Source organism: Medicago truncatula, chromosome 5 (assembly GCF_003473485.1).
Source record: "Medicago truncatula cultivar Jemalong A17 chromosome 5, MtrunA17r5.0-ANR, whole genome shotgun sequence".
Taxonomy (NCBI): Eukaryota; Viridiplantae; Streptophyta; class Magnoliopsida; order Fabales; family Fabaceae; genus Medicago; species Medicago truncatula.
In genome coordinates this window covers 13,353,507-13,425,049 of record NC_053046.1, presented here as the reverse complement: position 1 = coordinate 13,425,049, position 71,543 = coordinate 13,353,507, and the positions used below count along the sequence as shown (strand labels likewise).

The 71,543-nt window shown below is 31.7% G+C and overlaps 8 protein-coding genes across 10 annotated transcripts in view; 4 read left to right on the top strand and 4 right to left on the bottom strand.

The window, feature by feature from the left end:
* The window catches only part of LOC11426265 (pentatricopeptide repeat-containing protein At5g65570), a 2,234-nt gene extending 1,949 nt beyond the window's left edge, over positions 1-285 (top strand). Inside the window, exon 1 of the mRNA XM_003612951.3 lies at positions 1-285. This exon is cut by the window's left edge and continues 1,949 nt beyond it. Coding sequence (XP_003612999.1) covers positions 1-252 — 252 coding nt within the window. The 3' untranslated portion in view covers positions 253-285.
* A 1,684-nt stretch (positions 286-1,969) lies between these two features.
* On the bottom strand, positions 1,970-8,649 carry LOC11426264 (probable glycosyltransferase At5g03795). 2 transcript variants are annotated; one of them, XM_003612950.4, is made up of 6 exons: positions 8,339-8,646; positions 7,767-8,090; positions 6,300-6,586; positions 5,541-5,773; positions 2,823-2,980; positions 1,970-2,381 (listed from the first exon to the last, which is right to left on the bottom strand). In XM_003612950.4, the coding sequence occupies exons 1-6, from the start codon at positions 8,480-8,482 to the stop codon at positions 2,280-2,282; spliced, it is 1,248 nt and encodes a 415-aa protein (XP_003612998.1). In that variant the 5' UTR covers positions 8,483-8,646; the 3' UTR covers positions 1,970-2,279. The 2 variants fall into 2 exon arrangements, with proteins under 2 accessions (XP_003612998.1, XP_013453696.1); XM_013598242.3 differs by lacking the exon at positions 2,823-2,980 and having other exon boundaries at positions 8,339-8,649.
* A 3,972-nt stretch (positions 8,650-12,621) lies between these two features.
* Positions 12,622-20,415, top strand: LOC11426263 (kinesin-like protein KIN-14R). 2 transcript variants are annotated; one of them, XM_024784584.2, is made up of 19 exons: positions 12,622-12,915; positions 13,280-13,581; positions 13,669-13,840; positions 13,939-14,009; positions 14,111-14,294; positions 14,376-14,485; positions 14,586-14,685; positions 14,808-14,894; positions 15,018-15,194; positions 16,928-17,201; positions 17,457-17,618; positions 17,736-17,951; positions 18,044-18,081; positions 18,202-18,365; positions 18,461-18,712; positions 18,968-19,033; positions 19,225-19,299; positions 19,403-19,468; positions 19,706-20,415. In XM_024784584.2, exons 1-19 carry the CDS (start codon positions 12,747-12,749, stop codon positions 20,186-20,188), a joined length of 3,168 nt encoding a protein of 1,055 aa, XP_024640352.1. In that variant the 5' UTR covers positions 12,622-12,746; the 3' UTR covers positions 20,189-20,415. The 2 variants fall into 2 exon arrangements, with proteins under 2 accessions (XP_024640352.1, XP_003612997.1); XM_003612949.4 differs by having other exon boundaries at positions 12,623-12,915; positions 13,283-13,581.
* A 1,367-nt stretch (positions 20,416-21,782) lies between these two features.
* On the bottom strand, positions 21,783-22,428 carry LOC11415510 (auxin-binding protein ABP19b). The gene has a single exon (XM_003612948.2). The coding sequence runs from the start codon at positions 22,410-22,412 to the stop codon at positions 21,783-21,785; it is 630 nt and encodes a 209-aa protein (XP_003612996.1). The 5' UTR covers positions 22,413-22,428.
* A 9,370-nt stretch (positions 22,429-31,798) lies between these two features.
* Positions 31,799-33,411, bottom strand: LOC11407846 (dof zinc finger protein DOF5.7). The gene has a single exon (XM_003612946.3). It carries the CDS (start codon positions 33,020-33,022, stop codon positions 32,012-32,014), a length of 1,011 nt encoding a protein of 336 aa, XP_003612994.1. The 5' UTR covers positions 33,023-33,411; the 3' UTR covers positions 31,799-32,011.
* A 13,547-nt stretch (positions 33,412-46,958) lies between these two features.
* On the bottom strand, positions 46,959-49,834 carry LOC11411934 (probable mannitol dehydrogenase). The gene is made up of 5 exons (XM_003612945.3): positions 49,709-49,834; positions 49,512-49,625; positions 48,463-48,976; positions 47,397-47,550; positions 46,959-47,302 (listed from the first exon to the last, which is right to left on the bottom strand). The coding sequence occupies exons 1-5, from the start codon at positions 49,804-49,806 to the stop codon at positions 47,106-47,108; spliced, it is 1,077 nt and encodes a 358-aa protein (XP_003612993.1). The 5' UTR covers positions 49,807-49,834; the 3' UTR covers positions 46,959-47,105.
* An 8,838-nt stretch (positions 49,835-58,672) lies between these two features.
* LOC11405463 (probable mannitol dehydrogenase) lies at positions 58,673-60,968 on the top strand. Its single transcript, XM_003612941.4, has 5 exons — positions 58,673-58,877; positions 59,427-59,540; positions 59,620-60,133; positions 60,324-60,477; positions 60,599-60,968. Exons 1-5 carry the CDS (start codon positions 58,780-58,782, stop codon positions 60,802-60,804), a joined length of 1,086 nt encoding a protein of 361 aa, XP_003612989.1. The 5' UTR covers positions 58,673-58,779; the 3' UTR covers positions 60,805-60,968.
* Positions 60,969-65,592: 4,624 nt separating this feature from the next.
* Positions 65,593-67,862, top strand: LOC11411933 (probable mannitol dehydrogenase). Its single transcript, XM_003612938.3, has 5 exons — positions 65,593-65,783; positions 66,245-66,358; positions 66,572-67,085; positions 67,182-67,335; positions 67,415-67,862. The coding sequence occupies exons 1-5, from the start codon at positions 65,680-65,682 to the stop codon at positions 67,618-67,620; spliced, it is 1,092 nt and encodes a 363-aa protein (XP_003612986.1). The 5' UTR covers positions 65,593-65,679; the 3' UTR covers positions 67,621-67,862.
* The last annotated feature ends 3,681 nt before the right edge of the window (positions 67,863-71,543 follow it).

Sequence of the window (71,543 nt, the reverse complement as noted above, 5' to 3'; positions counted from 1 at the left end):
GATTTGGAGGAAGAGAAAAAGATTAGTGCTTTATATTATCACAGTGAAAAATTAGCTATAGCTTTTGCTTTATGGAAGACTTGCGGTAAGAATACTGCTATCAGGATTTTCAAGAATCTTAGAGTTTGTGGGGACTGCCACAGTTGGATAAAATTTGTTTCTTTACTTACTGGGAGAGATATAATTGCTAGAGATGCAAAGAGATTTCATCATTTTAAAGGAGGAATTTGTTCTTGTAAAGATTATTGGTGAATTACTAAATTATTATCATTCATCTTGCCCGTTTCTTCTTTTGGTTTCAAAGAACTTAACGATGAGATACACACATTAAGTGCGGAGAAGAGTGATATTATTATATTATTTATTTTTTTTGTGACAAGAGAGAATTATAGCATTTCATTAATAATCAAATTCTTTACTAAAAAAAAATTAATAATCAAATTCTGAATACATATAGGAATATCGATAAAAAGATGGAGGCTAACTAAAGACGTGGAGACTTGAGCAAAGTTAGAGTTTGTGAAAAAAGACGAGAAAAAATATTTACAATCTTAGATAATAGCACCAAGGTCAAACTCATCCAACATTAATAAGGCCTCTCCAACATTAATATCAGTTAATGGTGAAACTCGGCTTTAGCCAGAACAAATTGACATTGATCATCTCTGACACAAACACCAATACCAACTTTGTTTCAAGATGTGGAAAGTGAAGCGTTGACGTTGCACTCACTCGAGTTTCTTGCGCATTCCGCCAACTTGATAACAAACATATACCCCGTTAGCAGACTGCATTCCTTTGAACAATTTCATTTCTCTAAATCACATAATTTCTTTGCTTCCATATTGACTAAAGAGTGTAAGCAAATAAGGCATTTTGGTTTGAATTTAAAAGTTGCAGAATATCAGAGATATTCTCGCTTCTCAGCCACAGACTTGGCAGAATTCAAAACCTGCACCATACTTTTCCATATACCAATTCTTCGCCAACATTAAATACTAATTTGGCAAATGAAAAGTAGATGCATATATCTTCAACGCCGGAGTCACAAAGCACACAATTATTCGGACCATTCACACCTCTATGCAACCAGACTCTTGTCGGGAGACAATTTTGAGTACATCCCTATTATGCTCTCCACATCAATTGGCACTCTTCACTGAGTACATCCGGTTCTTTTCATATTTCCATATCAGTTTGTCATTTTGCACATAATCAAACAGAGATGTTTGCAACACTTTTCTAACATTCTCATTCCAAACCTTTATGATATATAAGATTAAGTCGGACACTTTTAAATGATTCAAGACCGGATTCAAATTGACAGGTTTATTGATCGATGTATGGAATATGAGAATCTGTACCTATACTACATTTGTACCCAAACTTCAAACTCCAAATGTTGTGCCAAACATAACTTGTGTTATGTCCAATACTCGAATCAAGGAAGCCACTACTAGGGAAGTATTTTGCTTTGAAGAGTGATATTGTGGATTCAAACTCCCATCCTCCTGAAAAAAACAGAATATTTCGCAGTCTTCTTACCATCTCGCTTGCACTTACAAGTTACGAGACATCTGTACTTTTCTTGTCTTACATTTTAAATCTGTTCTGAGATGGTAATTAGAAAATAGAACAATGAGTATGATATTTTTCTATCAAATAGGTTAGCATAGGCATATTGCATAGTGGTTGAACTCAAAAAGTTAATATGTAAAGTTTGCAATTGAATTATTTATTGATATAATTGTATTAAGTTTTAAGATTTTTGTATATCCTTCAAATCAAGTTAGATGCTATATTTTTATTTTTAAGTACTACACTTTCTTTAGTTGATTCTTCAAAATTAATTTTGATATTACAATGACATTGTTTTACTTAAGTCTGGTATGATTCACGTTAGACTGAATTTGAATTTTGAACAACACTAAAAATTGCACCAGCCTGAATTTTCAACGCAACAAAAAGCTTCATAGCAAATAAATAAGGGAAATGCTAAATATAAAACTTTGCAGATGCAAGAATATCGAAAAACTAGCTGTTACATACAAAACTGTAACGTAGTTATTTACAGTGCCTCTCTGGGTTACTATAACTGAAGTAAAGGGAGTATACAAAACAAAAGTGAGTCTTGATCTTTGTTTGGTTTCACTTCCACACACGCTCAACTTGTATTCAGATGCCGATCGGCCATGATTTACCAGAAGCTATAAACTGTAGTTTTGATCCTGATGCGCGTTGGACATTCATCTACCGCAGAAACAACCAAGCCCTTAGAATCAGTATTGGATTGTGTGATGGCGTAACCAGAGGTCATACATAACCATATGGAAGGCATCATATCTGACTGGAGGCGAATTCCACTGGAAGTGTTTCTGAATCTGATACAAGATGACATAACTTTCTTGTGAGTTCCACCATATCAAGAAATAATTCAATTGCCAATTTTACATATTAACTTTTTTTGAGTTCAATCACTAAGCAGTATGCATTAACGACATAAATCATTTTTACAGAATCATACAACTAAATTGCTCTGTCACTATATTATATTAATTCTTAAAATATGTCAACAAGCATCTATATGACAAGATCTAATTAGATTGATTATGTAAACAAGTTTTACACTGTCATTCCATAGTCTTTAAACTATTTTTTTCTTCAAATTTTTAAGTGTAATATTTTTTTGGGGAGTTATATACCAACCTAACATATTGATAAGTGATGACTTTACAAAAGACATAAATAATAAGAAATTCCAGAGTAAAATTTAAGCACGTAGCATTGAAATATTTCTTGAAATGAAGTAATGAGAAGATCACCTTTACTAAATTATTATGAAGTGCAACAAACTCATCCTGCGATTTGTTTTTGAGGATTTGTTTAAGCTGGTATACATCACTCTCCTTGAGTACAACAGCAAATTTTCTCCAGTCAAGAATATCATTAAAAGGAAGGTCATAGTAATTTGATAATATCACTGCAAACAACATTAGCTTCAGGTCAGTTACATGGTTGTGTAAAGACTCATACATCCCAAATTCATCCTTAAGGGCAACACATCAGAGTCAAAATTAAATATTCAATGCTTAAGTCATTTTGGATAGGTGGGGTATTATTGAATTTGAGATTTATTATCACCCAATAATAAAGTACTTCGCGACCCAGTGTTGTCAAATACTACCTCCGTCCCAAATTATAAGTCATTTTGGAGAAAAAATTTGTCCCAAATTATAAGTCACACTACAATACCGATGAAGCATTAAATGCTACTTTTCCTACTATACCCTCAACTATTTACTACTCTCTTCTTTCAATTCTTTAATTTATATTTCATATGCCATCAGTGAAGGATAATTTTGTAAAATGACCTATAATTTCACGTTCCCATACAATATTAATTACATTTCTTAATTTGTGTGAAATGAACAAAATATCATATAATTAGGGACGGAGCAGGTAGCTGCTATGGCGTAACGGAAGTTGAACACACCACTATTGTTTCGTGAAACGCTATTTAGTACAAAGTGATGTCAAATACCAACTATAGTGGCACTATAACCGTAGATAGCTGAATTTGAACAAACTGCTATTTTCTGCCATCTGCGTTTGACAACACTGTTTCAACCTTAGCCAAGGTCTCCTAAACTGTGATTCCAAGGCACTCTTTGTATTCCACAACTAACCCCCATCCCCTCAGCACAATAAAAAGGAAGGATTGCAAGATGTAATGGTTGATGTGAAGGACTGGTCATGCTTCTCGGTACCAATGGTGGGAATTCTATTCCATAAGGTGTTCCACAGAAACCCAGAAAAACAAAGCAATTTGTAAACCAAGCTACACTACACCATAAAAAAAAACTATATTATCAAAACCAGCTCAAGAACTTCAGCCTATTTTATAAATAAGTTCAGTGTCTGTAATTGAATATTGGGGTAAAATCGATTAACTGGTTTTAACTCAACCAAAATATCTAACAAGTCCAATAACAAATACTATACAAATCATAAACCCAAACCTTAAAACCCCAAATTATAAGAACCCAAGCCATTCATCTAATGAATACAAGGCTATGAGTTGTTCACAAGTACTGATATACTCTTTGCTAGAAACAGTGGGGGAGAGGTGATCGGACACTAGCTCCCAATAGATATGACAGCTGAATCAGTGGGCCCAAATCACACGCCTCGCACTCTTCCACCTTCCCTTGAAATCTGATTTCAAGGGACGAGTTTGTTACAAGGAGAGTTGGGAGGTAGGGGAGGCATTAAGAAAAGAGCAGTGCTGAATATTACGAATTACGAAATAATTAACACAAGAAAAGCAAGGATGTGTATGTGTCATGTTTAAGATAAGCTAAAAATTATCATGTCCGTCTTTGACGGAAATCAGACACATGGTTGTGGTGAAAATCAACGGAGTACAACACTCTCGTGCGTTCATTTTTTAATATTCCGTAACAATGAGCATTTCCCTTGAGAAAAATACTTGGTCAATTAGGAGAGAATTTATCTGGGTCAGGAGCAGAAATGCTCTGGAAGTAGTCTTAGGACTCTGGTATCTTCTCTTTTCTGTTAAGTTTATTCCATTGCAGAGCTTTTTGCTCGCCACATTTCCACCAATAATTCACAGTTGTTTTTCATTGAAATCCCTAAGTTCTATCAAGAGACTTGAAATAAATGATTTGCAGACATTGTAGTTAGGAATTGTCTTCTTTTGTTGCTTTGTGTGATACAATGCGAATGATATTTTGGTTCCTCCACTCGAAATTCAACAAAATTTCATTTCACCAGATGCTTGAATTTGTTTGTTGTGCAAACTTGAATTGTCATTGCAACTCTAAGTCAATTTTTCTATCCTTATGCATGCATAGAAAAATCATGTGTTTCCATTTTATTCTTTTTAGCATTCAAATCTGATCAGGCATTTTTTATCCCCCCAAAACATCTTTTTTCACCCTCAATATTTGTTGATGAAATAATTTTGATTATGGGAGAAATTACCGACTTGATATTAATGTTTTTATCTTATATAGTTATAATTCTTGTTCATTTTTTTATTTTATTTGGTTAAATCTTAAGGTTTAAAACTGGTTCTGAATCAAACATGTTCTAATCTCTTTAGATATTGTTTGTGAACTGCTTCACAAAACGTTAATCAGTATGGAAAAGGATAGGGATCACATATGTTTGTTAACCAATAACCGATATACAACAAATGCAAGGTAAATTTAACATGACAAAGGACTAGTTTGGCTTGACTTATTTGAACTTATCTACTGGCATAAACACTTGTGAGAGCTTATGACAATAAACAATTTGACTTTATTTTAGCTTTTAGCTTTTGTTATAGAAATAGCTTAAACATAAACACTTAATTAAGTTGTTTATCCAAACATGGCCAAAAACCATTCAGGAATAAGTATCATGTTCGTATATGCTAGCATTGTCATTTGTCATATAGGCATGCAGTTTTGAGAAGCTCAATATAAGCAACCACAAAATTAAAAGGTTAAAAAATATCAGAAAGGTTGACTTACCAGGTATGCATCCATAATGGATAGAATCTGCTATTCGAGCACTATTAACCTGTGATCCACCAGGGCATATACAAAACTTAGTGCTGTAAAATCTTTTCTGGTACACTAGATGCCCGGTAGCTCTACTGATTCGGTTATTTGAAATATCAAGTTCTGTGTCATTTTCCCATACACGTGCAAGAATAACTCTAATTTTAGAGTTACGATGACCAGCCCAAAATCCAAGACTAGTCCTGCAAACCACAAAATTATCAAATTTTCACAATGGAATGTAGAACTATTGTTTATCGAATATTGATCTTCCAGAACAAATTATATATCAACATACCAACAATATTTGTTTATCTTATGAAATAAAACATTCCCACCTAGTGGGAAAAAGTATTGTTTTTCTTTGCTGTATCAAATAAATAATCTAATTATCTCAGCAACATTTTTCATATCTTGGGATCTTTGAAAGTAGTAAATATTACTCCAAGGAAAATATTAAGACCCACAATGTTCGTAATGTTAAACCAGCTCAAACAAATTTTGAAATTGACGTGCAACTATAGATCATTTTAGAAACTGAAGACTTGTGTACTGTGAGTAAGTTTAGATAAAGGACCACAACAAGATTGACACGAAACTTAAATAACATGATGATAACAATATAAACAAGAAAAGTTTGATCCACAAAACATAATTTGAACCAATTTTAGTATAATAATCTAGATAAATGGAAGAGGCAAAAAAAAAGTAAATCTGAAGAGGCTTCACCTATTTTCTACATCATTCCCCCCAGCTGGAAGAGCAAATGGCTGCAGCACTTGAGGGAGAGCAACATCTTTATGTGGAATGAATCCAACATCATAGCTTGGGGAGCACACTGCTCGAATGGAATTCTTCACAAGTAATGGAAGTCCTTCTGTTGCCCTTACACCAACATCATGACAAGTGACAAAGAAGTGATCAGCACCCAGGGTTCTGTTCCAATAAGGATACTTGGATATCAAGCTTTCCACGTAATTTTGTACAATTATGGTCATATTCTCATAAGATGTGCCCTGCATGATATCCAGGCATGAGTTTGACTACATTCAACCTAGAAGTAGAAACTTTGCCATCCAAGCTAAACATTTTAAAATTTTCTGACTACTTATCATTTCCTTTTTTGCTGTAAATTTACTGCCTCATGGTAACAAATCATGAACAAATAATCAGTTATTTCCATCTAAGAATCAGGGTTATAAGAGCACAAGACTTAGGTGCACTACTATAGATATCGTTGCTATGATTTTACACTAAAATGATGCAAAAACACTCAGAAAACAGTTAACGCAATTCACACCTTAGAATAGGTGGAAAGAAATTAGTGACAGTTTTGGTATATTTTTAGTGGGGAACATAGCATAAAGGAAATACGGATCTAGATGTAAGTTTAATCCTTTTAATAAAAAGCCCAAGACAAAACTAAAATCTAAGCCACAGCATCAAGATTTTTACAGATATTCTCATAAGATGTACTCTGCACAGTATCCAAACATGAGACTGACTACATTCTATTCTACCTCGAAGCGGACACTTAAACATCCAGGCTAGACATTCTAAATCTTTCATATTACTTATCATTTCCTGTTTAGCTATATTTACAGCACCATGATAATAAACCATGAACAAATAAGCGATTATCTCCATCTTCGGAGCAGGGTCTTAAAAGGATAAAACTTAAGTACAGTACTAGAGACACGGTTACTATAGATACCATTACTACAATTTTCCACTAACCAGATGCAAAAATACACGAAACATTTAACAAAATTCACCCCTTAGAATTGGTGGAAAACAATTGGTGACAAATTTGTTATATTTTTATTGGGGAATAGGGTTTTAAATAAAGGTCCAAACCCCGATCTAGGCCGCAGCATAACAATTTTCTATGTCACTGAAACCACAGTACAACTGTGACCAAGTCCGCATTCGCCCACGATTCTCTGTAATATCAAGGATCATGGCGCAAATGCAATCGTTACCTTTATTTAATACCCAAGTAAGGGAACAAGGCATAAGGATCAATGCAGTCATCAATATTCTTTATGTCTATGCAATCAACACACACTGTGATTCAGACACAGCATTTAAATGCAATTCTCCGCGATATTAATGATTGCAACATAACCATTAAAAACCAAGCAATAAATCACAACATTACAAATGGAAAGACAATGCAAAATGTGGTTACAATACCTTTCCACGCATCTTATGACACGAAATAGGAATGAAAAACAAATGAGCCTCATCAGGATCAAGAGTCCGAAAACGACTCTCCCTAATATTCTGAAAGAAATACCCCTCGCTAGCATACTTTCCAGTAAGCTTCCTTGGTGTCTGATAAAAAGTCTTGGAATCCCCATCTGGATATATATAAACCTTAAACTTCTTCTCCATCTCCGCGAAATTCAACTTGAACACTCGTGGCGAATGATACACATCGCCAAATTCATCACCACCATCATCTTCCTCCTCATTTTTTCCTGCATCTACCACCTTCACATTAACTGATTCTGGCCCCTAAGAAACAAAAAACCAAAAGGGTCATCAAAAAACCATAAAACAAAACCTTAAAAAATAGAAACTTTAGAAATGTGTTTGGTTTAGATTTTAATTTTTGTTTATTTCATCTTCAGTTTTTCTTGAATCTACAATATTTACAACTGATACTGACACCTAAGAAACAACAACAAAAAAAAAAACCAAAAGGGTCATTGTAAAATATAAAATTTGGAAATGGGTTGGGTTTAGATTTCGATTTTGTGTACCTGAGATGAAGGGGTTGAGTATTTGAGAGAAAGATAGGTGAATGAAAGAAGAGTAAGGATTGCTAGGGTTAGGAGTGAACCACGAAGAGAGAAGAGAGTGTGGAATGAAGATTGTTGTTGATTTTGCTTCACGGAAGACATCATAAGCAATGAAGAAGATGATGATGATGATTATTCAGATGGATCTGTGATGTGAAGAAGAAGAAGCTTTGCTTGTCAATGGAAACTTCTTTAACTGTTTCATCTCTCTCTGCTTTACTGCCTGTTTTCCTCTTCTTTTTTCCATTTACTCAAAAATAAATAATCACTTTTAGAAAAATATCATTTTTGGAAACTGTTATTCTCTTATGTTTGGTTTTTATTTTGATGATCAAAAGTGATTATAGAAGTTGGAGAATTAATTTTACCATGTTTGGAAGATTTAAAAGTGAATTGGTTTTGTTTGTAAAATTAATTCTACTTAAGTTAGAATCTATAACTTTTGTCTGTTACAATTGATCTTAGTTTTTTCCTTTAACCTTTAATATTCAAATATAAATCATTTTATATTCAACTCATATTTATAGAAATCCATTTTGTGTTTTTCTAGATTACCATCGAAGAATGGTGGGTAATTTATCCACCAACCAATGAAAATGAGCAATTTATTGGTGGGGTCAAGATAGTTCATGGATACCACTTAAAAATGTGCTTATGTGACTAATATGTATTAGTTGGGATAAATTATCCACCATTCTTCCATGGATACCCTAGTTGTCACCATCAATTTTACATAAAAAATTCAATCAAAATCAATTATTGTCACCATAATACAAAACATACATGTGATTATAGTTTGTTTTAAACAAAATAATCACTTCTGAAAATTTTCTTCCATTTGTTACTAATTTAAAAAAAAAATAGAACTAGAAAAGAAAAATCCATCAACTACTTCTTCAAATGAGAAATCTAGATTTAATAGCTAGTTTTTGTGTAATTTTTTTCTCTTTCGATTATACTATTAATTTAAAGTATTAAAATATTAAATTTTGTTGTTTTCTACTCTTTAAATAATACCTACTAGTAAAATGTTCAACAACATCTCAACGTTAAAGTAGAAGATAGTCTAGTTAGCGGACCAAAGTATCTCATCATCTTATGAAGAATAGAATGAACGTCATCTCTAAAATCTGAGTTTATATATAATGATAACATATAAAGTTGTACTCTACTCTCAATATCAAGTGCAACTCCAATGTATGTCTCCAACAACCTTTTTTGCAACTGATCTCATCTTAAACTCTATAAAAGGAACTTCATTTCAGGTAATGAAGTTGGCAAAATCTGAAAAATCAAAGATTGTAAAATGTCCAAAGAATCTCACGATTCTAAGCATAGTCCAAAATCAAGATGGATGATTATAAAAAATATAAAAAATAAAAAACTGTTGATTTTCTGTTTTTTAATTTTAAAGGAAAGTCATGTCACAACAACATAAATTTTGAAAGAGATTATAAGGGAGACTACCAATTATTAAAGTGAAAACATAAAATATCAAAATCACTAAAAAATAGTGAGGACCAAAATCACACAATCGCGATACTTGACGGGCCAATTGTTTAATTAATTATGCAAAATAATGAGTATGATAGGATTGTTTTTGTTTCAATATTTTCCATGCTAGTAGTATCCATTTCAGGTTCATTTTGCTTGCCATCATTTCCAAATGAATGACTAACACTGAAGCTAATGACATGAGAACTGGATAAGGAGAGAACGAGGTTGATGGAGGGAGACTACTGTTTTGGTGCAATTTTGTTGATCGGCTCTTCAATTATGATTTTGAATTGTACAGTTTGTGTGTAAAAAATACATATCAAAAGTTACATAGAGAGTGGTTCAAAAGTCTGCCTCAACCGGTAAAAACGTTGAAATTATTAAGTAGGAAGGATATCATGATTGTGGTTCTCAACTCTGGATTTGTCATTTATGTGTTTGAGTTGCCAATGATTATTGTTATTTCGTCTAACAATTAATAAAATAGGACATTTTTAAGGATAACATTTTGTATGCTATCCAAAACTATACACATTTTATATAATATTGATTGATAAGGAGTTTAGAAATCACATTTCTTCGCATTCTAATATGTGTGACCCAAATTACAAATCTTGTATAAGGTCTTCTTATAGATTGTTTTAACTTAATGTGGACGGCGCTTTATGTAGGAATAACATAAGCTCCATGTATGGAGAAGGTTTGATAAGATAATAGGTTGAGTCAAAGAATACTATTGTAAAGTGATATCTTATAGTGCTATTTGGACTAAGATGTAAAGGTTTCGTACTCTATTGATGCATGTGATACTTGGCTTTTGCGGATGACATTATTTTGTTTGCCAAGATAAGGTGAATGTTAACTTATGAAACGACCATTTGACTTTTCTCACGTAGATTGTATCATGGATTCAGTTGTTACTAATATCCATGATCTTAAGGTATATAACAATAGTATGATTTTTGTGTTAGATGGAGTGAAGTGAGATGTGCAAAGAATGATTCAACACATTCCTTTGGAGGTTGTGAATAAAATTATATCAATGGTTCCGCCAACTAGTATTAATGGTACAAATGTGATTTTTTGGCACAATAATCAAGGTGGTGATTATTTTTCTAAATGTGACCATAACATTCCTACTAGTGTCAATCTAACTTTTTTTTTTTTTTGTCATTCCGTGCATAGGGGCTAATTATTTATTGTGGCTAAAATAATATTGTCAAAACAAACTTCTCAATATAATTAAAAACTATACATTATTCCCAAAATAATAATGTCAATTTTTTTTCATTGAATTCATATATAATTTAAAAAAAAATTCAAATGAAGTCTAGTCATCCAGTTGCCATGTTGAAAAAACTCAAATCTAGAATTCAAGGGCGCCTCATGGTCCTGGATCACGGATATATATATATATATATATATATATATATATATATATATATATATATATATATATATATATATATATATATATATATATATATATATAATGAATCGAAAGGCTATTAAATATTTTATTCGATATTGTGCAAGAAGAACACAAGTATGAATATTTGAAATGTGAATCAATTAGCCCTAAGCTAGGATATGTGTTCCAAAGTCTAGGCTTCACTCTACAAGTTTAATTAACTAAAGACAACATGTTTATCAAAACAACACACATGGATCATAATTCAATGTTTATATTATCACAACATTTCATAATTCAACTGATTCCTCAAAAGTGAAAATTCGTTTGACTATTAAATAATAAATAAATTCTTTGGCAATTGCAATTGGCACCTGCTTCTATAGTTATGATCAACTACACTTATGCTTTTGACAATTGATTGTTCTTTTGTTAATAGTTGCATAACTGAGACAGAGAGATATTTTTTGTTAACAAATTGAGATGGAGTAGTCATAGAGAATAAAAATTAGAAAGAAATAGACTCGTAAACTAGGTAAAATATTGCGACTTTTAATTTGCAAAAACAAAAAATCTTTATTATTCTTAACACTCCCTATCTTTATTTTAATTTCAGTGTCTCAATAAGATTATTCACTTGCTGTTCACTCATGACTCATCGGTTTAGTTGTTAAAATTACGGATGTAATTAATATTTTTTGGCATATGTAGTTGATTATTTTATTTTATATTTCATTTAATCATGTCATTTATTAGTTTTGATTTTATAGTACCTTGTAATTTTGTCAGCAACTAACATTTTACATTTTTTATGGGTGTATATATACATTGATTATGTCAGCAACTAGCATGTTTGATTACATATTTTTACTACCCATATATACATACAATATTATGGGAGTATATATTTCAAGATTTTATTCAATATTATGTGATCCACATAAAAAGTGCTTAATTGAACACGTTTGCGGAGCAAGCAAAAATTAAATTTTCTCGCAATGCTTAATGAGTTAAACATACCCATTAAAAATGATCTAAACAGAATTTTTTAGTTTAATAATCTATTTAAAAATCTCCAAATAGTTAGAGACTTTGTAATATTAATAGAGGTCATTTTGTGTTGATTAAAATACAAAAATGTATCCCGGACATCCACGAGCTTGCTCAATTAGTAGGGATATTACATATTATATACAATAACTAAGATTCGAATCCCGGACACCCCACTTATCCACAATTAAATTATGTGAGCTCCAGCCACTATAATACTTGACAGAAAAAAAATTACAAAAATGTACCACATTTAGTTATTTATAGCTTAGGGAGTAAAAAGCAAAAGTTAAACGGTCCATTAATCAAAAGCATCAACGGTAACGAAATTCAAAATTGAAAGAACTCACCGCTCACACTTTCTCGTCATCTTTCTCTCGCGCTCTGAATCTCTCTCAAACGAATTTCAAAATGGAACCGATTCAATCCAACGAATTTCACAATGATCCACAAACCCTAATCCCAAACCAGCAAGAAGATTCAGTAATGGAAGATGAAAACGATTCCTTGTTCGATTCTATGCTTGTTGATTCAAGTTCAAAACTCATTCAAAATGGCTTCGCCAGATCTCAAAGTTCAGGTTAGAATTTCCCAATTTCAGTTTATAGTTTTTATGAATCATACACAATACGATCAAAATATGTAAAATTTGATTCAATTTTCCCCCTCTTTCTAAGTACATTTCCCAATTACAGTTAAAAAAAAACCTGCTTTTCAATCTGGGTTTTTTTTTTACAATTATTGACAAAAATGTTGGTAATTAAATTAGGGTTAATTGGGGTTTTAGAATTATTGTTTAGGTTTTGATAAATTGTAAATCTGGGTAGTTTGAAAAATGTAACACTAGAACTAGAATATTCCAAGAATTACGAAAGGACTTAAGATTAATATCACGTATTAATTTGTTAAATTGAGTGTTCACTTTTAACGTATACATTTTGAAGCAGAGGAGTGTGTAATGTTTGTAAACGCGGGAGGGGAAGCGACTAATGAAGGAGCTGATGGAGTGAAGTTTCTGAGTGACACTTTTTTTGACGGTGGCAATGTTTTCCACACGAATGAGGCGATTGTGGAAGGTGGAGATTACCCATCGATTTATCAGTCAGCTCGGGTGGGAAGTTTTAGTTATAGAATTGATAACCTTCCTCCTGGACAATATCTTGTTGACCTGCATTTTGTTGAGATTATTAATGTAAATGGGCCGAAAGGAATGAGGGTGTTCAATGTTTACATACAAGAAGAAAAGGTGAGCTTTTTCACAGAACTAATGCTTTTGCATTTGACAAACTTGTAGCTTGAACTCATTTTTTAATTGTAATATTATGGCTGGCAGGTTCTATCTGAATTGGATATCTATGCAGCTGTTGGAGTCAACAAGCCGCTACAGCTGATTGATTGTCGGGCCACTGTGAAGGATGATGGGGTGATTCTCATAAGATTTGAGAGTTTAAATGGAAGCCCAGTTGTCAGTGGGATCTGCATTAGGAGAGCGTCAAAAGAGTCAGGTACTTAATTTCTTCAGTTTACTGTGCTTGATTAGTTTTTCCAGTGGTATTGAAGTTACTCAACAATTTGTTATTGTCTACGATATTTTGTTATACAGTTCCACCAGTGCCAAGCGATTTTATTGAATGTAACTACTGTGCTGCGCAGATTGAAATTCCTTCATCACAGGTTAGAGGTGTACACTACTTGATATGTGGCTGTTTGAAGTGTTAAGCATATCATAGGCTCACATCATTTTGTTTTTCCTGATTTTAATTGGAATCTTTCAGATAAAAGTTATGCAGACAAAATCTACAGCAAAGTATGAAAATAAGATAAAGGAGCTTACTATGCAGTGCGAGCTCAAAGCAAAAGAATGCTATGAGGCGTGGACGTCATTAACTGAAATGAGTAGGAAAGTGGAAAAAGTCCAGATGGAGCTTGATCAAGTGACATTTAAGTCACTCACTACAGGTATTGCAAGACCTTCGATCAAGAAACATATAGAAATCATAATCTTAGACCTTTCTCAGTTAGATTAATGTGATTTGTCAGAACAAACTGCCGAAAAACAAGCTGAGAACCTGAGGAGTATTTCTAACAGATATGAACTTGATAAGAAGAAATGGGCAGAAGCAATTATCAGTTTACAGGAAAAAGTACAGGTAAATGACAAAGAGTGATGTTTAGAGTTACTAACTTACTATCATTTTTTATAACTCTCAGAAACACATTAAGAGTATCGACACTAAATTTGTTTTGCAGTTGATGAAGAGTGAGCAGTCTCGGCTTTCCTTTGAAGCACATGAATGTGTTGATTCAATCCCTGAATTAAACAAGATGGTTTATGCAGTACAGGAGTTGGGTATGCTTCAGTTACATTGTTCATTCTCCATTTTTATTAATTAAGACTGAAGATTTATACTTTTTTTTTTTAGTTTTGAAGTAGTTTGAATCGTGTTAAAGGGCTAGATTTTTTTTATGCAGTTAAGCAGTGTGAAGATCTTAAAGTGAAGTATTATGAAGAGATGACACAGAGAAAGAAGCTCTTCAATGAAGTTCAAGAGGCTAAAGGTATGTTATTGTTATCATGTTTACTTATTCTATTTAGTATAAGTAGACTTTGTTTCTATTTGACAAGAATTATTATAAGTCAAAGGCATTAAATTCTAATGTGCTTCTGTTCTGAATACACAGGAAACATCAGAGTTTTTTGCCGTTGTCGACCATTGAATAAGGTTGAAATGTCAGCTGGGTGTACAACAGTTGTGGATTTTGATGCAGCAAAAGATGGATGCCTTGGGATTTTGGCAACTGGCTCCTCTAAAAAATCATTCAGATTTGACAGGGTTTATACACCAAAAGATGATCAAGGTATGCGTAGAATGTGATACAAGAACTCTGTTTGCTTGATAATCATTAATCCTTATTGTCATATTAGTTCGCGGTTCATATTATTATTATTACTAGTTACAAACCCACACGGGTATGGGGAATGATTTAACCTGATAATTGATTGAGCAAAATGATTACGTATCTTCAAAAAAAGTTGTTTAACATGTAAAACAATAATAGTATTTAACCGAAGTTGGCATTGCGACTTGTTAATTGTCATAGTAAAAGAAACAATAATTGGAAATTGTTTTCCTTGACAAAAAAAAAAAGAAAAAGAAAAAGAAAAAACCATCAATTTAACAACAGATGAAATAATGCTATCTAAACTGAGGTGCATCTTGAAGGATAGGGAAAAGAGTTAGGCATAACTAATGCCCAAACTAAAATATTCAATCTTGACTATGCTAATTAGTGATGGCCATAGCAGTACTTGACATATCAAAATCAGTACAATCATTTTAATATAATATCTAAATATAAGGTTTTTTTTAGAGGAAATAAATTTAAGGTTAAATATTTTTTTCTAGTCCCTATAAAATTAAGACATTCCAAGTTTAGTCCCTGTTTTAAAAAATAGGTATTCGAGTGCTTGAAATATTCATTTCTTAGGCCTATTAATCCTCCAAATAGGTGCCAATAGTGCATGAAATGAATGTGGAGGACTAAAATATCAATTTTTTAAATAGTTACTACACATGGAAGGCCTAAACTTTGTAGGATGAAAAGCATATTTAACCTGTAAATATAAAACAAGTTATTGCATGATTAGTATCATCAACCCTTGTGACTTGAGTTTTTGAATATATTCCATTATTTTCATCTTGTTATCACATATTGATTGCCTTGATACCCCCTGCACATTTTTTAATATATTCCATTAGAAGAAAATGAATATGTCAAAATGATTACAATGATGCATAGAGGCAAAATGCTATTGAATTTCTACTAATGAGATGAGAAGAATGATGTGGAAATTAAATTTCTACTAATATGTTACTATAGTTCAATTGTTTCAAATCAGAAAAAACATCTAACTACAACCTTTTAAAACCATATATAGACCAAAATATAATACAAAGGTATTGCCAAAGAAATTAAATCAGAGAATTCTAATGTAAAGGGATCAAAATCTGTGTACCTTTCCATCAAAACAGAAATGAATTTGTAAAAAAATCTTCCAATGAGTCATCGTCGTTTCCTGAACATGTTTGTAACCGTGTTGTATGGTTGTTAAATGGGATTGTGTAGTAACTTCTATATAGACCAAAATATATTATGTACTATGTAAATTACAATACAGGATAAAGGGCTTTAATGAAGTGTTTACTCCATAAGATTGAATTTGAAGGAATGGAGAAATGAGGATAGAACAAACCTTTGTTTATAAGAAGATAAGGAATGGAGAGAAACCCTTCTTCTAAAAAAGGAATGGAGAGAAACCGAATGGAATTGTTGTTGTAGAAAAGAAACAAAAAAAAACTTATACTAACCTTCCGTTCAGTAACCGATATTGAGTTTTTTTTAATAATGGAAAAAGGATAGGAATTTAAGTTTAAAACAATGTGATTAGATTTGTAAAAGGATAAATTAGTAACTTTGCTGGTATATTATATTAAATTAGTAGTTTGTAGATTCTTGCTGTTATTATTATGATTATTTAGTATTTACACAATTGGAAGTTTTCTAAAAACAGTGTTGGTTTTGTTTAACAGTTGATGTTTTTGCTGATGCATCATCAATGGTAATCTCTGTGCTGGATGGCTACAATGTTTGCATCTTTGCTTATGGACAAACAGGAACAGGAAAAACATTTACTATGGAAGGAACAGAGCAAAATAGAGGTGTAAATTACAGGACTCTTGAGCATTTGTTTAGAGTTAGTAAGGAAAGGAGTGAAACATTTTCATACGACATATCTGTTAGTGTGCTCGAGGTTTACAATGAACAAATCAGAGACCTATTGGCTACGGGACCAGCATCAAAAAGGTAACCTTTGTTGAGTTTGTCATTGATATTTCATTTGTGACAGTTTGGTATAGTAAAGCTTTGTCAACCATACTAGAATGTGAAATACTACTAGTTAACTATGAAAATATGGCAAACTAAAATGAGTTGCGTTGATATTTCATTGTGACAGTTTGGTACACTAAAGCTTTGTCAACCATACTAGAATGTTAAATACTACTAGTTAACTATGAAAATATGGCAAACTAAAATGAGTTGTATTGAAATTGTTATTAGGTTGGAGATAAAACAAAATTATGAAGGACATCATCATGTACCTGGTGTTGTAGAAGCCAAGGTTGACAACATAAGTGACGTGTGGACTGTACTGCAAGCTGGAAGCAATGCTAGAGCAGTTGGAAGTAATAATGTTAATGAACATAGTAGTCGATCTCATTGGTACCAAGCTAATGCATTTTCCCTATTTCTTTACAATTTCTAATCTATGAACTATACATCACTGCTAGCTTTTCTTTTTCTATACTTACCGATAATTACTACTTGTTTCTTGTTCAGCATGCTATGTATAATGGTAAAGACTAAAAATTTGATGAATGGTGAGTGTACCAAGAGCAAGCTTTGGCTTGTGGATTTGGCAGGCAGTGAGAGACTTGCAAAGACTGATGTGCAAGGAGAGCGACTTAAGGAGGCACAAAATATTAATCGTTCTCTTTCTGCTCTTGGAGATGTGATATCCGCTTTAGCTGCCAAAAGTAGTCACATTCCGTATAGGTATACCTATTAATTACTCTCTTTACTGTTACCAATCTTGATATGTAAATGTTAGTTTCATCAATGCTATTTTTATTTTTTGGATATTTCAGGAATTCTAAGTTGACACATTTACTCCAAGACTCACTAGGTATGTCTAGCTATTGCCACTTTCTCTGTATGTGTTGTTTATATGTTAGGAGTAAGATCCAGTTTTTGTAGGATTACATTGGTGAAGCTTGTTTCATTGTATGTTTGTATCATATTGCAGGAGGTGACTCAAAAACTTTGATGTTTGTACAAATAAGTCCATCAGACCAGGATGTCGGTGAGACTCTGAGCTCACTTAATTTTGCAACTAGAGTGAGGGGCGTTGAGTTAGGTCCTGTTAAGAAGCAAATTGATACAGGCGAACTTCAAAAGACAAAAGCAATGGTAGGTTGCTGATCCTTACTAAAACGTATTAAATTTTTCTCCTCATGCCTTATGAACAATTTATGATGAATTCTTCCTTATACACTTTGGCATAGCTTGACAAAGCACGAAGTGAGTGCAGAAGTAAAGAAGAATCCTTGAGGAAATTAGAAGAAAGTTTGCAAAACATTGAGAGCAAGGCCAAGGGAAAGGATAATATCCACAAAAATCTACAAGAAAAGATTAAAGAACTTGAAGGTCAGATTGAGCTCAAAACATCCATGCAAAACCAATCAGAGAAACAAGTTTCTCAATTATGTGAAAAGTTGAAGGGAAAAGAAGAAACCTGCTGTACTCTTCAACATAAGGTTGTTTTCTATTCAAGATTATTATTTGACATGTGGCTCATCTATACATTTTTTAGTAACATTGGTTGTGTATCATGGTTTTGGTCTTATAGTTTATAAACTGCAAATTTCATTTGAAATTTTTCACAAATGTACGTATTACAAATGATAGCTAGTGTTTGAAGATATAGTTATAAATAAGTAGCATTGGTTCATTGCTTTCGTTACTGAGACATTTGACATTCATATCTAACAAGACACATGCTTATACTGAAGGTCAAAGAGCTAGAGAGAAAAATAAAAGAACAACTGCAGACAGAGACAGCAAATTTCCAACAGAAGGTTTGTAACACATTTGCAAAACTGCTTCCTACACTCTTCTCTAATTCTTTATTCTTGCCAAAACCTTAGCATGAAGAACATGCAATCATAAGATGCATATATTGGAGAAAAGTTTATCCTTCTTTGTTTGACTGAAACAATTAGTTTGGTCTGAAAAAAGAAGTTAAGTCAGTTCTTGTATGTTATTGCAGGCTTGGGATCTAGAAAAGAAGCTGAAAGATCAGTTGCAAGGGTCTGAGTCTGAATCTTCCTTTCTAAAAGATAAGGTTGTCAAGCACTAGAATTGCTCATGTAGTGCGATATTCTTTGCCGTTGTTATGGGATATTTTGAGTGACCTCTTTTTATGTTCATTGCTTCATATTCTTTAGATCAAGGAGCTTGAGAGAAAACTGAAAGAGCAGGAGCAGAACTCGGAATCCTTGCTAAAACAACAGGTACTAATTTGTTTCTGTTGCACACTACATTTGAAATAATTGTTAACAGTCATTTAGAAGCTTATTATGAGTGAAGTAGAGTAACAGTAATAATAGTCTAATATGTCTAAATCTCCCCTCCATACATTGAAAAGGAGTACTATGTTTAATTTTTACCATTTTCTATCTCTGGCATCTGTTGAGTGATTTGTTTAATTTATATTAATTAATAATTCATGTGGCAACATGTCATGGCAGATGAAGGAACTAGAGGAGAAATACAAGGAGCGAGAGCAACAGTGGCAGCAAACTCATTGTTATGTTGAAGCAGTAAAGGCGGCGGCCACACCTGATATAGGTAAAAGCCGCACAAGTGAAGAATGTCCAAATGATATTGAGAGTCGCATTTTATGTAGTTCAAACTCGGTAAACCGCCAGATAAGTCAAGGTTCTGCTTTGTTAAAAGGGACTGATTCTACTCAGCAGATGAGAAACAAAAGGCAGTTAAGAAGCAATGACATTGAGAACAATTTAGTCGGGCCACCGTCATCCACTTTACGCGATAGAAAAATGACAAGGAAATCTGATCCGCCTAAAATTGTAAGAACTGGTAGGCTAACAACGAAACCGCCGGTCATTACTAGTCAAGTTCCTTTGTCTCATAAGAGAGCTAGCACAAGCAGAGATCAGTCTCAAGGAGTTAAAGAGAGGGATAGTAAGAAAAAGATATGGTCAAGATAGGAGATACATCTCTCATGTAACAACAGCTGCTGATATTGGTTATTATTTGTGTGTAATTTTTTACTTAGAATCTCCACCTTTTCTTGTGATGGATGAAAAGCATGATTTGAAGTTGAATTTTATTGTGTCTAGAAAATACATTATACGAAGTCATGATTGTGTCATATTAAATGAGTACTGCTATGAGTTACCTTAAAAATTATAATATGAGTGGTATTGTTTTGTAATTATGCTTTACTGTGATAATGTTATTTGTGCACATTTATAAGGCTATCTCCATCTATTCCCTATATTTTGACTACTCTAACGTGACTAAACAATTAAATGAATAATTTCAGTATTTACATAATTCAGGATTAATTATACATTAATCATTTTTTGAAAAGGCAATGAAATCCTTGTTATATAAAAGCAACATTTATAATGCTGTCCTGCACTAATAGAAGAATACTTGTAATTGCTTCCACTTCTCAAATGGCTGCAATTCCAATCCAACTGACTTGCTGCTACACTCAATTATTGAGGAAACACTCAATTTAACACTTCAGTAAGCTGAAGTTTATGGATCAAATATTTCTTTTTTGCGGGAAAATATATTTAATTTCTATCAGTAAGTTAAAACATCATTTTATATAACCAAACCTAGTAATAAAAAATAATTTAATATTATATTAATTTGCCTACTGTGTCAAAATAAATAATTTGTTTATATCACCATTTTTTGTTTATTTAATTCTTTCCACCTCTGGTTTACTTTTGGACTACTGAAAGAATTCAAAATCGACAACATATATAGCCACTCCATTATTAGACTTTTTTTTTTTTTTTTTTAAGGACCATTATTAGACTTCTTGCACTTTTCTCCAAAATCACACAAATGTTCATTTTAAACTTGGGGGACCAATATCGTACAAATGTGAAACTTTGAATGCCAAAAGTGCAATTAAGATTTATTTATTACAAGAGTATCATGTAACTATAATTGTGTGGTTTATCCAAGAGCTCTTGGAAGAGATGTGGATGGATGGATTTCTTTCCGCTCAACTAGAGGTTTTGTTCGAATCCAACTCTAAAAATGCAACAATGTTAAATCTCTTAAGGGAATATTTTGACACTCTTTAAGGTTCTATCTGATTCGAGAGAATAACATCGTAAAAGGATACATAGTTCACATTAAAAGGATTAATTGTGCGTTGTCACAGATTTTAAATAAAAGAAAAACCTCTCAGAAAAATAAAAATTCAAAATAATGGTATGCTTTAGCATCTCTAAATTGTCATGGGAAATAACTGACATGATATCTCTCTCAATAAATTAGATATATCTGGAGTATTGGTATTTGATTTTTTTGGCATGTATTTGATTTTTAATTTTCATGAAAAGTACAACTACTATTTGAATTTCAAATGATATATCTACGAGGACACATTCTAGGAAAAGATGAATTTCAAAGATTTTAGATTTCAAAGAGAGAGAGAGAGATAAGAAGCGAAGAAATATATGACTCAAATTATTCTTTTATTGCTAAATCATCTAACCATATAGTCTCTTAATATTTGATATAGCTGCAACATAAAAAAAAATTCTTATATTCCTATCCACTTCCACCAAAATGAGCCTTTAACTTCTTCACTTGATCAAGATCAAGCAAAGTAGTTTGTGCAATTAAATTAGAAGGTAACTTATTGGCAAACAAAAGAAGATCAAGTTGTTGAACAGTAGGATTTTCATTACTATAAGCAGCAAAACCAGCAGCTGTTCCCTTGCCGGAGTTAACTACAAAATGCAACATCCCTTGTGGAATAACGAAAAGATCACCTGATTTCAATGCTTTGGAATAAAATGAAGTCGGTGTCACAAATTCAACAGTAATTTCACCTTGAACTACTATTATTAATTCGGTAGAACCCGGATGAGTATGCATTGGAGCAAATCCACCTTCATCTATGTTTACACGCATCGCGGAGATCCCAAGTCCGTTAAGGGCTGGAAAATTGGCAACACTTGCGGTGGTGATTCCAAGTTTAAAAGAGTTGCTGGTGTTTGCAGCTACGAAGCCGTGAAAGACGAAATCGTCCGATGTGATGTTTGCTAGGGCTTTGCATGGATAGCCTGAAAGAGTGTATGAAGCCTTTAAATTCGCAACACAAAAATCATTGATAGAAGCATGAGAAATGGTGAATGAGAAAAAAATGAAATAGAAAAGTATGTGAATAATCTTCATCTTATAATTGGATGATGATTATTAATTTGAATTTGGTGCATTCTAAAAGAAATCATTCAGTCATAATTTACATTTAACATACCTAATTCTAACTTTACTTTTCTCCTCATATTGACTGTTGTTTTGGTACATTCTAACTTTTTGGGTACATATTGACCAACATTAATAACTGATACTCTACAAATATTAGGCAAATTGTAAAATACCTAAACTATTTATGGTTGAATAGCTAATTGAATAATTGAAATTAAAACTGTGAAATTATCAAAATTTCCTTGCAGGAATACAACCGGATTAAATCTATGATTGCGTGTTGAGAATAGTTGGTTCACATAAAAAATAGTCAAAAAGTTAAATTCTTTATTTTTTGAAATTTTTCTTAATAACCTTCTATTTTTTTTTTTTTTCCATTTATGCATAAAGTGATCTAGATGTTGAATTTTTTAATGATTTTCTTACATACATGTTTATGACCATAAAATATGGATTTTCATACAACATTATAATTTTCCGACATGAGATGAATTAATTATGAATTATTAAAGCGCCAAAAACCAAAAAAAACTAAAAACTGGAAACTTCGACAAAGAAATCGAAGCACTTCTATAAAATTATATATAAAGGATTTGAAAAGTTTCATAACATTATGAAGAAGGTCAACAAATATAGGCTTAGTCGGCCCAACATCGATTGTCTATCAAAAAGGAGATGTTCCCGTGATTTAAGGTTATTGAATATCCTACCAAAAGACGAGAGGGTTAGGCAGGGCCGTTTCTAGAGTTTTACAGGCCTTAGGCATAATATGAAAAAAGGGCCATTACATAATACATTATAAATTTTTTTTTGCTCATTGTTGTGTGTTTTTTTAGCTCTTTATTTCGCTTTTCACTACAAAATAAAGGTTTTTTAGACAACATCTGAAAATAAATTAAATACTCTATATACACCAAAACAAAATAAAATGTCGTAGAAGTATAGAAAAATAGCACATGCGAAGTAGACTGAAATTTTAGCACCCCATTTTCAACTAAAATAGAATTTGCTTTGTTATGAAAATCATCTCAATTTCTTGGATAATAAATATTGTCGATATTTTTAATATTAGTGAAGTACATTATTAGGAACAAAGGGTCCAAAAAAATATCACCAATTTCTTCGATAATAAATTTTCGAGCATATTATTAAGAACAACCAAATTTTTTTTATAGGAGGGTGTGTATAGAAATTGTGTGCTGCATGGGATATATATAGCAAATCACACTAAAAGGGCAAAAAAACATTAACAGATTTCAGTCCATTCCTATATCATATCAAATTTTGAGCCTTTTCAGTGAATTTTGCTATATATTCCCCCCAAAATCCAAATATTTTTATATACACCCCCATCTTAAAAAAAAATTGGGCCCCCTACCGGCAAGGGCCCTAGGCCGTCGCACTCGCGGCCTATGGCTTAGGGCCGGCCCTGGGGTTAGGCATAGAAAGAGACCCATCAGTTGATATGATCATATATAACAAAAGGTGTACATGTTTGACCTAACTAAAGGTAATGGGTCAAACCTAACGGGTCCAAAAAAATTGGACAAAACCTTGATTTATTTTTTGACCTAAACATGCAAAATTGAAATTTTATTTTAAGTAAGCATATACTCACGTGTCCAATCTCGTTCTCTATTTTACTATCCTTTTCTTAACATCATAAGCTATCATTTTCTTAACATCATAAGAACTTTCACCATGAAATTTTGGAATTTGTAAATGAGGAATGAATTAATTATGAATTGTTTAAGAATTTCATAATTACGGGGAAAGAAAGTTCATAATCAATTCATCCCTCTTTTAAAAACTCTGAAATTTCGTGGTGAAGGTTCTTATGATGTCATAAACAAGCTAGCAATATCATGGAACATAATTTTATCCGTAAGTATACGCTAACTCGGAACGAAATTGCAATTTTGCATGTTTAGGTAAAAAAATTAAAATAAATCAAGGATTCTTAAGAATGATACAATATTTTGCATATATCCTTTCTATATATTTTTATAGATCTATCTCCAAAAGAAATAAATTAAAATTCAATTTCTAGGTCGAGGATTCCGTTGTTTTGTTTTTTGAATTTTTGACGCTTTAATTTTTTTTAATTAATTCATCTCCTATCCTTGAAAATCCTAATTTTGTGTGGAAAACCATATTTTTAATGTCCTAAATATGCCTGTAAAACATCATGAAAAATTCAAACTCTAGGTCCTATGAAGTTTATGTCTACATAGAAAAATAAAAGGATAAAAATAAATAATCTCAAGTTAGAGGATAAAAATATTACTATTACAAAGATTTGATAAAATAATATGTTTAATACAAAATATAACATGTTCCGTAAATGTAATTGATAGTTAACATAAAAATTATGTGCAAAGGTTGGAGCTTGAATCCGTGATTTTCAATTCTTCACACCTTAAAAGCTGTGAATCTAATCTCCTGACACAAAAATAAAAAATATAACATACTTAAATTAATATTATGAAATGGAAATGATCAACTATGTTTGAAATTCTTTAAAAGAAAAACTATGTTTGAAATAGTAAAAAAAAAAGTATAAATTAAAATAATATGTTGTATTAAAAATAAATTAAAATAACCGAATAATAGATTAATGCAATATATCGTTTGATTCTGTTTTGAAAAATTAATCTAAAATCATATTTGAATAGTTTTCAGAAAAATATATCTAAACACATCAATTGATATTTTCAATTTTGTGCTTCTTTTTTTTTTTTATCTTTATAATCGTTTATTTTTATGTTTTTGTTGTTGTTATTATATATATATATATATATATATATATATATATATATGGGGCTGTTCCTTCAAGAAAAATATATATATATAGGGGGCTGCTAATTTACACCCACATAAAAATATTAAGGTGTGTTGTGAATTCGGACTCAAATCTCACACCAATACAAAATATGATGTGTGGAGTAAAGGAAAGTAATAACCAATTTCAAAGTGAACACAATCAATAGCAATAATAACAACACCTAGATCTAATCTAGTAATCAAAGTGAAAAACTCAAAACCACAAGCAAAAGAAAGGGAGAGAAGAGAGGAACAAAGACACAAAAGATTATTGACCCAGTTCGGTCCAACTTGACCTAATCTCGGGGAGAGATTGATCTCTCCAATCCACTATCAATGAGTTCTTACAAAGAGATACAAATGGGTTACAAGAAATTAGCTTCAACAAGTTCACAAAGAACAACCCTAATTTCTACCCATTTTCCCAATCTTACCAATGAACAAGACACTCAATAATTTTCACTCACCCAAGGTGTTTACAATGTTTTCCAACCCAAGAGAACTCTAATCAAAGACCCTCAACCCTAAAGTTACCTCCTTTGATTTCCCAAGTTTCTCTCTCTTCTAGCTCTCCTTCAAAATCTGCAAAAAACACTTATATAACAGTCTTCAGCTGTCAAAATTGTGTCACGTTTTCCCAAATCGTGACACGTTTGGTGCGTACGACCCAAGGTACGACCAACCTTATCCTGAAAACTTGCCCAGCAAGCCGAAAATCGTGCTGTTTTCCCAAAATCGTGTCACGATTGAGCACCCTGAAAAATATGCTCATTGCCAAGGAAAATCGTGACACGTTGATGAAATCGTGTCACGATCCTTAAAGTTTCAAGGCAAATTACAACATTCTCCACCTTGACTTCAAATTGATGATGATGCCACTTTAACCATCAACCACCAATCTTCTTTTCTTTTCCTTTGCATCCAAGTACACCAAGTAGCTCCACAAGTATACACCAAACCCTCTTCAACCATGGAACGTCTCCCACTTTCTTGAAGATCACCTTGCACTCAATCACCCTTGGTCTTTTAGGTAATCACACAAGTCACACCATACATTCTTCAAACCCCGGAATGCCTTCCGTCCTCATGAAGAATTCACATGCTCACAACTAGAGCATAACACCCAAGGCCTCCATAGTTATACCATTCTCGGTGTCCTCAACTCCACCTTAAGTTGATCTTTCTCTACCTCAACTTCCGAATGCGTACACACACTATGTCTTCACCTTGCTACTCCACCTCAAAGGTTGATCACGAGTACTCTTCACACCGCCTCTCCAGACTAACCATGAGTATTCTTCCCACCGCTTCTGCAAGCTGATATTAAGTGTTTAACGTCTCTCTATACGAACACCACTCTACAAGGCATCAAAAGCAAGGTGAGAAACCTCACCTTCATCATCCTCCCAACAACTCACCATCAAAGTACCCGCATCCTCATACTCCTCGGACACAACTTGCGCGGAGTTCTCATTGTCCTCCGGACAATCCCTCTTGAAGTGACCAAACTTTTGACACTTAAAGGACTTATACTTATCCTTGTTACCGCTCTTTGAGCTTCCTCGGTTACCTCTACCTTCACCATTCCCTCTTGAAACACTAATGCCTTCATTGTTTTCATCCGCTCTTAAGTCCTTAGACTTGGTCAACTCCTTGGTTTTTAAAGCCGCTTGAACATATTCCAAGGTGACAGTGCCTTCTTTACCATAGAGCATGGTATCCTTGAATGATTCAAATGATCTCGGTAGAACACACAACAAGAGTATAGCCTCGTCTTTGTTCTGAAGGTGCACCTCGAGGTCATAAAATTATTGCAAAGATATTAAGCATAGCTTGTACAAATTTGCATGTTTCTTTTGTCTCATAATCATAGAGAGGCAAAGTATTATTACAGTCATTCTCGAGGGAAGGAAAAATCACTATGTTAGGGGTGGACTAGCTATTAGCTAATAAGCACTCAATCACTCCAACCTAGATCTCTCACAAAGTTTTTAAATGGAACCCACTAATCAGCTATCAATAACTTTATATCATTATATTTCAATTTTTTAATATTAAAATAGTGCGGGTCTCGCCGCTTAAAAGCGGGGGTCTTAAGTAAGACCTCGAGTCTTGTAAGATCCTTAAAAAAATTCTCCCCATTGGAGGTACCTAATATGTACTGCGTCTTAAATAGTTAAGACTCTTCCAATGGAGATGGTCTTAGAAGGCCAAAACAGCACAATTGTAAAACTCGGAGGGTCATAACTGCAACCTAAAAATAAACGCACACCTACATATATTTTTAGAAGCAGCAAGCAAGTTATATAATAGATAGACTTCAAGAAAGTATAACATTTAATAAAAACTAGACACAAAAAAATTTAAGTGAAATACAATTGATGGTAGAATTTTTTTTAGTCAATTTTTGAATTTGAAGTAGAGAGACTAAAATCAAGCCGCCCTCAGCAAATTAGAGGCTATTACCACACATTGCTCAAATTAAAGGATTAAAAGTGTAATTAAATAAGCTAGTTATTAAGCCATGAATGAACTGAAGTATAGTTCTCGAGTGTTCTAAGAAAATATGTTGGTCTTTGTTTGTATATGTGGCATGCATGATGTTCCTTTATGATACATATGATTGCATGTATTTGGTTAGTGGAGGAAACTATCGAGTGATTAAAGTATGGTGGGGGCCAAAGTTTTCGGCGTAGTATAAGGAATGATGAAGAAGTATGGAGTATAGTTTTTGTTCTCGTACATGTCATGAGCTTCTTGCACTATATGGAACTTGTAAAATGACGGTTTGCTTGCACACACAATATAATACTAAATCCAACAACTTATAAAAAAAGTGTCTCTCTCAAACTCACGTTAATCATGCACTTTCATCTTCTTGGTTGCTTAGTTTCTATACTCTTGCGTGACTCATGTGATTCATTTGAACTTGAAACCCAAACAAAATAATAGACACACAAATTGAAGATTTTCCCCTTGTTCATTTACTTAATATTTTATTTCAAACTAAAAGTGAGATTTAACCAATGATATAAAGTGGTTAATGAGTTTCAATTTTTCGTAAAATTCAAATTCGAATCATATCTAAAATAACTTTTGACTAGATTTTACTAACTTGACAACTTAATTCTAGATTATCATGTTCACTTCCCTACAAACAAATTATTAAGACAAAAAAGTGAGATTTGTACCAAAAAAATTGTTTTTTATTTGCTCTAATTGTTAAGAGTGATACATTGAAAGTGACATGGTTGGAATACATATTTATGAGTCAGGGTAGTCCTCACACACAAGTTGGTTTTTGGGCGTTATTTAGGTCCGACTATAAATTTTAAGATGATCAATATCAAAGTCTATCTAAGATCTGTTGTGCCACATGCTATCAGGTTTCTGCTATTAGGCCACTTGAGTCATGCTCCAAATGTTTAGTCATGGTGTGTGAGAGGGTGCATTAAGAGTTTTAGATTGAAAGTGATATGGCCACAACAAATTTACTTATAAATGGAGGAAATCTTCATCACACAAATCGATTTTGTTGGGTTGTGTTACTATAAATTCTAAGACGAATTAGAAGAAATAAAATGAGGAAGAATGCAAAATTTTCCTAATATTACCTCAAGTCGAAAACAATGTTAAATTAGGAATATATATATATATATATATATATATATATATATATATATATATATATTAGAGGAAATATGAAATTCAACTCATTTTGCCACTAATTAATTTAATGACTAAAGAATTAGAGATAATCAAACTTTTATTTATTTATTTCTCCCTGAAAAAAAAAATTTGATCGTTAATTCTAAATCATGACCGGAGCACATTATACCGTGCTAAAATTTAATTGTTAGCAATGGCATGTATAAATACTTACCGGTTGTTATATGAATTAAAATCCTGTCAGAAATGAAAAAAAATAAAAATCAAGAACCTAGCTATATACATGATATAATACACAAAAGTTAAATTATTTTTCACTTACAATTTAAAAAAGTTTGCATATGTATCCGTTAATTAAAAAATTTGTTTTCACGAGCTTATCTCAGTTGGTGAAGACAATGCATAATATATACAAGATCTGAGATTCGATCCTCGAACACCACAAATTTTCAAAATATTTACGTAACAAATTATAATATTTAGATTCATTTATAATTGTTGGTAGATATTCATTTATAATATGGGTAAATTTGAGTAAATACGTTTTACACAAAGGGAAGAATAAGATTGCATGAAAGTATATGTGTATAGATATACGTGAGGAATGAAGGAGTAAAGAGATAGTAGCATAAAATAATGCAAATCTTTTAACACATTTGTGGGGTCTAAGTTCTTTCGAGCTAACAATGAAAGGGAAGAATAAAGACGACAAACAAGCAACAAAATCAACACTCACTCACTCACTGCTTTGCTTTTCCTCTCTCTGTTCTGTACATGAGATGACACACTGTTGCAATGAGATATCGATATTAATCGGTGCCAAAATAGCACGTATGAATCAAGGGCTCATTCTCCAACACTATAAAACTAGTATAAATTAAATTTGCATTTTTCTTTTTCTTTTTGCTTCAAAAAACGAACCCTAAGCTTTATATTTATAGATGCCATACATATACTGTTTTTTTTTCTTTCTTTTCTTCTATGGCGAGTTTGTTAAATTAATAATATGCATAGTGATTTTGTTGAGATATTAAAGTGTATTCTTTACTAAATTATGATGGTTTATTGTAATTATGTCAGTTTTATTGTAAATTCAACTATGCTGGAAGTGTAGCTTAAGACAGACAATAGCTAGCTAGTTTTTCAAAAGTTATTAAATATATATACTAATGAGATTAATTTGGATGTATGATATTGTAAACTATTTTACACTAAAATCAATCACAAACCATCATTTATAAGACCTTTAAATTTTATATGATTGACAATGTAAATTTTTTTAAATGTGATACTAGCCCTATTTGGAAGAAATAGTGGATAACAAACAAATCATTATAAATTTATTGTGAATAAAAAATAAACTAGTTCTTTAAAAAAAAACATATAAACTAGTGAAATATTGGCAGTAGATAAATTAGCAGATGGAATTTTAAATGTTTGTTAAAATTAACGGTTGAATTAATCTCAATATAAAATGACATAAAATATTATTTTAATTAATATTTATTTTTTCAGTCAAAAATTAATAAGTATAAAAATGATATGCTATAAGGTAAAACACTATTAAATGTAACATCTCAAAAAACATTACAAAAAAAAAAGTTTTAAGCTCCCAAAAGAGAACTGTTATTAGCAGTATTAAACAAGTCTTCTATGAAATGTATAAATTATTTTTTAAATTTACGTGGAGCGGTCACGTTAGTCTTTGACTCTGCACCTCGCTGCCACGTAGGTCTTTGACTCATGATTAATTAAATACAAACAAGTCTCTGACTTTGCACTTCCGTTATCACTTCCTAACGTTAAATAATTCTGTTAAGTGATTGTGGCACATAAGAGACAAAAGTGATAACGAAAGTGCAGAGTAAGAGACTTCTTTATATTTAATCATGAGTCAGGAACCTATCTGAATGCGAGATACAGAGTCGGGACTAAAGTGATCATTTCCTGAATTTATGTTTATTGAAATGGTGACAGTGTTTCATTCATTGAATTCACTTTACACCAGCACTTTTTCAGACAGCACCAAATCACACTACCCTGCAACAATACAATAAGAAGAGAGAGAGAGAGAGAGAGAAGAGCAGTTAGCAGGGCTAAAGCTTGATATAGTGCAGGGCTAATAAGAGGGCAAGCAGCGAAAGCTACGGCCACCCACTGCGTGTTTTGTGTTCTTCTAGTATTGCATTTCCTCAGTTTTCTCATAGATAGATACATACATTACATACAGTAACAGACATATATATAATATAAGCTTTGTATATTTATCAATCAACTCAGCATAAAACAAATCTAAGATATTACATTCATTGTGTTTCATTTCAATCCACAACAGTCCAAAAATATCCCTTCACAGATCCCAATTTTATACTAGTGAGTAAGTAGTGAAAAACAGTAAAATTATCACCTATATGCAATAGAGATACTAAACTGCACTTAATAGTCAAAGTAATAATAATTGAACAAAATTCTAAATTAGTTACTCTCAAATCTTAATATATTACAGCAAAATGCAGCCGTAATTGCAGTTACACACCTCAATTAAAATATATAATTATGAATAGTTTTAATAAAATAGTAGCAAGATTCTGAATTGTAAATTAAAATTGTGGGGTTAGCCTATTGAAGTTCATATGATATAGATAGATTGCAAATAAGAAAAAAAACACAAATATTTGCTTTCTCTTTTATGTAGGACTCATAATCAAGGCAACAATTAAATATTAGGGAGGATCCACATAAACAAAAAATAAATAAATATTGTAGGGCACTGCAAATTAATAGGTACTATATAGCACACTATGGAATATTGAGTTAGAGTAATATTTTAGAAATTAGAAAATTGATTAGCATATTATATCAACAAAGGAGAATGATAATAATTAAGTTATATGACAAAACATTGATATGGTCTTAATTTTCCCATCTGTTACATTACATATATGTGTTCTTTTTAAAGCCAATGTAAACACCAATACATAATTTAATTATAACTAACATATACCTATTAATTAATTTCTTAATTCCTAAGTTTCTAGAAAAAGATCTACCTTGAATCTTGATCCTCCCTCAAACTAGGGCAAAGCACTATATTGCTGTTGCACATCATTCCAACCATGAACACCACCACCATTCCAGTTGCTTCCACTATCATGTCCAGCTCCACCACTTGCAGTTGGTGTAGCAGCAGCTGAACCATAAGAATTCCCAAAAAACCACTCAGTTGCTGTATCTCCACCATTTGTTCTTGAATTTCCAACAGAAAAAGCTCTATCATCTTGCTTTGCAACCTCAAGATTCTGAAACAAAATGGGTTGTAGTGGCTTTTCTGTATCTTTCTGATTTTCTCCACCACCAAAAAGCATAGATAATCTTTGTTGCTGTAGCTTCCAGTGCAAGTCTTGGTTCATAGAACTCAATGATTCAATAGAAGAAGCAATATTATTATTGCTATGATTAATATTCATTGAACTCATACCTTGTATTGCACCATTATAATTACCTGATGAAAAAGGATAGTTCATAGCAGCAGCAGAATTTGAAGAAGCATGATAGTTATTATTCATAGCAGAAGAAGTTTCTCCAAAAGATGAAAACTGGTTATACATAGGAGTAGTAGAAATTTGAGGGTGATTATGAAGTTGAAGTCTTGGAAAAGATAAACCACTACCAAGATGAAAATCCATGGAAGGAGAAGAAAGAGAATGAAGAAATTTCAAGCCACCAACAAGCTCTGAAGAAGAAGAAGCTGAGTCTTTTGAATCACAAGAGAGTCTTGATGATGATGATTTCATTTTCTTGTTTTTTCTACATCCACCACCGATTGGAACGTTGCGTAAAGCTCCACCTTTTGTCCAATATCTTCTACATGTTTTGCAGAAATGTCTTGGTTGTGTTAAGCTATAGTTGTTGTAGTAGCAGAATTTTGTGTTGGGTGAGTCACATCTTGGACACTTCATGTTTTGTTCTGGTGGTTTTGTTGTTGAGGTAGAAGATGATGAAGATGTTTTCTTACCAACAGAACCTTGCTGGTTATTGTTTTTTTCTTTTGGAGATTTTGAGGTTTGTGTTTCATTTTGTGACATAGTTTATTTTTTTTGAGAGAGGTGAATGAAAAAAAATGTGATGGGTTTGAGTAAAATAAGGAACTTTAGCCTTATGGGGTGGGAAAAAGTAATTTTTGTTTTTGTTTTTATTTTGAGTTTGGTTTTGATGAGTTAGAGATGCTTACAAATTGAATGGTTTCATGCATGGATGGAGATGATGAAGAGAAATGGAAGGTTTTGTTGTACATGTGATTGTAATGAAAGAGGGTGAGTGAATGAGAAGTTTTTGTAAAAGGATTTATGTGAAGTTGGGTAAGTAGTCTTTTTCAGATCTAATGGAATAAAGAAAGCTGCATGTGTGTGTTGTGTATAGACATAATTGTGTATATATGGATATGGAAGAAGAGAGAGATATTGAGACAGAGAGAGTGGGGCATAGATGTCACTAGATGATCCAAAACAGTTGTGTCAGCATGAATGAAGTGATCCACCACTACAACAATACTAGCTAGTATTAGACACAAAATTAAGATTAAAGACTAAATAACCATTTAGGTACTTCCAAAAAAAAAAAAAATTAAATGAAGAGAAGTAGAGTATCTTCTGAGGATCAAACCCCATTTCTAAATATATTATGCAATATCCTTACCAACTGAGCTAAGTTCATGGGGACGAAAAATCTAATTAAAGAAGAGTTTTTGAAGTTTTTTACATTTTAGGACTACATAATTAATGAATCAGTCCTACACATTTATGCATGGGGAAATGTTAACAAGTTTTTCCGGTGACACTCTTTAACCACTTTAAATAATAAATTTTTAATAAAATATTGTGTATTGAATGCATTGAAAATTATAATAGTTAATTTTTTTTAAAAAATAATTACTAAATTTGAAATGCTTAAAGAGTGCTTGGGGGCACTCGTTAACAAAACCCGCATGTACTTCACGGTTCAAAAACAAATTACTCGAATTAGTTCTCATCTTAGACCATGTACAATGGGAAAAAAAAATTCAATACCCTTCAACACCCACTTTTTTAATTCCCAACACTCCACATCATTTTCTCTCTCATAATTCAACACTCATTCAATTTTTACATCTCCAATAGTTTTTTCATTCAACACCCTACCCCACCACCTTTTATTTCTTATTCTTATTTAATTTTATATTTTTGTTTTTATAATTAACTAAAATTATCGATTATAATTAAATTAAAATAATACACTCAACTATTTATTTTTTAGTTTTTTTTTTTTGGAAAAACAAAATTTTGTAAAATAATTTATTTTTATTTTCTTAACTTAAAATGCGACACACAAATAACTTAAAATGCAAGACAACAAACTAAACACGCGACGCACAAATAACTTAAAATGGAAGACAACAAACTAAGCATACAACACACAAGTAATTATTTAAGTATAACTTAAAATTGATTTGAGTTTTGAAGATATTGGTTGGGAAATTGATTTGGCTGTTGATAATTGTAGGGGTTTTGGTAGCTAAATGAGTAATCAGAAGAATTTTGGGTGTTGAATTGATTATTATTGGGATCCATTTTACTAAACAAAGACTAAAACTTCAAAATAAATGCTAATAATAAGATTAAGAGAGTGAAAAATTTGATTTTTTTTTTTTCTGTGTCCAAATCAAATGATCCAAGTTTCTATTTGTAGAGGAAAAAAAATCACGAATTTTGGTAAAAAAAAAATTAATTTTTTTTTATTTGCTATGAAATAATTGAGTCCAAATTATTAAGAAAATAAAAATTCAAGCAGCCAATCGTAACAAGCCACGTGTCACTGCGGGCCAGACTTTCAACATGTTGAACCTTTTCAACACCTCTCTCCTCTTCCCTCATATTCAACAGCCTCCTCAAATGGTCTCAACATGTTGAATATGACATTCAACAAGCCATTGTAAATGGTCTTATAATAAATAGAGACTAATTTATCAACTATATAAAAATGTTAAAAGACTAATTTGATATTATTGTTTTTTTTTTTTGGTAGATGATATTATTGTTTATTAGAGCTAAATTGAACCAGGAATAATTATAAGAGATTAAAACTAGTATACACTCTAATAACATTGTTGCTTTGTATTGCGTGATTAGTACACATAACTTTCCATTCTCAGCTGGGACATGTTTAACAAACTTTTTCGTCACCATGCATGTCCTTTCTTTCTCTTTTAAGTTACATATAAACGTGGCTTTTAACACTTGTGCTTGCATAAAATTGAAAGATTCTTGGTCACAATGCGGACCAAAATTATAATCACTTTATATTACTTATGATGATTAATGTTTTTGCAATTGGTTTTTCTAAACTAGCTCTTAAAAATGGTACAAAAAGGTCACTGAAAAATGTACCCCCCAAATCAATGAGGGCATTGCCTCAATTTTCTTTTTTGAGATGAGTTGGATTTTTCGAAATAAAGCTAATTTCTCGAGTTAAATAGAAGAACCACATGAATAACGCAGTTCTCACTCAAGAGTTTTAACATCCTTATATATTATATATATATATATATATATATATATACACACACACACACACACACACACACACACACACACACACACACACACACACACACACATTATCATATTTAAATTCAAATTTGCAGAGACTTTTACCTTAAAATATAATTTTTACATTAACTTGGTGTGTTTAGTTGAGCGTGGACAACATCGGACACCACTTGTGTACCATTAAGGAACCAATGTTATATAACATTGACCAATAAGAGTGTGCCACATACCATTGTTACTTTATAAATATTTTATTTGATATATGTTTTTTAAAGTGTGTGCCACATGTCACACCTTAATTAGCTAATGTTATATAACATAATCGTACACATGTGCTATCCGGACAACATCACCTCAAATTTTGAAAAGATGTCCAACTCAGATGTTTAGAAACTACAATGTGTAACTTCTGATCCATTATAATTTTAGTGTTATTCAAACACACACTTATCGTTCAACTCATTTTATGATAAACATATTGATCGTAAAATCTTATCATCATCTTATCCAAATACACAATACCTTAAATCAATTATATTTCTAAATGAAAAAGCCTGAGGATATATTAATTCCTGTAAACAATAAAGTGTAGCCCATACTATTTCTTAAGTAGTGTTGAATCAAAACCCTCAGTTTGCTCCATAAAATAAAATGATAAAAATAGCATTTATTAACAAACTCTGTCATGCAACCAGTGTTACTAGTTTGTTTGTTTCTTTAGTTATTATTATTACAGACAGTATTAATTGATAAAAAGGGAGGCAAAACATAAAGAAGTGAAGAATGTAAATTATAAAGTAAAGGATTTAATAATTGAGATAAGATGGTACATGACCTACAAGGTGATATTAATTAATTGATATAAGCTAGAATTGGAACCAGCTATAGGAAGGAATGAGTATAGTAGTGTGAGGGATGGTAGAATAGAAGTAGAGGTGAGTGACAATAAAGGGGAACACAACACAAAAACAGCAGTACAACAGAACTGGGTGCTCTGTTACACTGCCAACACAATGTCTAATTTCTTTCTTTGATACGTCCCTTTTCAACCAAAGATTAACTGCACCTCTCTTTACTTTTACTTTCCATTCCATCATCAAAGCCTCTAACAAAAACCTCACACGTGTGATATTCTTTTATATTCTTAAATAACATCATTAACTATTTAGCTTTTGTTGATTGCACTTAATTGATATGACTAAATATATTTTAAGAAAATATATGGATTGAATTTGTAACTGCAAACACGTATTCATCTTAACTCTACCATATGTAGCTTCTCCAAAACCACAGACAAAGCTCAATTTTTTTAGGTTTAATTACTCTTTTGCTCTCTTAATTTATTTTTTGGTTTCGTTTTGGTCTCTTAACTATTAAAAGTTTCATTTCGGTCCCATAACTTATTTTTGGATTTTCTTTTCGTCCCTTAACTATTAAAAGTTTCGTTTTGGTCCCTTAACTTATTTTTTGGTTTCGTTTTGGTCCTTGAACTTATTTTTTGTTTCATTTTGATCCCTTAACTCTAATACATTCATCCTAACATAAAGGACCAAAGTGGTTGACGGAGGATGAGTTAAGGGACCAAAACGAAACCAAAAAGTAAGTTAATGGATCAAAACGAAACCAAAAAGTAAGTTAAGGGACCAAAACGAAACTTTTAATAGTTAAGGGACCAAAACGAAATTAAAAAATAAGTTAGGGGATCAAAAGAGTAATGAAGCCATTTTTTTTTTAATTTTTTTTTTATGATGGACGAGATTTGAACCTCAAACCTTAAATATACTATGCATTGTCCATACCAGCTGAGTTATACTCGAAACTCAGCAAACCGTTTATATTTGAAATATTTGAATGTGTAACCTAAGTCAATCATAGTAAATGTGGGCATGGCCCACCCAAATCAAGATCACATACCTTTGGTTTGCCACTTAAATTAATAAACAGCAGATTGAGCAAGAACAGTACAAGTCCTTTAAAAGTCTTGTTCAGCTGCAATGGGAAAGTTGATCAATTAATTGAACTCCAAGACCCAGATTTTCTCTTATAGTATTTTATTTTAAAAAAACAAACAAGTACTAGTAGAATAGACAACACATAAACCTTAGTTTCTTTTGCTCCTAAATTATTAAAATAAAAAGCAAAAAGAAGAAAAAAGATAAAAAAAGAAGTAAATATCAATTCAGTCTGTTTGACGTCTGTTTCTATATTTGAATCTGACATAAGGAAGGAAGTACAATTGTGAAAAAACCTTCATAGCTGAAACTGTAAAGATACCCAATCTATTAACAGGACTTTAACGGTTGTGATTAACCATTTACCTGTTTGTCTTCTTCTAGCTTTCTTCATACAACAGAATACCTTTCTGGGAACCAGGAGATGGTTAATTTAACGTATAATAATTTACAAAAAATAATAATGAAGAGACCCTTTTACTTTGATATTATTATATGCAAAGTTTCTAACACAAGTGTGGACACTGGACAGGTCTTGATTGTTACTTATTACCGGAAGGTAATAATCTTTTACATTAATTGAGTTATCATCCGGTAAATAATAAACTTAAACAAAATTATTTTGGTAGTGAAGTTTTAATTAATTATCATACTCATGGGCGGATCTAATATGAAATATGGTGTGGCAACTGCCACACCAGTTCCATGGATAGCCGAGTGGTGTTGCAGGGAATCGAACCTACAACACAATGGTAAAATGCTTCCACCTATACCATTTCGCTATATTGTTTAAGGTATCAATTATTTACTTTGTTAATAAATATAGTTGATTTGAATATTTTGCCACACCAATATCAAATGTCTGGATCCGCCCCTGATCATACTGTCTCATTATATGCAATGTCTAGTTTAGTGCGACATTTTGAATTGCAGTTGCAATCTTAATAGTCTTGTTATCCTTAATAATGTCGAGTTGTGTTGTAGTTTAGCTTGTTTGTTTGTGCGTTGGCGAGTGAGTAGACTTGCGTTTACGAAGAAGTTACAAATATTAGCTTCACAATACTACGTTCACAATTGTAAACATCATGCCAAATAGACATCTATATCGTGGAGCAAATACATAAGCACCCTTTATCTATTCACTTTTATGAGGTCTCCCTAAATAAATTATATTAAAATAAATGATTTTTGTTGAAATTTAGTGATTTAAAGTTATTGGTGGGATCAATTTAGTATATTTTTGTGAGGTGTTAGGTTGGAGAGATTACATATGCTTATTCAATATTATTAATATTAAAAAATTGTAAAATTGGCTATGTATACATAAATAACAACACACTTAAGCACATAAAATGGATGGTCCATTGTAGATGATCTTAATTAACTCGCTAGCCTATTTAAAAATATTCCAAAAAAAAATCTATTTAAAAATATGTTTGCTTTCTTATTTAAAGGATTAACACGACATTCGTCTTTAAGTAGACTCAGGGCCGTCCCCGTGAAATAGGAGGCTCGACTCTCTTTTTAAAATAGGCCTCTAGTAAAATAAAACGTAATTTTTTTGTGTAGCTAAATTTTATTAAAAAAAAATCAGAATAAGAAGAAGTTCTAAAAATGAAAGGAATTACAAAAAATTAAGTGAAAGAGGTAAAATTTATCTAACGGTGTCGTTTGGATTTGTCACTCCTCTGTTGTGGAAAAGGGTAAAACGAATGGTTTATGCGAAGAAAAAAATGATTGTTGTGATTCTTTCAATGAAACAACTTTTCAAATTGACTGATTAAGTGATTATACAAATTAGGGGTGGTTTGATAGGATCCGATTTATGTACAAAAAAGAGAACTAGAGTTTAGAAAAAAACTCAAACGTGTACTAAAGAAAAAAAATGATATAATATATATATTTTTTTTTTATTTAAGTGGGGTGAGTATTAGATTTAATTTTTCGTTAAAGGCCCATAACATTTGGAGACCCAGCCTGGTTAAGCACCTTGCACACCCTCAACACCGAGCCTGAGTAGACTAACATGTCACCTATATTATATTGCACCTAAAAGAAAAGACAAAATTAAAAAAAGTGTATATTGACATGAAAACTAGTGATAAAACATTATTACTTTTTTGTACCAAAAAAAAAAAACATTATTACCTTTTTTCTTCTTCTACTTTTCGTAATATTTGTTTTGTTACATGTCACGACATACATAATGGTTGAGGACTATTTTTAAAATCCGATTGGCATATTACATATAGTAGGAGTTAGAAAATATATATAAATAGAAACAAAAATAGAGTCTTGTAATTCTTTTGATATTGTAACCATTATTATTAAGAGTGTAACAGCTAGGTAGGTAGCCCTAGGAAGCAAGTTAGCTAGAGATGGAGAAAACCACCGACTAAATTAAGATTGTACTGTTGTATGGTTGAGAAGAAACGTGCAACGAAGTTTGCTACAGTGTTGTTCTCTTCCAAACATGTGAGTGAGTGAGAGGGGTGGCTGGATTCCCGTGAGACCAAACCAAAAACCATACACATAACATTATAACTTAATAACAACATTACGTTATATATATATATATATATATATATATATATATATATATATAAGAACATGGTTTCCTCTCACGAGCTACATACTCTCTTCTCTCTGGCTGTAACTACTTTTAACGTCCACTACTTCAGCATTCATAATTTTCAGCTTGTTGAATAAGTAGGGTGTTTATATATGGTGATTTTTTTTATTAATTATGAAAGGTGTCAAATCCGGCTATAATTGAATGTTTAATCAGTGTGATGGAACGAGTTAGTTGGTAATCTAGGTACGTGGGGTGGAGTCAATAAAATATGGGTTTTGAAAGCTATAAGGAAATTGAAGGAAATGAAGTGAAAACAATACTTGACGGAAATGAGTGAAAGTAAATACTTGTAAATAAATTGTAAAATAAATTGCATTGAAAGAAGAGGTCATGTGATTCATAAGTGGTCCATCATCGAGGACTGTTACTTAAAAATTGTTTAAAATTCAAACGACGTATGTTATTTTTTAGTGATAGTTGTTGACAACTCTCTTCATTTTTATGATTGAAATAATGATTTAATTGAAATCGGTTTGATTAAAACGACAGAAAATAAATATATATCTTATATCCGAAATCAATACATTCACCATGTTAGTTGTAAATATGAGAAGGGTCGTGTGTTTTTGTTTATAAATAATATCGTTGATACTCATTAATTTTAAGTATTGGTCCACAATAGATCACTTATGAAGGTGGTTCATCTAAGAACTCACATTATAAATCAACAGAGAAGTAAGTTGACTCAAATTTAAAATTGGCATTAAAAGTAAAAAGACAAGAAAACATAAATATAGTTATGAATTGCCTATATATGGAGGAAACTAAGTGAAGTAGCTGTCCACTAAGTGACAGGGCGAATTTGTGCCACTTTGCTAAAGTTATGAATTTCAATATCAAAGCACTAATGAATGACATGTATATGCTATTTCCATCGACATGTCAACTTCGTTTATTCTTTCTTGTCGAATTTAGGGCTTCATTTGTTTAATATTGATTGATTTTCCTTAACTTGCATGAGTGTTGGCTTTTTTTGAAGAAGCAGCATGAGTATTGACTGAATGATGCATCGTCTGTTTCATTTCTTATGAATATTGAATTTAGACTATCCTCGCATAGCAGTTAGGGACTGTGTTATAGGTTTTACCGTTCAAGTATGCACTATTTTAAATCAAGGCTTAATAAAAAAAGTTTGTTGTAAGAAACGATTTGTAAAATAAGTTGCAATGAATAGAAAGATTGTGCTGAGATTAGACGTCGGCTATTTATTCAACGCATCCTCTTAGATTGATTGTATATTTTCTAAGATTTAAATATGTCTCCACCTATCTCTTATTGTATGTTTCCATGTAAACGACGTAAAATCCGCTGTATCGATTCATGGCGGACCCAAAGCAAGTGCAACCAGGCCAATTGTGGTCTCAAAAAATGTTGGGGACTCAATTATTTATTTATTTTGAAATCCTAACTAACTGAACTTAATCCTCACAAAGAGAGAATTAATTACCCGTAGAGGATGTAACTAACAAAGATATAAAGATTGATGATGGAAGATCATTCAAAAGCTTGAATCCAAGCTTCCAATGGCTCCCAATGAGTATTGACAGAAAGGACGAGTTTGACAAACCGATAAACACGAGGGACCAAAAAAAACATATGTTTTGGGAGTCACGAGACCAAAATAAAAATAAAAAATTAATTAGGGGATCAAATGAACAATTAAACCTTAAATTTACCCCACTTCATTCTTCAACTTTCTTTTATAGAACTAATGAAATCGCAATTTCTTTTTATTTCAATGAAAATGTAGTTCCACTTTATTTTAATTTAAATTTCATCTTTCATAGTTCTAGTATTCACTAGAAATAAATTATGGTCACCATCTCTTTAGTGCTCAGGACCATCGATCATCAATTTAATTCACTTCTATGTAAATGTCTTTTAACATAAACAATTTCACATTCAACACAGAAAATTCGATGTTGTTGGAAGGGAATGAAATTTCATATAAATGCGTTTAAAAAAATCAATTTATTCAAAATAATTTTTTGTCACCACTTAATCAAATACATGTTACATATCTATCTATGTTGTTGGCAGGGGAATGGAATTTTTAATTCATTTTATTCATTGTTTTTATCATAATAGTGAGGAATATGTATTAAGTTGTCCTCTCTTCTGTTTTTTCTGCACATATATGTACATATACAAAGCTAATTAAAATACAAACAAAAGCAAAAAGTAAAATAGAAGCAAACAATAAAGTTTTTACTATTGATGGATTCGTCCTTCATTTATTTGATCAATGTAAAGAAATGTTAACGACAAAATGCAGAAGCAAACTTTACTTATCCTACGTCAAGTATTAAGGTTCGTCAAATGAACAATCACTTTCACTTCTGATATGAAACATAGGGTTGACTACTTGACTCAATCCAAATGTCATGAAAAAAATATAAAAAAAATATAAATAACTAAATTTTGTCCTTTCTATAGTTTCTCTCTTTGTAGATAGCTACATACCATAATATGCCTGAATCAGAAATCTGTCAACTGATGATACTGGTGATGAAGCCGTTTTTGATACATAATTTCATATAAATAATAATCTTCCAAAGGATATGGTGGTGAAAATCGATAAGCATGCATGCATGCTACCATCTCTGCTCTGTCTCTATTATGGAATAGTTCCTCCAATCCTAACTCTCTCATTTAACCTCTCTTAACTTGATACTTTCTCTGCCCCATGCTCCTATTCTATACTCTACTCTACTGCTTACATTTTTCACACAAATTATATGGAGTAGTTATTTTCTTGGACGAAGAACGAGTACTTTGATAGATATGTACTTTTGGGTTTTTGTGTTATGTATTTATATGTTCTTCTCAACAAATTATATTATAACAAAGTTAATAATACATTTCCTAAAAAACCCAAATTCATTCCATATAACATTTTATTAACTAATGTCGTTAGGGTACTCGTTGGCAAGATCCTATCTTATGTAGTTTCTTTAAAAAAATGAAAATAATAGATCCAGCGAAAAGCAACTTCGTGAACAGTTCTCAACTCGTGATCCAACGAAAAGCAACTTCGTGAACATTTTTTGTGTTATGTATTTATATGATTCCATTTTTATTTGACTGCTTAATAAAAAAATAATAATTAAGAACATGACTCCCCATGTTTTCCGGTTAGCTAATACTTTAATTGATTGGACTGCTATTGGGGACACTTCATTATAAAATCCTTCGAGATATATAACATTGCTCTTAAAAAAAAATATATCTTACATAGTTGCTTATTAATCCATTGGTTACCATTCTCTAACTTTTTTATTGCGTTAATCCTTTAATTCTTAAAGAAATGAAAAAATGATAATGAAGTTCGGAAGTAAGGTAAATATAATATGAAATTATATAATTTATTTGATTTGAAGGTTCTTTGGATGATTGATTTGAAGTATTGTTTAAAATGGAGATAGATTAAATTCTATTTGAGTTAAGGCTTTTTTTTTAATCTTCTTATACAAGACAAAAAAAACATTCAATAATGATCTATATTAAGGTATTATTACCATAAAAGGAAACTGTTTTTGACTTTATTATAAATTAATTATACAATTTCAATGCATTGACTACTATATTATTTCCTTTTTCATATCCTTAACCAGTGCCCCATAGGCACCGGTTAGCATTTCCCTTTTTTTTTTTTGAGTGATTAAGGTATTAATTAATACTTGTACTCTTTGTTGCTTTGTCCTTTTCATGAAAAAAAAATTCTTGAATTTTTTTTATTCTAACAGAGAACTTTGTGAGGAGTAAAGTATGTGCGAGTATAAGCGGAACATTAAGGTATTTTTTTAATAGAAAATGCTAATAAGTGTACTAAAGACATTTGTTTAAAAATTTAAAGAGGAAGTCTTATTAGTTATTTTTTATTTCAAAATCATTAACAAACGCTCCAAGGATACTTATTAATATGACCTATTTTTTATTTTTGAAAAATTTAGACTAACGTATTAATACATATTCTCTATTAACAAATGTTTTATGAACATTAGATGAATTTGGATCATCTCCTTTCATTCACTATCTTCTCCATCATTCCCTGATTGTTTCTATCTCTAAATTTTAGAGAGGAAATATAAGAAAATCAGATCGAGAGAGAAGATCAAAAGAAAGACAGACACATATTTTGAAAGGAGACAAAAGCAAAGGATCCAAAGTCGCATGTCAAAAGGTGCTACATATTTCTCATTCGTTCGACCCTTTGTTGATTTCTTTGGTTGAGCCAAAACAATTGTCATTAAATAAGGGCTCCAAAGTTGGATTTATATTTAATATTATTTTTATCAAAATAAAAAGTATTAAAAAATACATAATTTCATATCCTTTGAATTTTTCAAATAACTAAATTTACATAAAAGCAAAATTGAATTGAACCTAAACACGTGTTTTAGTTCATATAATTAAGTTGAAAATTATGATACAAATAATTTATAATTAATATGTAGATTGTACTTTACAAAAAATATATGTGGATTTGTAAATAAAAATAAAGCTCAATAAATAATAAATAAGCTATTTTCTTGTTAATTGAAAAGGTTTTTCAATTAATATTGAGTCTGCATGTTTATATATAACTATATAAAAAGTAAAGCTTAATAAATATTAATCAACTTGAATTGGTCTAGTGGTTTCGACTTTAAACTTGTATGTTCATCTCAAAGTCTCATATTTAATTTTATTTTGTGTCAATTTTGGTAGGTTAATTTACCTTTTTGAGAAAAAGCTCAACAACTGTGGGTTAATTTATCTTCTTGAAAAAAAGCTCAACAAATTTTAGTTGTTAATAGAAAATAAAACCTAAAAAATAAAATTAATATTTTCATATTTTAAGATTAATAGAAACAAATTACGAATACTAATATTTTTTTAATTATTACCCTACAAAAACAAAACAATATTCATTCAATCAAATCAATAAAGTACACCATTCAACATATCTAAAAACATAAATGATGAATTTACGAACAAACTCACAAAATCAAAGTTAATAGCATATGACGACAAAATGCCTACACATAATATGATAAAACTAAAGTGATCAAAATACTGATGTTTCCGAATCTGCAACGTTGACACTCGAATCATTGATTGAATAACCGATCTTATAAGAACCAAATGAACACCGAAACAAGACTAGAAATCAAGCAACGTCACACAAGACGATGAACAATACAATGTTGCACTCAAACGATGAAATCATAAAAAAAAAAAAGCCCATATTTATGTGAAAATTACTTGTTTAGATTGAAATAGAGGGTAAAAAACCAATTAGAGGTGATTTCAGGTGAAAAATTGATCAAAAACCATCATCTAAATCTAAAAAATAAAGGAGAGAACCTAGAGAGAAAACTAGGAACAACTTGTTGGAGATGGAGGAGTTAGAGAAAGTAAAAAGATATTAGTTGTTACTTTTGTTTGGTCTTGATAATTAATTATGGTAGAATTTAAATCAATGTTTTATGCAGGTGACACTACGTTCAAGCGAGCTAGCAATTTGGGTTCAAAATTTGATGTTGAAGCCGTATATATTTGGGCTTTGTAAGGTCCATTTTATGCGTCCTTGTCTTTTAACTAAAAGAAATTGCTCTTTAGGCTTCCATATTGTTCACAGACCCCTTAAAGTTTCGAAAATGTTCCTCTACATAACCATCGAAAGTTATGTTCAAATGCTCTCGGGAGTTATGTTCTGATACTCTAGGAAGTTATCTTCTGATGCCTCATCAAATATACTAGCTAGGTTTATCACTAACTTCCGAGAGCATCAGAGAGTAATTTTCGAAAGGAATTTTAAAGGCACAAATTTCTATTGTGAGATTCCTTTAACCTCTTCGTGTTTATTAACTGTGATTGGTTCTGTGGTTGCAAAATAGGTTAAATAATGGAGAAATGATGTTTTGACATCAATATATTGATGTCATTTGGTTAACTATACAATGTCAGATACGATGTATGTATTTTGGAGTTCGAATGTCGCATCTCAAATAATAATTGTGAGCCAAAAAATCACATTTGAAAGGAAACATTATTTAAGTTACAATCGATTCTAATTGAAAACTCCCAATCTTACAAAAATTAATCTCAAGTCTTCAGAATCACTTTTGGGAGCCAAAAGTGAATCTAAGCAAGCATTTATTTAAAATATTATTTCGTCTCGTCGTGTATGTAAATTTTTTACTTTAAAGGTTTCGCGTGCCGGAGGGTTGTGATTTGGTTGCTGCTGGAGCACTGGCTGTGGCATTTGACACTTCACATGTTGCACTTGTTCATACATAGAGCTCAGTTGAAATCTGGTCAGGTATGATCTAGTGTTGTTTCACTTCAGTTGATGTTTGGCAATTAATGTATGTATTGTTCTGTTTGTTGGTGGGGTTAAGTGGGTTGTGGAATTATTTGTGGAAGGAGTTGTTCCATGGTTTTTTGTACCATCAACATATCTCTGAGGGCGTTCAAGTTGAGCCATTTTTTCTCTCTTTCTAGATAACAATTTGTGTCAACACTGCTTTTATTTATATTTGTATTTATTCTTTATTTTGACAATAATAAGAGGCGTAAATTTAACATAAAATGAACCATGCTCATGCAATTGCTTCCCGAATTCTAGCACTAGCAATAATTAAGAACAACCATTGTTACTTATGGACTTCTTTCGTAGACTAATAATTTTGCTTTTTACTAAATATCACAAACTAGCACTAGCTTCAATTAGAAAATTTTGACGTGCTCAGGATGATAAAAAAAAATGCTTAACATGGAGTGTAGTGCTAGTTTCTAACAACTTATAATATCACACATATGATTATGAGTGTTTTGTTGACAATGAAGTTTATAAAATTAAACTATATTAAAAATTAGGTAAAGTACTTTTCTTTTATTGCAATACATAAAATGAACAATAACTGAAACTGTTTGCTAAGCTAGCAAACTTATTTGTTTGATGTAGTACATTGAAGCTAGCTACCTATTAAGTAAATTAACACTAGAACCGTTACTTAAGAGTATTAGCCACATCAATGACAAATCGGTATTTAACATCATTCTTTGCAAGTCTCTCAAAAGCAGTGTTCACATAATCCATTGAAATCACTTCAATATCTGCTGTAATATTGTGCTTTGCTGCAAAATCAATCATGTCTTGGCTCTCTTTCATTCCTCCCCCAGCACTACCTGCAATTATCTTCCTCCCTAATTTAAAAAAATGATTCTTAATTAGTTCCAAGCAGAAATTAATCAAGAGTTAAAATAATTATCAAGCATTACAAGGTTATTTATAATTTACCAGACATTAAAGGCATATATGGCAAGATAGGAGGTGTAACTGATGCACCAACTAAAATTAATTTGCCACATGTCTTCAACATTTCAATTAATGGGTAGAGTGAATGAGGGCCTGAAACTGTGTCTATGATGCCGTCCATTGTGTCCTTTGCTTCCTAAGATGAAAACAAACAATGGTCTATAATACTAACTAATCAATTAAATCAAAGGATTATATACTTGGTGAGCACTCTCTAGAATTTTGTTGATATGATACTCAATATCCAATAATTTAATGTTGAATTAATTTTGCATACGGATAACCAATGCTCCACGTAGGGCGATCCAATAATCTTAAAAAGTAAGTGAGAAGTGAAATAAGTTGTGATATACAAGGCTTTTTTGCGCGCATATGAGACCTTTTTATTTATAAAAATATAATGAAAAATAATATTTTGTTAGTCGGCCTAAAGCGAGGGCTTTAGTGGCATGCCTTTAGGCCATCTTTGGTTCCACAAAACTCCATGATACTAAGCCCATGTTTGGTATGGGTGGGTATGTCAGAATTACCATGACATATCGTGATTCTGTAGAAGCTACATGAATCACGGTGATCTATTGTGATTTTTTAAAAACTACACTTTGTGGGTGTTTGGATCCACGATTTAATAGCCACGCTTGCGTCCCAAAGCTACGTTTTGTGAGAAGCTAATTTTGTAGCTTCAATTTGCTGAACGTTTAGATGGGTTTAAATGTAGAAACAAACAGATGCTTTGTAGTATCTCCAAAATCTCGATGTATCACCGTAATTCTGACATACATACTACTCTGATACCAAACATTAATCATTTGATACCCATGAAAAAAGTTGGTACCCTAAGGCAAAATTAGCTGACATTTGTTTTTTTTTCTTTTCATATAAGAATAATTAAATATGAAATAGTAATATGTGTTAGGAACTTCAAACAGTAAACCATGTATTTGGATGCTAGAAACATGCTTAGACCTTAATGTAGTTCATTATTTAACAAAATTATTTTCTCAAAATGGAACCTTGTTTAATTGGTAATACTTCTTTAATTAATTACCTGCAATTGTTGTTGATCATTCATGAGCAAGAATGAATCAGCACCAAGCCTTTCCAAAGCTTCTTCTTTCTTTCCAGGAGAAGTACTTATCACAGTGACTTTCATTTTGAAAGCCTTAGCAAACTTGACTGCAACATGACCAAGTCCACCTAACCCAACTACACCTAAATGTTGTCCACTTTGACACAGTCCATGATGCATCATTGGACTATAAACTGTTGATCCAGCACATAGCAATGGAGCTGCACCTTCTAGTGGTAACCCTTTTGGCATCATAATAGCAAAATGCTCATTAACCACTATTTTATTTGAGTATCCACCATAGGTTATTGATCCATCATGGTCATGTGAATTATAAGTTAAAATTTGTTTGGAGCAATAATTTTCCCAACCTTTGGAGCAATTGGAACATAAACCACATGAACCACATAATGGTCCCACTCCTGCTATGTCACCAATTTTGAATTTTGTCACACTTTGGCCCACCTTCATTACTTCACCCACTATCTCATGTCTAAATTAAATTTGCAAACATTAATTAATTAGTGAAAAAAGATATCGAAAATGTTTCTATGCAATGAAACAAACAGCTATATGGTGATCGATTTAGTGTCCAATATAGAGATTGAGAACGTCCAACTCATCGTCCATTACTGACAAGTAGTTTAACGACTTTTCATAAATTGGTCTCTATCTGTTATAAATTTATGTGGAGACCGATTTAGTGATCAATTTTTAAAATCGATCACTTTTTAGACCAAAATAAATACTAAATTAGTTGATAGATACCATACAACAATCATATAATTTTAGTCCGACGTTTATTTTTATATCTTGCAAAACAAGTCTAATGCATATAAATTTTAAGATGAATTTCTGATCAAGACATAAGAGTCTATATACTAAATTTGTGAATGGAGGCAATTTACAATTAACCTTTTTAACTATATTTTGATTTAACCATTACTTTTATATAAATTTTGAATCAAGTTCATATCAATGTATTTTGATGTTAAAGAATGATTAGCTATAGAGAGAAATATATATACCCGGGAACCATGGGATAGAGGCTATGGCCTAACTCATTCTTGGCGAAATGAACGTCTCCATGGCAAACCCCACAAAAGAGTATCTTTATGGTGATATCACGATCTCCATTTGCCCTGTATATACGGTCATGTGAATTTCAACACAAAATTAAAAGAGTTTGTTGTTAGTATTATATATTATGCAATTAATTGCTTACCTTCTAGAGAAGCTAAAGGGGGAGAGAATTCCTGAGGATTCTCTAGCTGCCCACCCGAAGACAGGTACTTCCTTTTCATTTGATAATGTGTTTTCCATGTTGTACTTAATATTTGAAATGATATGAGAAAATGACACTAACTAAGGACATACATGTATATATAGTGGGCGTATATAGAAAGAAAAGCTTCAAAATACTCTTACATAGGTTGAATATTACACTAACTAACTAAGGTCCTTTTCAAACTTCAAACTTGTTAGCTTGGAAAAGAAAACGAGACCTTCTAGACTTCAATGTAAAAAATCACGAGCAAAATGAATATCTAAATGTTCTAAATAGGTATTTTTGTATTTTCTATCTTATATTATATTGAGTGTCACTTTAAAATATTTAGCACATATGGAAAAACCAATCAAGTTTCAAATTCCAACCAGGAGGGGTATGATTAATACTAACTTGTAACTAACCTTTATCTCTAATAAATAACTCTGGTGCAGGGAAATTATGGAAAAAAAAAACATACGAATTTAATTTTGTAATCGTCATATCATAATTAGTTAATTGTAATACAAAATCATTAGAAATTATTTGAATTCAACAATGGAACATGTAAAAAACATTATCATTGGAAACATGTTAACTACCCCATTTTCACAATTCAAAATCAAAGTAAACCAAATCCAAATCACAAATTCACTACCCCAATTTCACAGTTCAATCCCCACAATCTTTTTTATATTTTTTATTCAATTCAAACATCAAAGTTTGAATCTCTTTCAACTTCTTCCATTCTCAGTTGCTTTGCATTGGAAATGTAACCTTGATTGCATGAGTTTTGGATAAATTTGAATCTATGCTTCCAATTTTGATGTATATATCAGGTTGTAAATGACTTCTTTTGAATCAACTATGGCGGCTAAAGATGTTTAGGAAAACAACAATGGCGGCATTTAAGACAGTCGTGGAGAGTGCACATGTTGGAGTTTTTTTGTTTGAATATTGGAGACAAATTCTAAAGAAAATGTAGTTTGTGGCAACCTTCACAGCCAGTTTCTAGATAAGGGATTAAAAGAAATGGATGACATGGCTACTTAATATTGCAGAGTGTTAAAAGGTGTCACATTAGTGTTCCTCGTAAAATTATTATACTCAGGTTGAAAAGTATAAAGGCAAGATCAAAGGATCCTTTATTGACTTAATTTTGACACAATTTTTGAAGAGGTATGTTATATGTAAATCTATTTGTGGGACACAGTGGCACGAAGACAAGAAATTGGAGCAGTAGAGGCAATATTTACAAGTAAATTTTATATTATTTTTTGAATGTAATATGTAAATAATTATAAAAATGTTGTAATTGTTTAGTAAGAACTCACTTGGTAGCTATCAAGGATATTATATGCAAGGTTGGGGTTTGAACTACGGATTCCCACTTCTCTATATATAATGTGTGAGTCTAGCAACTAGGCTACTTGACAATTTTTTTTTTTTTTTTGTAATTATGATAAAAAGAATGTTATAATTATTCTTTGGGCACTTTTTTAAGGACGTCCCAAAATTAAGAAAACAAAGTAATTGTTTTAAAAAAATAAATTATTATAATTTTATATTAACTAAGAAAACATATAATAAATCAAACGATTGAGTTCAAGTGTTAAATGAGTTTCATCAAAGATGAATCGTTCGGAAGAACTCAGGTTTGATTTTTTAGTGGAACAATATGATCAGGCTATTCTTACCTTATGTCTCAACTTCAGATTGTCAGAGTTTATTTTTTCTTGGAAACGAAGGGTTAACACTAAAAAAAAGGAAAAATATAAAAATTTTATAGTGTGTTCTCTCTATAAGTAAAATAACACAAAAACAACATGGAGAACTGAATTTTGTTTAGTGAATGAAATTAATGGCTTTAATGGGTAAATATATGTATTATTTTTTTAAAGAAAGAATGGGTAAATATATGTTGTTATATTGTATTATTATACTTTATAAGTTATAATACTTTATCTCCGTGAACTTACCTCAGTTGGTAGGAACATTGCATAATTTATGCAGGGGGTTGGGGTTCAAACCCCGGATACCCTACTCCTCCACAATTAATTGTGTGAGCTCTAGCCATCAGCCTACTAGACCAAAAAAAGAAGTTATAATACTTTATCCCAAAAAAGAGGAACCGAATGTGAGAAGAAACACACACGTATACATTTGGTATACAGAAAAACAAAATGGAAGTGGGGGTACGTGCTTGCTTGGCAACGTAGCTCCACCACTTATGGGACATCTTATTTGACAACCAAAATATAGAAAGAAAAGTAGGTATTGTCACAAATATCAAAGCAAAATAGAGAGAAAATAAAAACACAATGTGATTATGAGAGAGAAAATTGTCACGAAAGTTATCACAAAATGATTGTATAAATTTCATTTCTCATTTTTGAATGTACATGGTCAGCTTAACGGGGTCATCAACGTGGTGAATAGCTAATTTCATAGTCAACTTACTCCCTCCGTTTTTTAATATAAGCAAAATTGACTTTTTAGGTTCATTCATTTAATGATGTATGTGGTTCATAATATGAACCACATACATCATTAAATGAATGAACCTAAAAAGTCAATTTTGCTTATATTTAAATACGGAGGGAGTTCGTTAGATTCTATACTTTTTAAGGTCTCGCCAATAAGTATTCTTAAATCACTTATTAAAGAAGTTAAAAGTACTATTTGCATTGGAGATTATATTTTTTTAAATTTTAGAAAGTTGAATTAACACTTTTCATCATTTTCAACGTATTATTTCTATTTTTGTTTTTAACCAATGTCCTAAGGCCAAAAAAAAAACTATTTCCTCATTTTTTATGCGCATGGCCGTGACCATTTTATAGATGAGAATCAAATTACATCTCTAAGATTCGGATAATTTTACACCATTGAGGTGTTGATCAATATTTTACGTTCCTTTTTAATTGTCACTTTTTGACATTTTACACAAACCAATACACTCAATAAATGTTACTTTTTGTTATACAATAATTTATATTTTTATTATAATAATCTTTTTCATTTAATATCTTATTTTATATATTTCTCTCTCCACAATAAATAATTAAGAGTAATGTTGGTAAAACAACATTTATTGTTGCATTCAACATTAAAAGTGACAGTTAAATAGAAACAATTTTTTTTTCTCTAAAAGAGACACTTAAAAGAAACAGAGGGAGTAATTGATGTTTTAGAATGAATTATTAGGCAAAGCTATCAATCTAATATTTACACGACAATCTATATATTAACGTTGGAACAAACTTACTCAATGAATAATTCTTGATAGTGGCGCCGCTTAATAGTTCTTTGTAGACTATACTATGCGTTTTTAATTTTTTTTTTAGATTGATCTATTCGACAAGAACTACTAATTTGACGGTTGGATAATAAAATGAAGTTCTTCCAAATCCTGTTAAAAAAAATTCTGTTAGATCCTAACTTTTTTTTTTTATAAAGAGGGTTAGATGCTAACATGTTAAGGCAAAATCAGGAAATGCAAACTTTTTTTAAAATAAAAAAGGAAATGCAAAATTTTAATGCAATTTTTTTATGTATACAGAGAGTACCAGAAAAACACTTTTAAGTTTTGCACTTGATACCATCATTCTTCGCGATCCATTCAATCTTATCCATGGAATGCTTTGAACCCTTTATTGTGCTTGATAAGAGTTTCATCTTGCTCCTACGTATCTTCAGGTACGATGGAGAAATCAAAGCTACGTAGTTTTGGGTAGAAAATGTTTTTGTGCTGTTTGATTTTATTTATGAAAATGATTTAGTCGCGCTTGGGCGAAAAGTTTGGTTAAAAAAGGGGGCGGATTCGCACTTGGACGATGGCATCCGTTTGAGAAAAAATTAAACGCGCGTGGGTGTGAAGAAAAGATTTTTGGTTTACGTTAGTTCAACAAAATAAATAGTATTTTATATATATATATATATATATATATATATATATATATATATATGACCAGAACATTCTGGAGAATGATTAAATTAAACAAAAATATAATATTAACAATTAATTTAGGATCAGAGCACTCTGGATTAATTTAATTAACAAGAACCAGATTGTTCTGGAGAATAATTAAATTAAACAAAAATATAATATTAACGGTTAATTTAGGACCAGAGCACTCTGAATTAATTTAATTAACAAGGACCAGATTGTTCTGGAGAATAATTAAATTAATAAAAAATATAATATTAACAGTTAACTTAGGACCAGAGCACTCTGGAGAGGGAGAGAGAGAGAGAGAGAGAGCACGAAAGGAAGAAGTGAAAAGGAAAAGAAAAAGGAGGAAAGAAGAGAGTAGAAGAAAGAAAAAAAGAAAAGAAACAAGGGTTGTTTTGTTTGATTTTTTTTGTTTATTTTGGTAATGATGGCGTGTTGTTTTTTTGTTTGATTTTTGTTTGTTTGTTGATGGTGATGAGAAAGAAAAAAGGCTTTGTTTGAAAGTAGTGAGCACATTCACTTTGAGAGAGATTCAATTCTTTGTGTGTAAGCCCCCACTATACCATTGAGGTATGCTTGTATTTATAGAGGTGAAAGACTTCGAGCTTCACAAACAAAAATAGTTGTGTTTTCCTTGCTAAAAACAGCTCATGTGCTTATGTTTTTGTTGCTTGGTGCGCAAGAATGAGAAAAATGTAATTTTGTTCATGCATAACGTTCTGGAACTTCCAACTTGCAAAGAGAAAAGGTTGACACGTGAATGCAAGCTGTAGAAGTTTGGAGGCCGTTTTTTTTACAACTGTTTGACACTTCTTTGAAAGCTACAAGTGTTTTCCTTTGTTGCTTTGAGAGCAAGAATGTCCAAGTTGTAAAATTTGCCACATGGAGAATGTTCTTAAGAACATTCTTGTTGTTCCTTTCCTTTTTGAGACAACCACGCGTGATGAAAAAAAAAAGTTGTGATCTGGTGGCAACATGAGGGGACATGGTGATGTCATTCTTATCCCTTTGAAGCTCCACTAGAATGTTCTCAAGAACATTCTTTTAGTTCCATGCACTTTTGAAGCAAAACGTGTGGTGTTGTGCCGTTGTAATCTAGTGGCATACTTGATGGGACATAATGAGGTCACTTTGTTTCACTCGTAGTACGACCAAAACGTTATGGAGAACGTTATGGTTAGACTGAAGGTGATTAAAGTTTATTAACATTTTAATGGTACCTTAAACTCTTAAAGTGTGTCAAAACTCCGAAAATTGTCCGTCTTAGAGCTCGACTGTGTTCTGTGAATTTTATGATTGGAATTGTGAACCAGTCTCCAAATGGCATGTGTCAGTTTGGTTCTGCATCAAAGTTAGTTATTCCACGTTGACCGTTGATATGCATAAAAGTTAATTATTGATTAGCTGTAGAATTACAATGGATTAGCTATGAATTATATTTTTACATATTAGTTACATATTAGATTCACAGCAGCGTAAAAATATGTAAAACCCTTTAAATTAGGCTTCATTGTGAAGAACTTACAGTGATGGACTTGTGATGTAGGAAAGCCAAAGATAATGGATGCATAATTAAAGGAAAAAGTGATTCTACCAACCACTCAACAGAAGCTTAAAACTGAAAGCAAACAATAATAAAAAAAATGCTAGGTACAGTTTTAGACTAACCTTCAAATTTATTTATGGGCAAGTTGAGTATTTTATGTTGTGTTTAGATATCCTAAAAAAAAAAATAGTAATTAAACTATGCAGAAAGGGAATAATAATAATAAAATTAAGAATATGAAATGTCTATATGGATCTTTCACGGCATTGTTCTGGACTCCATCTAGAGATTGTGCGTTCTTCAACGGTATAGTTTGTGAAACATAGCAGAGACTCATCACTGTGAACATTTTTGTTAATCTACAAAACTAATAAGGTTTTCGCAACACTTCCAAGAAGTCAAGTTGTGCAATGAACATCAGACCATACTCTCAATCTTTCATTTAGGTAATCATCGATCTCATGTGATAGAACAAACACACAATACTCAGAATGCACCCGAGCCGGATGATTGCGATGGACAATCAAGTCTACACCATACTGATGAGCTCCTGACCTACCAGTTTTTCATCCGAAGGTGAGAATAGGCCTTGTAGAAACAAGGGAATGCATCTTTCTTAGACTTGAAGTAACACCATAACTCTTCATCATTTAAGGGACCGGTATCAGCATCACCATTAATCTTGATGCATTTCAGGGAATAGCATAGGTAGAATTGTTGGTTTTAAAAGGGATACGAGAGAAAAAGTATTATGGAAATGATATATTGGAAGACAGAAATATGTTTATAACATCAAGCACACCATTACAAACACTTCAGTGCTCTATAAATAGAGCTGAAACATATCGTAAAACAAAAAGAAACTTCCTAAAATTATTATCTTTAAAACAAAAGATAACTGAAAAACAACTCACTAATGTCTATAAAAAACTTAATAATATCATAACTGAAAATACTAAGGAATACTAAGTCAATTTCTACAAATCTCCTCCGTGCCTTAGTTGCTGCAAAGTCCCAGCTTGTCTTTCAATATATCAAATCTTGCTTTTGGTAAAGCCTTTGTTAACACATCAACCCCTTGATCATCAACTTTGAACTCTTTCATCAAGATCTCATTGCTTATTCGATGTTTTAGCACATTAATGAGTAGAAACTTTTTAGAACCTATTAATGAGAGTTTTAAGTCCATTATGGTGTGTAGTGGTTGAGCCCAATTAAGAGGAGTATATATTCATAACTCTTAAGAGAATAACTAGGTTAAACCATTCACTCATTTCATTTCACAAACTTAGAGAGGTAGACAGAGAAAGAAGATCACAAACTTGGAGAAGAGGAAAGAAGAGGAAGCTAGGGTTTTGGGGGCTAGAGGGGAGATTGAAGCTTAAGCTAGCGGATTCAAGACCTAGAGGTAAGGGGGATAGATTCTTTTCATCAATTAAGCTATAACGTCATCTTTTCAATTTTGGGTCGTAAGTGCTTATTGTGAATTATGACTTTTTGTGATTTTTTATGATGAATTTAGTGCTCTTATTTATGTGTAATTATGGGTATGGTAAACTTCATGGAATTGATATGTTTATGTGCTTAAATTCATAGTTGTTGGTGATAAGTTGTTTGGTGATTTTTGCTTAATTAATTAAGTGTAAACCATCAATTGATGAGTGATTATTGTTGGAACATGTTTAAATTCACTTCATAAATGATTACATAAGCTTGTATGTTGTTGGGGTTTGAATTTGTGTGGTTGTTTGTGAAGTTTGAATGTAAATGAGAAAATATGAACTTTTGGTGAAAAATGAACTAGATGATGATTTTAATGTAAATTGAGGTTATGATTCCCATTTTTTTTTTTTGTGAGGGAAGAGGTTATGATTTCATGTTAACTAATAAAAAGTTTTTTGGATTATAGACCAATTATTCTTTTTTTTTTACAATTTTCTTATTGATAATTTTTTTTACATAAAATTCTTATTGATAATTAAAATGCTTATTACACATGGAGGGTATTAATGGTATAAATTTAGAGTCTGTTTTGCAAGGTCACACTTGTACTTTAGTGTAGGGTGAGAAAATGGATGGATTAAATTGATTTGGATGTTAATAGATAAATAAATCAAAATAATTCATTAGTTCATTAACAATTTACTAAAAATTCTCTCAAAAAATCTAATTTAATTTATCTATTAAGAGTAAAGTTGATTTAATCGGTCTATTTTTTGTTGGCTAAAGGAAACTGATATTGTACATCAGGTTCAAATACAAATTCAACATTGATAAAAATGAAGTTGATAAATCTACGAATGAGGAATGCTAGCAGCACTTTCTTTTGAGCACTCTCTATTACTCACTCTTTTATCGGATGAAATCAATGTATTTCCCACCATTTTATGTGGGTTCCATTTTCAAAGTGTAGGACCTACATTGATTTCACCTAATAAAAGAGTGAGTGCTAGAGAGTACTCAAAAGAGAGTGTTGCTAACACTCCTTGCTACGAATGAGCTCACATTAACCAAATAAATAGCGAATATGGTCAAAGGTACATTCTTTAAAAAAAAATGGTTAAAGGTACATTAAATCACTTAATCAATATACTTAATGAAATATGTTTTGTTTCCTATTAGAGATAACTCCGTATAATTTATGAAACATATTTTGTTTTGGCAAAATTACATTTTTAGTCCCTTAACTTAATTTTAGGTAACAGTTTGATCCTTTATTTTTTTTATTTCAATTTGGTCCTTTTTATCCATTTTCATATGAATTTTTAAGCTTAAAATTCATGATTTTATTTTCTTATGGTCCTTCAGTCTTCAAATCTATGATCCTCGTCTATGTTTGCATTAGAATATTAGATTTGAAGCTTAAAAATGTATATAAAAATGGACAAAATGGACCAAATTGAAATGAAAAAAAGATAAAGAATCAAATTGTTACTTAAAATTAAGTTAAGGAAAGTTTATCATTTTGCCTTTTGTTTTCTATCATAGTTTGAACCTTTTAACTCCTTCGGCTCCTTTCATCCTTAATTCAAACGAGTTGAATTACCAAACTCGATCATTCTAATTATTGTGGGCAGTGTAAGCTATACACATTAATAAGAATTCAAGATAACTAATTTTTCTGAAGAAGTTAGCATACTTTAAAAGACATTTATATAATGGAGTGTTTTTTTTTTTTTTTTTTTTTTTTTACAGTTTATAATGGTAGGAGTTAGGAATATTTATTACGCAAGGACTAATTAGGTGTATTATTTTAGACTCGAAATAGAAAATTACTTAATTTTGAAATACATTGGAAAAAGTAGCAAAAGATAAGGTAGTTTGTTTATAGTTGAGCAAGGTAAGTCAAAAATGTCGTCGGTTAAAATATATGAAGAACGTAACCATATACGTCATTGCAGCCACCAATAAGCATATATATAAGTAGCCCTTCACTCTAATTAAGCTCACCGATCATAGTATTGTTTCTATAACATAAAACATAACATTTCTAGCATCTACAAGAAAGTTGAACAAGAACTAAAAATAATGGCAAGACAACCTGAATTTGAGCATTCAAAGAAGGCCTTTGGTTGGGCAGCTAGAGACTCTTCTGGTGTTCTCTCTCCTTTCAATTTCTCCAGAAGGTTCAATTCATTCTAAACATAATATGCATGTAGTATTCATTATTTGTTGTACCATTTTATTTGCTCACTTTTTCTTTATAATGCTTTACATTTGTTTGTAAGGTGTTATTTCCTATTTCTACCAATTTTGATGAAAATATAAATAACATCATTAAAAAGGTGGAGAATATTTCCTATTTCTACACAATATGTTTTCATTCTCAAAAAACACAATATGTTTTCAAATTCATATTTCAATCTAAAAACATAAATTTTGAATATTCAAACTGAAATTTAGATAGTCTACATAACATAGATATTATAAAATTAAAATCAATGGAATAAATTGAAAAGTATATATTATGTAAAGTAGGGAAAAAAATAGACGTCCTTCTTTAGTGTGTAAATAATAATAGTAACAGTCTATCTACCAAAAAAATCAATAACAATAATAAAAATCATAAAATAGAATGCTAAGAAGGAAGTTTGATCTTGTAAAAAAAAAAAAAAAGAGAGAGAGAAGGAAGTTTTTATCATAATTCAATCTAATTTAGTACGTTAAATTTTCAGGGAAATATGCGAAAAAGACGTAGCATTAAGAGTGTTGTATTGTGGAATATGTCACTCGGACCTTCATAAGGCGAAGAATGAATGGGGCACTACGAACTATCCACTAGTTCCCGGGTAAGCTTTCTAATTTTACTGCATTTTAAATCAAGATATAAATTCAATTTGAATCTAATTGGTGTAAAAATATATGCAGACATGAAATTGTTGGCATAGTTACAGAAGTGGGAAGCAAAGTGAAAAAGTTCAAAGTTGGAGACAGAGTAGGTGTGGGATGCTTGGTTGATTCTTGTCACTCATGTCAAAATTGTGTTGATAATCTTGAGAATTACTGTCCCCAATTGACACTCACTGATGGTTCCAAATACAGTGATGGAACCAGCACTCATGGAGGCTTCTCTGACTCAATGGTTTCCGACGAGCACTTTGTGTTTCGCATTCCAGATCAGTTACCTCTTGATGCAGCTGCTCCTCTCCTTTGTGCTGGGATAACCGTATATAGTCCTCTTCGACATTTTGGACTCGACAAGCCTGATATGAATATAGGTGTTGTTGGTCTTGGTGGACTTGGCCATATGGCCGTGAAATTCGCCAAAGCTTTCGGTGCTAATGTGACCGTAATTAGTACATCACCTAAAAAGGAAAAGGAAGCATTAGAACACTTACGAGCGGACTCATTTCTAATAAGCCGTGATCCAAAGCAGATGAAGGTACAATAAATCATTTAATTCACTATAAAAATGTCAAATCGATCACTAAATTAAAATGATTGTTAACATTAGCGACTATTAGATTTGTGAAGTTTCTCAAGTTGGTCTCTATTAATCAGTCACAAAATTTTTCAGCTGCCGATTTAGAAGTTGACAATTAGTGAACTAATCAATCTAGAATAATTTGTAGGCTGCAACGGCTACTTTGGATGGTATTATCGACACAGTTTCAGCGGATCATCCGCTATTACCTCTGATTGGTTTACTCAAGTCTCATGGAAAGCTTGTAATGGTTGGTGCACCTGAAAAGCCTCTAGAGCTTCCTGTTTTTCCTTTACTTGCAGGTATATAAGCATTTGAAAAATATATATACTTCCATTTCCATATGATGCTAAATATGCACTTCTAAATGTTTAAATTAAATTATGAACATTTAAACACACAAGTATTTCACATTATTGGTAGGGAGAAAGATAGTAGCAGGAAGTTTGATTGGAGGGATCAAGGAGACTCAAGAAATGATTGATTTTGCGGCGGAACACAATGTAAAGCCTGATATTGAGATCATTCCTATTGATTATGTCAACACAGCGATGGAGCGCCTTCTTAAAGCAGATGTGAAATATCGATTTGTGATTGATATTGGAAACACATTAAAATCAAGCTCTTGAATTTTGCAGGATATTCAAATATTTCAGAGAATAATTCAATGGTCAAGTGATAAAAATAAAATGCAGTAGTTTATAGCATTCAGTGTATCACTTTCCAAGGAGATTTCATACTTGCATCTTTGTTATATCATTTCTGGAGTAGAAAAAATAAGTTTCATATGTAATTGTACTACGTAGTTTTGCTTCTGTTACAAGAGATATAAATCTTTGATTGAATAATTGAATAATAGACAACTACACCAAAGGTCAAGTTGTGTCATCAATTGAATGCAATCATTATTAAAAAGTGTTTTCTTAATCCTCATGTTTTGCTAAAACATTTTGGAACACAATCTAAAATAATTTAGAGCACAATCTAAAATGATTTGGTAACATTCGTCATAATCACAAACAAAACAACATCAAAATGTAAATTAGAATTCACTACCATATGAAAGAAACCCTTTTTAAAAATTGTTTTAATCAACCAGTGATTTTCTTCATTACTGATCTCATGCTCATCAATTTTAGAAACCAACCATAAAAAATCAAATTTTTAAGTCTTACACGGAAAATCCTAAAATGAATAATCTAAAAAACGGTCTCAAAAACACAACACTCATAAACAAACAACAAAGCAAGCATCAAATGAAGTTTAAAGTTGAGAATGAATGGATAAAAAATGAAAACAAAAATAAAATAAGGTCACAAAAATGGGAGAAAACGAACAGAGATAAAAAGAAAAAGAAGAGGAACGGCGTTACCTTAACAAAAGATGAAATCTTCCATCAAAACGCAATCTTTTCCAACGTTGATCAATGAAGATGATGATGCTTTTGGAGAGATGAAGATGGTGAAGGTTTTACCGTGAAGGTGAAGACTCAGGGACTTGTTTGATGTGTCTAAGTGAAATGTGAGGATGGAAGGAATGGGTAAAGAGGGATAAAATTGGAAAAATAGAAAAAAATTGAAAGTGAAAAGTTAAAACTAAAATTTGGTGCGTTTCCATCAAATTGGTCCTTGTACACGTGGTTGTTTGGATATTTGAAATAAATACCTTAATTGTTTATCAAATTCATACTTATAATGGAGAATTTATGTTATTAACGTTTAAACATAATAATATTTGGATATATATGTTGAAATATTAATTATGACTTAGAAAATAAAATATAATAAATTACATGATGAACTATAAAATAGTTTTTTTAATTATATTAATTTTAGTAAAACTGATTTACTTAACAAAACATTCAATACGTGGTAAATTATGTAATTTATAAGTAAAAATGAGACTTACCATATAACTTTAGTCTTAAAAGATTATTTTATTTAAAAAATCAGCTGTATAATTTATTATCTTGTTTTTTATGCCGACTAATTATTTTGTTAATGAATGTAAAACACAATTACCATAAAAGGAAATAATTATTTCTTTGAGGAAATTTTCCAATGTTATATATTGGGAACCTTGTAGTACAAGATAAGGTTATGTAATCCTACCACAAAGAAAAAGATAAGGTCGTGAAAGGAAAAATGAACAAAGTCACCAAATAAAGATATCAAGGAAGTATACACATCATATTGTAACCCCCTGTATTTGAATTCACAAGTAGCACTTCACTCTAATTTGCTCCGATCATAGTATAGTTTTTAACTATAAGTAGCCCCCTGTAAATTTTCATAAGGTGAAGAATGAAAATGCACTACCCACTTATTCTTGGATAAGGTTATAGTATGTCCTTCCTGGGTAGGTTGCTAACTTTTATACCATTTTCCAAATATATTTTTTTCCATATATGAGAGGAGGAAATCAAATATATAGGTCTAAGAAATAATTATAGGAGGATGATGAAAAAAAACTCCAATTTATTTAATTGAAAATTAAGAGATAAATTCACTTTGATTCTTATACTGACATGCGATTGTTGGGATAGTTACACAGGTTGGAAGCAAAGTGGTAAAGTTCAAAATTGAAGACAGAGTTAGTGTGGGATGCTTCGTTGATTCTTGTCAATCATGCCAAAATTGTGCTAATAACCTTGAGAGTTATTTTCCTGGCTACAAGAAATTTGACCTTGTAGTGACAGACAAAACCCGTCACTACAGGCTAATTTTATCAGCTATATGTCACAATTACATTTACGGACAGCCATATTTACAGTGCATTTATACTCAACGAATGAATGGCAACGGAATTTTATCCGTCTGTCGTTGCTAAATGGCTGTCATTACATGTTTTAGACTTTTGTCTACGGACAAAATTGTAGGTACGTATTTCTAAAAAAAAACATTGTAAACATAAAAGACCTCTACCATGATACCAACAAAAATAAATAATAAAAGACTTCTACCTAGGTCTTAGGGTTTCGGCAGTCACTAAGGCTTTGTTTGGGTGTTTGGAGGGGAGGGGAAGAAAGGGCTCTGGAGGCGGTGGAAAATATAAAGGGAAATAAATAAATCTTTTAGATTTTTTTGAAAGATTTTTTTTTTAGAGAATGATAAACTAATGCTCATGATTCATATATTTTTAATATTAAGAATGTTAAAACAACATAAATTAATTTTGAAGAGTTCATATAAATCCTCCAAAATCCTCCTCCAATACAACTATTTAAAGACACATATTTTGTCAAAAAAAAAAAAAAAACTAAAAACACATTTAAATACGTTATTTGTAATTTTCATATTTTTTAAATAAATTTTTTGATACATTTAAAAATTATTGAAATAATTTTACAAACAAAAAGAAGACTAATTAATGTAAAAACACATCACACATTTAAAGAACTATTTTTTTTTTATTGAATCAACTTTTCATAGTAATTTTTTTTGAATAATTTTCATAATAAAAATACTACTTATCAGATGTATTAATCTATTTCAAAATATTATTGGATCTAAATAAATGTTTAAACTCGAACTGTATCTCCTTTTGTTTGTTTTTGTTTTACCTAAACCATTTTTACTCAAAAAATTAAAAAAAAAAAAACTGAATCATTTTGCTACAATACAAGTTAGTATAAGATAATATATTAAAAGTTGAATCCACCCAACCGTACAGCTTTATGTCAGAATTTTTTATATATAAAGAGATTGGAAGACCGGCTATAGAAGGTTTTGGAGGTATTTGTGTATCATGCACAAATTTAATACTTGTGCATTGTAAACGCCACCTTTGTATCATGAAGAAATATTAACTCCCAATGCTCCTCTCCCAATGTCCTCAATTTCTCCCACTTGCTCCTTCCTTTCTTCCAAACTCCTCTCACTCCTTCCCCTCCAAACTCCCAAATAAAGCCGAAAAAATATTATGTTTTTTTTTTTATATATATATTTATTTTTCATTCCACTATAGGTTCTAAATATAAATATTTCATAAAATTACCTATGAAAATATGAGGATAAAAAAAACATTGAAATTCGAAACCGGTTACTGTAATCAATTTTTAAAATAAATTATTAAAGTGATCTAACAATAAATCATAATAAAATACTTCATAAATTGTAGGAGTATTTTAACAAATCTAAAGCACAATATCAATTCAAGAAAAATAGATACAAAGGAACTACATACTAAAGATTTGTGAGATGTAGAGGGATTCCTTATATTCAGAATGGAAATCTCGACTTCGGATCAGCAAATGATGCAGGATCGATGTTGGAAAATCTTGGACTAGAAATTGAAAGCACACTCGATTATTCAACCGATAAACTTGTGAAGACTCGATGATCGGAGCATAAACGAAGAATCTATTCGATCGTTTGGTGAAGATGAGAGGGAACGAAGAAAAATGGGTGAAGGTCGCGGTGGTCACGGTTGGTGAAGGTCACGGTGGTGATGAAGAGTGAATGGGTGAAGGTCGCGTTGGTGAGGGTGAGTGAATGAGAGTGACCGAAATAAAAAAGTAAATTGGTTAAAAAAAAAGTTTTAGTGACGGTTTGAAGTTGTCCATAGGAAAAAACATCCTCTACTACATTTGAAAAGTATAAGAATCTGATGCAGTAAACAATAAAAATGTGATGCTAAATATTTATTTTTGAATGTTGTTGATTAATTAAACTTTGATATTTTGATCTTATAAGTAGTATTTTACATTATTGGTAGGGGGAAAGATAGTAGCTTAAAGTTTAATTGGAGAGATGATAAAGAGACTCAAGAAATGATTGATTTTGCAGCAGAACACAATGTAAAGCCTGATACTGAGGTTGTTCCTATCGATTTGTGATTGATACTGTATTGGAAATACACTGAAACCAAGTTCTTGAATTTTGCAGGATGTTCAAATATTTCAGAGAATGTTTTAGTGGTCACATTGGTAATAATACACATTGTTAAAAAGATTTTATTCCCTATATAAAAAAAACAACATCTCTTGTAAGTTTGGTCCCTTTAAAATTGTTATCACGTGTCTTTCTAGCTATATAAAACAATGTGATTTTAGAGAAAAACATTATTATATCACATGTATATAATAAAAAGTTGGTAAATAAGTTATTATATATACAAGAAGGAATCAGTGAAAAACATTATCGAACAAAGAAAAGGACCATGTGGACCATGTGGAGTTGTGGACCATGTAGATATCATGTCCCTTATATCGATTTTTTTTAAAAGAAGAAAGGAACAAAATAAACGTTGCATCATTGCATGTGATAAAAAAAGATAAAGTAAACATCGACTTCACCAATAATATTTCGCCAACAAGCTATACACAACATCAAATGAGTCAAATATTATCTTCATACACATGTGTGTGGACACAATGCAACCCTCACAACCTTACAAATATCTTAATAAAGTGTAATTCCCTCCCACATCTTTGTAACAATAATGATAACTTTATGATTTATATATACTCTTTTCTTATTGAATTATTTATAATATAGTTTGAAATGGCAATAGATGCTACTAAATTAGTAGTGTTTCCTAAGAAGGCCTTTGGATGGGCAGCTAGAGACTCTTCTGGTGTTCTATCCCCTTTCCATTTCTTTAGAAGGTTCACTTCACTTATCACCTCTTCACTAATTTAATACATTTTTCTAACTCATAATTTTTTTTTCTACATCATTTTTTTCCATTTAATTTCAAAGAAAGGTATAATCAATATACTTTTAAAATATTTTTTATTTTTATTTTCTAAAATTTGTGTTAGTTTTATTTGGTAACAAGAAAATAATAAACTCTTGAAGTCAACAATTGTGTTTATTTTAACTCTATCACAATGCTTTTAAAGTACATCTTAGGTTCTCTTATTAACAAGTTAAAATAACTCGTATTTAGAAAATGAGAATAGAAAAATATTTCGCAAATTAAATGGTACTTAATATTTTCTTTTCAGTTTTGACTGTGTCAACTATTAAAAGAAGGAATTGGATGAGATGTCTTAATAATTGAATTAAGATTTGATGTTTACATCTATGTTCTTGGCTAACTAATTATGGTGCATTAAAACTTCAGGGAAACGGGTGAGAAAGATGTAGCATTCAAGGTGTTATATTGTGGGATATGTCACTCTGACCTTCACATTATGCAGAATGAATGGGGCAAAACCACCTATCCATTAGTCCCGGGGTATGTTTTCAACACCTTTAACTTCTATTATAGTTTATTCCGTCATTTCTTTTTAATTGTCACATTTTAAGTAAAACAAATATTTTTTGAGTTATACCTTTACTTTATCAAATTATTTTATACTTACTATGATAACTAGTAGACTGAGTCAATCAAAAGAAACGAGTAGAAAATAATTGCTCAATTTCGTTATAACTAATGTAATAAATATAGGCACGAACTTACGGGTGTAGTAACAGAGGTGGGAAGCAAAGTAAAAAAGTTTAAAGTTGGAGACAAAGTAGGGGTGGGATACATGGTTGATTCATGTCGTTCTTGCGAAAATTGTGCCGACGATATTGAGAATTACTGCACCAAATATACTCAAACATTCAATGGTAAGTCTCGTGATGGCACTATCACCTATGGAGGTTTCTCCGACTCAATGGTTGCAGACGAGCACTTTGTGATTCGCATTCCTGATAGCTTACCTCTTGATGGTGCCGGTCCTCTTCTTTGCGCTGGAGTCACAGTGTATAGTCCTCTTCGACATTTTGGACTCGACAAGCCTGGTATGAATATAGGAGTTGTTGGTCTTGGTGGACTTGGTCATATGGCTGTGAAATTTGCTAAAGCTTTTGGTGCTAAAGTGACCGTAATTAGTACGTCGCCTAAAAAGGAAAAGGAAGCAATAGAACACTTAGGAGCAGACTCGTTTCTAGTAAGCCGCGATCCAGAACAGATGCAGGTATATGATTCATTTGATTAATTTCTGAATTTTCATTATTTCAGAAATTGATAATGTTAATTAATCAAGAAACTAATAATGTACAACATTTTATAGGCTGCAACGAGTACTTTGAATGGCATTATTGACACAGTTTCGGCGAGTCATCCTGTTGTACCATTGATTGGTTTATTGAAATCTAATGGAAAGCTGGTAATGGTTGGTGCAGTAGCAAAGCCTCTAGAACTTCCTATATTTTCTTTACTTGGAGGTAAGCATATGAAAAATACTTGCATATATACATTCCAAAAATGGTTTAGCACAAAATGCTAATTTCACATTATTTGTAGGGAGAAAGTCAATAGCTGGAAGTTTAATTGGAGGGATAAAAGAGACTCAAGAAATGATTGATTTTGCTGCTAAACACAATGTAACGCCTGAGATTGAGGTTGTTCCTATTGATTATGTCAACACCGCAATGGAGCGTCTTGTTAAAGGAGATGTCAAATATCGATTCGTGATTGATATTGGAAATTCACTAAAACCAAGCCCTTAAACATTGCAGGATATATATTCTCAGAATGATTCATAGATAAACAAATAATAATAAAAACGTATAGTTTAAGTGTATCACGCACTTGCCAATGGTATTTTAGATTTCCCTCTGTTGTATTTGTGTGATGTAATTTTCTAGTGCATAAAAAAAAAATAAGCATCGAGTGCATTATGATAAAAATCTATGTTTTGTACTTATGGTGAATCATGTTATTTTTAACAAAAATTTGTTTGCATCCTAAATATAATAGCGTTAGAGCAACTCCAATGGCGATCACACTCCAAAGTTATTTTGTGGGTTTCATTTAGCAGCATCATTTTGAAGCAACTCACTCGTTTTTTGTTGTTTTAATAATGTAACTCTAAATAATTCATATTGAACCTCGCAACTTTAACTTACATACTAATATTTTACACATTTAATTTAAATCCACTCAAAGTATCGTCAGTTGCTGAAGTAACCATGACGCCACCTTGTTAAACTCGTACACTTCACGACACCATCACAATGGAAAAACTTGTCGAGGCATAATTTATCGACCTGAAATCCTAATTTCCCAGAAATATTAGTCTTACCCTTTATTCCACCCTGTTATACCCCGTTTTTGGACCTAAAAATACTGGGCCCAATTTCATTTCAAACTTTGTCAATTATCAAATTTCAACTGTACAGTTCAAATTGTCTCTGCTTCGCGGTGTTTTCAATCACAATTTCACCTATGTTTTTCTTGCATAAAACCTTTTGAAATGTCTTTACTTGTCTTGTAAGTCATTCAAAAGTGTCTCTGAATCATTACATTGCTTTTTCTACAGTTTATTTCAAAATTCGCAAAAAAATCATACAGAAGGGTATTTTGGTCATTTCCTGCAGTGGGACCCATTTTCATCCTTGTGACTGTCTCTGAGCCTTTTCAGATTATTTTTAAACATTTCATCAGTAAACCTTGTTAAAATTCATTTCAAACTTGCGTCTGAGTCAGTGTCGGGTCAATTTAAATCTGTTTAGGTCGTTTTTAGCCCCAGGGGCATTTTGGTCATTTCCCACAAAATTTTGGCATAGAGAGGTTACTTTGAAGTACCTCATTTAGGTCATTGGTTCGTTTTAGTCCGTTTTGTCAATTTTATTTTAGTTTCACTTTACGTTTTGTCAGGTTGTCAATTTTATTCCAATTTTATTTTTATTTTACATTTTGGTCCCCAAAGAGGTCCAAAATTGCGTGTCAGTCCAGAATTTTCTTTTTTTTACATTTCAGTCCTTTTTGGATTATTTGCAGTTTAGTCCTTGAAGTTTTATTTTTTGCAGAAAGGTCCAAAGTCCATTTTAAGTCCAAGGCCGTGCCCCTCCCATACAAATCCAGATGTCACAATTCCATTGGCTCAAGTGTACACATGTCAACTATATAAACAGTGAGTCAGATTCAAAGCCATTAATCACTCGCCAACTCATAAACACAAACTCAATTTTCTCTTTCTCAGCTATTGAATCAAAACAGAAAATCTCTCAAAATTTCTCAAGAACACCAAGAACATTCAAACCCTAACCGTTTCTGAACCAACCCCAAATCAACTCAAATCAACAAAAGAACCACAAATCAGTGCAGAATCATCAAGATTCCTCACAATTCTCAGAGATTCTGCATCAAATCTTCATCACCGAATTGATTTCCTTCGCAATTCAAAGTGAGAATTCGCCATTGGCGAACTCCAGCACTGATCACGAAGGATTTGAGAGTTTGAAAAGAAGAAGGAAAGAAGCAGAATCTGCAGAATCTGGACCGGTGAAGCAAGCAGAAGAATCAAGAATCATCAAGAACAGAATCAAAGTTTTCCAAAGATTTCCTCCATTCAAGGTTTCAACCAAAACCTTAGGTAAAACTCATAATCTCTTTTCAAAAGTGTTAATCATAGTTTAAACCTGTAAACAATCACGCGAGCAAAGCATATCAAAAAATTTCCAGAATTCAAAGAAAACCGTAACCGTAAACACGAAACCTAGATCCATAAGGATCTAAGTTTTGAAAGCAAGAACGAGTACTAGAAGCGTAATCAAACAACGAAACGATGTAGATCTTTAAACGATCTAAACATTTCTTTTCAAAAAAATCAAAAATCAGTTTCAAAACCGTACGGAACTTTTTAGATCTACGTCGTTTCAAACCGTATTTGAAAAAACAGCTGCTGGATTCGTGTTTAGGGTTAAAGGACGAATCAAAAGAAGTAAGAATCTTTGAAATCTGGAAATTTAGGTCACCGGAAACTGCATGAACTCGCCGGAGAAGATGAAGTTTCCGGCGGACCTTCAAGGTCTCCGCCGTAGCTTCATCCTCGCCGGCGGCGAGGTTAGAGAGAGGTAGGAGATGAGAGAAGAGAGAAGAACTTAGAGAGAGAAAGGAAAGTGGAAAATGATTTAAACCGGTCCCCCTTCACTTTTATAGCCAGTGAACCGGACCGGTCCAGAACCGGTCCATTCCCCTTTGATTCCTGGCCGTTTGATCTAGGGTTTCAGGACCCTGGATCAATCGTGTGGCTCCTGTGCATCCGGACCTTGTAGTTTTGGGCTTTGGGTTTGGGCCTAGTCTGCTTTCACGTTTTTTGCTTTTTTGCTACTTGCACCATACTTGCCTGCTGTTTGCACCCTTTGTTCATGTTAATTTTTATCAATAAATTCCAAGAAATTTACTATGTCATTTTACTATTTTTCTTGATAATTTTCAGTGGTATTTTACTTGGAAAAGTTGATAAAAATTTTAGTGTTGTTTTGTCAAGGGTTTTTACTATTTTAAGTCATTTTTCTCGCATTTCTACCCGTTACTTCATGTGCATAATGTTCGTGTTCGTCATGTTTGATTTGCATACTATTCCATGTGAATTTTGCTACTGTTTGCTATGCATATGTCACTGTTTTGATGTGTTGAGTTTTATTCTTGCATCATGCGCATTATTCATCACATGTTTCCGGCTTATTTTCATCGTCACTTTACCGTCTTATGCCATACTTTCTTCTATCGCTTCATGCCATATTCTTTTTTTTACCATTTTCTACTAACATTTCCTTTCATGTTGATTACTTCATAGCACTTCATTATCTTCACTATTGTCTCCGTTAGTTTAGTTTTCTTTTTTTTTACAAATTGTAATTCATTCGGTGATGTAATATTTTACCATTGGTTTGTAGCTTGGCAAAGAGGCCATAGAATGTATTTAGGCAATGTTGTAATATGGACTATGGACACTATGACGCACCGACACGCACACACTCACCTTAGATGTATGCATAGGATTGTATGGTTAGATAAGCGTTTAGGTTTGAACACTTAGATAAAAATCCAACCTTTTTCCAAAAAGAACATGCAAATAACTTCACTTGAAAATCTTTTTTTTTGAAAATAAAATGGAGTCAAAACTCCTTATTTCCCCTTTTATCTTCTTAAGTAAAACTTTCAATGAATCTTAAACCCTTCTTGGACTTTATTTTTGCAAAATGACTAAATCCACCTCACACTTTCCAAACCTTATGCCCTTGAGGCCTCTCATCTCTATTCTTCAAAATCTCTTTTCAAACCTAAAATCAACCAACAAACACAAAAACTATTTTTGAGAATGAACTACGAACGGTTTTGATCCCTTAAAAGGGTACGTAGGCAAGGGACTTTAATCCCTCCAAGCCGAAATAAAAATCAAATTCTACTTCTTCTCACCCCCCATTCTACACTAATCATACCTTCCTTTTTTCAAAAATAAGCAATAAAACTAAAGCGTAGAAATAAACTTAGGAGAGCGGTTCTTATGGAATACCATAATCGCTCCGGGTGCCTAACACCTTCCCGTAGCGAAAACGACCCCCGAATCTGGAAACTCAAGGGTTTTTCTCCTTTTACCCTTCCCAAGAAAAAAGAGAGATATCAACGGTCAAAAGGTTCAAGT

What these genes read in the sequence shown, in the direction of transcription:
- LOC11407846 (XM_003612946.3), bottom strand. Translation starts at nt 33,022, where the DNA reads ATGTCACAAAATGAAACACAAACCTCAAAATCTCCAAAAGAAAAAAAC.
- LOC11411933 (XM_003612938.3), top strand. Translation starts at nt 65,680, where the DNA reads ATGGCAATAGATGCTACTAAATTAGTAGTGTTTCCTAAGAAGGCCTTT. An exon ending in CCTTTCCATTTCTTTAGAAG is followed by an intron (nt 65,784 to 66,244) that starts GTTCACTTCACT and finishes TTAAAACTTCAG; the next exon opens with GGAAACGGGTGAGAAAGATG. An exon ending in TATATTTTCTTTACTTGGAG is followed by an intron (nt 67,336 to 67,414) that starts GTAAGCATATGA and finishes CATTATTTGTAG; the next exon opens with GGAGAAAGTCAATAGCTGGA.
- LOC11426263 (XM_024784584.2), top strand. Translation starts at nt 12,747, where the DNA reads ATGGAACCGATTCAATCCAACGAATTTCACAATGATCCACAAACCCTA. An exon ending in ATTTAAGTCACTCACTACAG is followed by an intron (nt 14,295 to 14,375) that starts GTATTGCAAGAC and finishes GTGATTTGTCAG; the next exon opens with AACAAACTGCCGAAAAACAA. An exon ending in GTTTACAGGAAAAAGTACAG is followed by an intron (nt 14,486 to 14,585) that starts GTAAATGACAAA and finishes TTTGTTTTGCAG; the next exon opens with TTGATGAAGAGTGAGCAGTC.
- LOC11411934 (XM_003612945.3), bottom strand. Translation starts at nt 49,806, where the DNA reads ATGGAAAACACATTATCAAATGAAAAGGAAGTACCTGTCTTCGGGTGG. An exon ending in CCCTTTAGCTTCTCTAGAAG is followed by an intron (nt 49,626 to 49,708) that starts GTAAGCAATTAA and finishes CCGTATATACAG; the next exon opens with GGCAAATGGAGATCGTGATA. An exon ending in ATGATCAACAACAATTGCAG is followed by an intron (nt 47,551 to 48,462) that starts GTAATTAATTAA and finishes TTTTCATCTTAG; the next exon opens with GAAGCAAAGGACACAATGGA.
- LOC11405463 (XM_003612941.4), top strand. Translation starts at nt 58,780, where the DNA reads ATGGCAAGACAACCTGAATTTGAGCATTCAAAGAAGGCCTTTGGTTGG. An exon ending in CCTTTCAATTTCTCCAGAAG is followed by an intron (nt 58,878 to 59,426) that starts GTTCAATTCATT and finishes TTAAATTTTCAG; the next exon opens with GGAAATATGCGAAAAAGACG. An exon ending in AACTATCCACTAGTTCCCGG is followed by an intron (nt 59,541 to 59,619) that starts GTAAGCTTTCTA and finishes AAATATATGCAG; the next exon opens with ACATGAAATTGTTGGCATAG.
- LOC11426264 (XM_003612950.4), bottom strand. Translation starts at nt 8,482, where the DNA reads ATGATGTCTTCCGTGAAGCAAAATCAACAACAATCTTCATTCCACACT. An exon ending in CCATTATGGATGCATACCTG is followed by an intron (nt 2,981 to 5,540) that starts GTAAGTCAACCT and finishes TGTTGTTTGCAG; the next exon opens with TGATATTATCAAATTACTAT. An exon ending in TTCATAATAATTTAGTAAAG is followed by an intron (nt 2,382 to 2,822) that starts GTGATCTTCTCA and finishes ATCTTGTATCAG; the next exon opens with ATTCAGAAACACTTCCAGTG.
- LOC11415510 (XM_003612948.2), bottom strand. Translation starts at nt 22,412, where the DNA reads ATGAAGATTATTCACATACTTTTCTATTTCATTTTTTTCTCATTCACC.